We start from the raw sequence: 69,529 nt of genomic DNA, 5'->3' as shown, positions 1-69,529 counted from the left end.
ATTATCACCAACCAGGTGATCAAAAGTACGTCCAGTACTACAAAAATTATTCTGCAGCCTGCCACTATTATCACTAACCAGGTAATCAAAAGAATGTCCAGTACTCTAAAATTATACATGAGCATCACTCATGTCAATCATACATAAACATTCATGAGTATCACTCATGCCAATCATACATAAACATTCATGACCATCATTCATGTCAACATTCATGAGCATCACTCATGTCAACATTTATGAGCATCACTCATGTCAATATCCATGAGCATCACTCATGTTAATCAACATAAACATTCATGAGCATCACTCATGTCAATCAACTTCGAAAGCTTCATTTACAGAGCTCCAGTTTCGAAGGCTTTAATTTTGAAAGCTTCATTACAGAGCTCCAGCTTCAAAGCTTCACTTGCAAAGCTTCACCTACAAAGCTTCAGTGCAGGGTATACAAATACCGCATCCGAACAACCACCACTTCGACCCATACATGGATTCAATTTGAAGTCTCCAGCCAACAGACTCTATTGACTGAAGACTTGGGGAACTACATTATGTACCATATATTGGGCCTTAACTAGGCCTCATGAAAAATACTTGGGGGACTTAGCCCATTATTTATGTATTAAGGAGCGAGCCCTTTATTCTATAAAAGGGACTCCCTCACTTTCATTAGAGAGCACCCATTATTCATGTACTGAGGAACGAGCCCTTATTTTATAAAAGGGACTCCCTCACCTTCATTAGAAAGCATCACCGCCAGCTGAGCAGCCGCATTGCCGCGAGCATCACTTCTGATCCATTATTCATGTACTGAAGAGCGAGCCCTTATTTTATAAAAGGGACTCCCTCACCTTCATTAGAGAGCATCGCCGCCAACTGAGCAACCGCCTCGCCGCGAGCATCATTCCTAACCTATTATTCATGTACTGAGGAGCAAACCCTTATTTATAAAAGGGACTACCTCACCTTCATTAAAGAGCATCGCCGCCAGCTAAACAACCGCCTCGCCGCGAACATCACTCCTAACCCATCACTTATGTATTGAGGAACGAGCCCTTATTCTATAAAAGGGACTCCCTCACCATCATTAGATAGCATCGCCGCCTACTGAGCAACCACCTCGCCGTGAGCATCACTCCTAACCCATCACTTATATATTGAGGAGCGAGCCCTTATTCTATAAAAGGGACTCCCTCACCTTCATTAGAGAACATCGCCGCCAGCTGAGCAACCGCCTCGCCGCGAGCACCAACTCTAGCCCATCATTTTTGTAATGAGGAGCGAGCCCTTATTCTATAAAAGGGACCCCCTCACCTTCAACGCCACAAGCCGAGCCAACCAAGGCAACATAAGCCACAAACCGAGTAGCCTCGCAACATGTGCTACTTCTAGTTGAGCATCACTTCAGATTGAGCACCGCCTCATATCGAGCATCAGTTCAAGACAACATCTATTTACTTCGGCCCACACATAGACTGAATTTCAAGTCTCCAGCCAAAAGACTCTCTTGACTGAAGACTTGATAAAATTTTCTGTACTATAGATGATTTTATAAATATTATATAATTTTTTTATATAATATTCTAAATATTATGTGCTATTTTATCTATACTACACATTAATAAAATTTTCTTTGACAATCAAAACAAAGTGAAAATAGATTTTTGTCTTTTATCACAACCAAAAAGTTAAGAACAGTAACGTAATTTTATAAAGCAAAATTTTGGTGTTTTTTGTTTAAACCTCAACTACAGATGATTTTATAACTTTAATTTAAAAAAAATAAATAAATAAAAAGACATACCTTTCTCACTTTCTCCCACTTTCACGTTTTCTCTCACTCTCTTTCTCTCCTTCAAATTAACAAAAATAAAAATTTCACATGAACTTTATGTGTGAGCATATACTAGTATATTTAATCATAAACGATTTGGTTCGGATAACCTACGTGCTGTAAAAATAAAAATTGCATATAATTGATATTTTTGGTTTGGTTTGTCATATAAATTGAAATGCGAAATAAAAAAACCAAACCAACTCAAATGATTTTGTTTAGTTGATTTTCAGATTTTTGATTTGTTCGTCCAACCTTGACTTTCCAAAGAAAACTAAAAATAATTAACTAAATGATCAAAAACTAAATTTTGTTTGCGGAACTGATAAAATCAAATGATTGATATATAAGCCTTATATTATAATCTCAATTTAAAAAAAAAAAAAAAAAATTGGTCAGATTGGCAGATCATAAGAACATTCAATTTTTGCCCGTTACCCCTTCTTGAAAGTGGAGCACGTGAGCCCTTTGCAATTCGTTAGAATATTTCTTTTTTTTACATCGATATTTTTATATCATGTGTAAAAGCAGTTCGGTTAAACCATATAATAGACAGTATAATTTGTTATTGAATTCATTATTAACTAAATTAAAACTTAAACCTAATGAACACCACCAGACAATTAGCTAAATGAATACATCAGACCATAATAATGGCAATTCATGAGAAATTTTATATTCGTAAATTGTAATGGTCCCTACATTTGCAGTGAGGAAACACTACCTTAAAATCATCAATTAATAACAAAAATATAAAATGAAAATACATTCCAATTTCTTGTCCCAAAAAAAAAAAAAAGTTAGTTGATCACCATTTTTAATTTCAAAATCTCAACTAATTAAATATTATATGAAAAAAACAAAAACAAAAAAATATAGAAATCAAATTTACGAATTTACATCTCCATCTGTTCATAGCTTCTGTCTCTTTCTCTCCGCTCTGAAAAAAATCTAGATTCCCTTCTTCTCCTTCCTCCTGCGTTTCCATTTGATTTCCCTCCACAGATCTCCAAAATTCTCTCTCTCCCAAACCCTAATTTTCTCTCTCTACACACTCTCTATTTCCCTCTTTCTCTCTGTCCGTCTAAGCAATCCACACTGATCGATTTCTTCCGCCGATGGTTCTAAAAGCTTCATGAATCTTCCCGATAAGGCGCGCTTCTCGCTCTTCATGGACCACCGCCACCGCCCTTACCATGCCTGAGCTGCGACCACGGAGAAACCGGGCGCCCGATAACCCTGACCCGAACCGAAACCCGCACCCGATCATCAAGACCCCGCCCCGGAAGGCGACTGTACGGACTCGGCAGAACAAGAAGAATAATAATAATCAGAAGAAGAAACAGATTAATAATCAGAAGGAAAAGAAGGTAGCTGGTGCCGGCAAGCGTAGGAGGGCCGAGGGTGGTCCGGTGATTGAAAAGAGGTCGTTTAAGGAGGAGGCTGGTGAGAGAGCCATGGACGAGTACGATAGCGGCGGCCGCAGTGGCGATAAGGGTCCCGGAGCTGACGATGAGGGCGCAGCTCCTATTCCCGAGAAGGTCACTCTTTTTGTTCACTGCCTGCATTCCATTTCACTTTATTTAAAAAAAAATTATATCTAAATATTATTCTTTGATTTTTTTTTCAATTTTTTTTTTGTTGGGTTTTTGTTTGGATCATGTGTGGGCTGAGGGAAGGAGAAAAAGAGAGACTTTTTGTGTATTTTGTTTGTTCCATTCAAAGTCTCAGTCTTTATTTCCACGTTTAAGTCGTATAAGCTATTAACTTTGAGGAAGGTCTTGAAAGTCTCGCATTCGCTGTTCTTATTTCGAGTGGGATGGGGGGGAATGTGGTATTTGTATATCTGTTTTTCATTTACTTAAGTGGGCAATGAACTCTTTGTGAGTGGGGAAGTGGCAGCAAAATGCAGTTTGCTTCGTAATAGTATGTGCTTCAGCTGGGAAATATTTGATTAGCATTTCATTGTATTCTTTTTGACAATTTTGTTCGTTCCCGGATTTATTGACAACAGGTCCAGGTTGGTGGTTCCCCGGTATACAAAATAGAGAAGAAATTGGGGAAAGGAGGCTTTGGTCAAGTATATGTTGGTCGACGCATGGGGGCCGGCCCTGGAGCTGTTGAGGTGTGCAGTCATCTTTTTTATGTCCCCTTGTGGCGTAACATCATTGAATAATCTGTTTTCTGGAAAGAAAACAAGTGTTATGTCGGGTTTGTATTAACATATCTGTTTCATCTAGGTTGCTTTGAAATTTGAGCATAGAAGTAGCAAAGGATGTAATTATGGTCCACCTCATGAATGGCAGATTTACAAGTAAGAGGCTCCCTTTTCTCTTGTAATATGTTTGATGGATAGATATCACTTTCTCACCCTCACTGTCTTGTATTGTGACCCACTTAATCGTATGTCTATCCAGTGCACTTGGCGGTAGTCATGGGGTGCCAAGGGTTCATTATAAGGGTCGGCAAGCTGACTACTATATCATGGTATGAGTTGTTTGCTTAAATTTCATTTTAGGTGTAGTTCCTAATTAGCGTAGTTTCAGAATTATAAATCAACCCTACTCGGTATACAGGTGATGGATATGCTTGGGCCTAGTTTGTGGGATGTCTGGAATAACAGCTCGCACACGTAAGTTCTTCCTGTCTTTATAATGAAAATGTCAACCCTGTTAAAAAGATTTTCATTTTTCACCTTACTGTTTGCTTGCAACACTTAACACTGTCTGCCTATCTGACACTCCTACCTTTTAAATTTCAGGATGTCAATTGAAATGGTTGCATGTATTGCCATTGAGGGAATATCCATATTGGAGAAGATGCACTCTAGAGGGTGATATTTTATTTCAGAATTTCTTTCAATATAGTTATAGATTGCAATGTACCTGGCTTCATAATCTCTGTGATGATGTTGATGACAGTTATGTACATGGGGATGTAAAACCTGAGAACTTTTTGCTTGGCCCCCCTGGAACTGCTGAGGAGAAGAAGCTGTTTCTTGTTGACCTTGGACTAGGTAAGTCATTGTTATAGAATCTCCTTACAGCTGAAATCACTTGTCAAGTTAATTTACCTAATGCGTTGTCATCTCATTGCCTGTTTTTACGTGACAGCCACCAGGTGGCGAGATTCGACTGGTCTGCATGTCGACTATGATCAACGTCCAGATGTTTTCAGGTGAAATAAACATTGATTAATTATTTGACTGTAAATATGACGATCTTTGCAAGTAATCCAAAAACACAAAGAGATTTTACTTATTGGTATACTGATCATTAATGTGCTGCAGGGGAACGGTGCGGTATGCTAGTGTGCATGCTCATCTTGGTAGAACTGGTAGCAGGAGAGATGACTTGGAATCTCTAGCTTACACCCTGATATTTCTTCTTCGTGGTCGGTTGCCATGGCAAGGATATCAGGTTGATAATTTCAAAATTTGTGTATGCTTATGCTTGTATCTGATTATGTATGCCATTCTAACACAAATACACTATATTTTTTAGGGGGAAAATAAAGGATTTCTTGTCTGCAAGAAAAAGATGGCCACTTCCCCAGAAACTTTGTGTTGCCTCTGCCCTCAGCCATTCCGACAATTTGTTGAGTATGTGGTGAATTTGAAGTTTGACGAAGAACCAAACTATGCAAAGTATATATCCCTTTTTGATGGAATTGTTGGCCCAAACCCAGATGTCAGGCCAATAAATACTGATGGTGCTCAGAAGGTATTTTGAATGTTCTTGCATCTATGCAGACTATGTTTTATGGATGTTAGTTATAGATCTTCATTTGGAGTTCAGCTAACTTATACTTCTTGCATTGGAAAGCTTATATGCCAAGTTGGACAAAAGAGAGCAAGATTGACCATGGAGGAAGAGGATGATGAGCAACCAAATAAGAAGATTCGTATGGGGATGCCTGCAACCCAATGGATTAGTGTATACAATGCTCGTAGGCCTATGAAGCAAAGGTATATCCTTAGAATTTGTATATCCTTAGAATTCTTACACTGGAATTTATAAATTCAAATTTGACCTATAAGTTTATGTTTTCATTTGTTGTAGATATCACTATAATGTTGCAGATGTGAGGCTCCCCCAGCACATTGAGAAAGGAAATGAAGATGGGTTATTTATTAGCAGTGTGGCTTCCTGTTCAAATCTTTGGGCTCTTATTATGGATGCTGGCACTGGCTTCAGTGCCCAAGTTTATGAACTCTCTCCATATTTTCTGCATAAGGTTAGTGATCCGTCATATCAAGAATGGTTGTCTTATGACGTTGAAACTCAGCTTGCAACAAGCATTGTTGTTTATATCAGTGGATTTTTTTCTCTTTTAGATTACGGTACATAGACGATTATGACTATTTCTTGTTTAAATGAACACATCATCATAATATTTCTCTGTTTTAAAGGAATGGATTATGGAGCAGTGGGACAAGAATTACTATATTAGTGCGATAGCAGGAGCAAACAATGGAAGCTCTTTAGTTGTAATGTCTAAAGGTTAGTCTAAGCATCTGTGGTTCTGTAGAGCTACCTTGTCAATCTAATTGTGCATCTGTGGTTCTGTAGAGCTGCATTGCAAGTCTAAATGTCTAACTGGTCCTCTATTGCTTTATACAGGGACCCAATACTTACAGCAGTCCTATAAAGTCAGCGAGTCATTTCCTTTCAAGTGGATTAATAAGAAATGGAGGGAAGGATTTCATGTTACAGCAATGGCAACTGCTGGGAGTAGATGGGCTATTGTTATGTCCCGCGGTGCTGGATTTTCTGAACAGGTTTTATTTGGATTACCAAATATCCTATCTATTGATATGCACGTTGGTGTGGAGAAAATATAGCTGATAATTGTATTTTGCCTCCCTTGAAATGAGCTATTTTAGGTTGTGGAACTAGATTTTCTCTATCCAAGTGAAGGCATTCATCGAAGGTGGGATAATGGTTACCGCATCACGTCAACTGCAGCAACTTGGGATCAGGCAGCTTTTGTCCTTAGTGTTCCAAGGAGAAAACCGGCAGATGAAACTCAAGAGACGCTTCGGACTTCTGCTTTTCCTAGTACACATGTTAAGGTGGAATATTTGATTACTCATTTTCTTCGTGCTTGCCTTTCCCTTTTTATTCTTCTTTCTGAAAGCTCAAGTTTCTCTATGGCAACTGTGCAGGAGAAATGGGGAAAGAACCTTTATATTGCATCAATTTGCTACGGTAGAACTGTCTCATGAACATGCAAGTAGATGCTGCTGATGGAATTCTGATAATTCACCTCTATGAGCCGGAAGCCAGCTTTTACCATGTAGTGCCTGTTCAGAATGAAAAGATCCTCTCACGGGAAATTGATTGGTCTTGGCATTTTGGGAGTTGATGTACGCTTAACTCTTCTTTATTGCCACCATAACATAGCATCTGTTACAAGTACATGTGCACTGTCTTCAATCTTTTGACCTTATTATATATCTCACTGGGAAGTTGTTTATTCGCTCCCATAGTGCAAAAGTTTGTATATTGCCGAGCAATAATTCCTTGGGTTGAAGGAATGTGCACAAGTCATGTTTTGATTATCGATAGAATATGGGAACGTACATCTATGACTAGCTGTGATTTTGGACATTCTTATCCCTTCAGTTTGTGCTTAGTTTTTATTTTATTTTATTTTTTTTATTATTTTATTATTTTATTATTTTTTTTATTTTTTTTATTTTTTTATTTTATTTTGAAGGGGTGAGCTTCTTTGTGGACTTTAAGATGAGATGTCCCAATTTGACCATTAAACAGAAAGCAGTTGTATACTTCAGAGTATCAGTGTGTAATGGTTACGTGGTCATCTTATTTATTTTTTAGTTAATCTCGATCACTTTCCAAATGCTTGTGTCCTTTTATTTATAACTGCTGATTATGTATTCTGACCTTTTCTTAATCTGTACATTACACATAGGAGTTGCGCTCTATGACCATGCTAGATTTCCAGTGAATAAATGAGTATTACAGGTTAAATAGTTGATAATTTTGGTCAAGGTCTTTGAAGCAGAACTGCTGTAGGGGAGGTTATATTGCACCAGTGTATAAATAAGATCTATGATGCCGAGAAAGATGGAGCCTTCTTGCCCATTGGTAAGTTGTATGTCCGAAGGAAATTTTGTGCAAATCTCTCTCTTGCAGTTTATATTGTAATTTTCTGTGTCTGATTTTGTAGCTAAAAGATCTCATTATCGATTGGCATTCATCATCTGTTGCACATCACTCGTATTTCTGTGTGTACTCAAGTTAGTAAGGTTTCTCTTCCTGTCCCTTTCATTTTCCTTCTTTAATTGTTTTAGATGATGTAAACTGTTCTCTTCGTGTTTCTAATAGATTTAAGTTGAGCTGCATGCGGGACTTGGTGGCTCTTGCATATCCATCCGTGATGCTGCTATTGGTGGAAGTGCGAGTTTTCAAACACAAGGTAAGCCATCTTTCTTTAAATAACTTCCCAACACCCAACCCTCGCCCTGCCCCGGTAACTATTGTTAAACGCTAATTGCATACTGCTTTTTGTCTTGTGTGACTGCATCATTTTGCTGCAGTTCGGTCTAGTTGCATATATGAGCTTGTAAGTCGGTTACTGGTACAGCTTGGGAAACTTAATAATAGTAGGTGCTAGAAGGAACGTAGTTAAACGTAACAGGCAGATTAAGAGCCAGAAAAATGAGTGTTGCACCATGACTGCGTTTGCTTATGCCAAAAAACATTGGTCCTTTTTTAGGGAAATAAAGAGGTAAAGAATGAAGAGCCTTGGCTTTGTTCGGAAGCTGTAATGGGTAGTTTTAGTCATTGAGTTTAGTGGTACGCAAACTCTAAAAACATGCTTTCAACAATGCATCTCGTGTTTAGACCATAAAAACAATGAATCTTGTTGATAAATCATGTATGTTATTATTTCCAATGTGCATGCGAATCTATAAGAAAAATGTGCTTCACCCATACAGAATACAGATACAGCCTTCCTTTCAACTCCAAGCATTTGGTTTCCTTTTCAGATGCAGATTTAAAGTGATCTTAGCCATGGCATTGCGGTGCTGATTTTTCTGGTTTTAACTGATCGATCATACTAATTTCCGCCATGTCATGATTTCGCCTTTTCAGATGATATATCCATGCTGAACTTGAGGCATCTAGGTTGAATTTACCACTGTCAAAGTGAAGAATTGCAGTATTTGATGTCATCTTTTTAAATATATGAATTTTCAAAGTTCTAAAAGCCGTCATAAAACCTATTTTTGCAGCATATACCGTCTCATAAGCTTTTTACATTCCATGCATGACACTGCCTTGATGGCTTTGTTGCTAGAAATCCTTTCTATGTACGCTTATTTTTGCTTTCCCCGAATGAAAATTCAATAATAAATGATAGGGTAAATTGCGGTTTAACCACCTGAACTATTACCCCAATCGAAATTGATCTTTGAATTTTATTTTATTTTTGGTAAATTAACTTCTAAACTATTTAAAATCAGTCAATTAACCCCTTGCTATTAAATTTCGTCCACCATTTCGTCAAATGCAAGAGAAAATTAGTCATTTCATTATCAATTCTTAATTGTCAATGGTAACCACCAATAAAATTGTAACACACGAACATAAAATAATGTGTAAAATATATAGCATAATAACGGATCAAATCATATTGTCATTACACATTATTTTGTATTCATGTCATAATTTTATAGGGAAATTAATGAAAATGATTTTAAAACTTTAAGTTTTAACGATAAGGACAAAATAAAAAGTAAAGTTAATAGTATCAAGTTTGACTTTTTAGTGTAAAAATGTAATTTTTCGTTAAAGTAAACAATATTGCAGGTTTTTGTTAAAACTCCCTAAATTTATTGATGGTTATGGTTGACAAGCAAAAATTCATGATGGAAAACTAGTTTGCCCTTGAATTTGACGAAATAGTGGATAAAATTCTATCGACAAAAAGTTAATTGTCTAGTTTCAAATAGTTTAGGAAATTAATTTACCAAAAAAATAATCTAGGAGGTCAATTTCAACTGGATTAATAATTCAAGGGATCAAATGGCAATTTACCCTAAAAGATAAGACCACTTCCATGCAAAAGCATTTTACGAACTGCGAGACATGCAATGATCGTCTTCTATACCTGTGATCATACATGTAGAACCCTAGTCTATACTGTGTAGACTCGCACACGTACCAACAAATGGGTTCCGATTAGGGATGGGCAATGGTTATGCGGGCGGGTAATCGCAGTTAATTTACCCATAACCGTTTATGCTCATACCCGTATAACCGTTTACCCGTTGGGTAATTGCATAAACGGTTATACCCATACCCATAACCGTTTATAAACGGTTAACCATACTCATAACCGCATACTTATTTAACCGTAACCGTTTAATACTCGTTTACCCATTTATTCTTTTTAACCCGTTTATCTTTTTTTTTACTATTACCCTTTTTTCACTCGTCTACATGTTTTTTAACAACTTGAAAATTAAAAAAAAAATTCATTTTTTTTTTTTGACAATTAAACACCATTATAAGTACATTCATTATACATTTCCATATTTTAATTTTTTAAGTCCTTATACCATTCCAATAATTGAAATAATAGTTTACAGACGATATTTTTAACTGTTACCAATGAAGGTAAATATAATATTTGCTAAGTATTATTGGGTTACAAAAATTGTTTAGAAGACATTTCTATCAAAACATTTATGTCAATTTCACGGTTATCCGAGCAAGGAATTTAAATTAATTTAGCCAATTCCTTGATGATGAGAATCATAATTCCTGTAGTAGTGTTATTGAGAGAATGACCGATGAATTTCTTGCTAATTTATTAGGTGCTAAGTATTATTGGATCGAGAACATGATTTGTGTTAGTTTTACATATATAAAATAAATGGGTAAACGGTTACCCGTTTATAACCGTAGTTAATATCCATAACCGCCCATTTAAATTTCACGGGTAAACGGTTATACCCATAACCATTTATTTATCTAAACGGTTACCCATAATCGTAACTGTTTAATTTAAATGGACGGGTAACCGTAGTTACCCATAGCCAATGGGTATTTGCCCATCTCTAGTTCCGATGATCCAAATCCACAAGCGGCATAGATTGTCGTATATCGACAATCCAGGATGCCTTGTCTCTCTTGCCCTCACACAGCTCGAGTACAAAAAAGGTAGACAAAACTGAGCCGGCGTTGAGTGAATCAACTTGAGAAAACGCATGCAGCATCTAAAGTTTTGGGCGACGACACAATCTCCTCAAACGGACTCATTCCTGGAGGACATTAAACATCATCAGATCAACGGTTAAGTAGCTCGAGACTGAATCGAAAAAGGGAAATAAAAAGGATTAGCAATACTCGCCTCGCAGTTGTCGGGATTATACCGGATTGTGAAGACACCGGCGGCCCCTTATATCGTGCATTTTCCTTTGGATATCTGTAAATATGGGAATCGTAGTAGATTGCTTCATCTCTCCTCTCCTAGTCATTAACGAAACGACTAAAATGTAAGAGGCTACCAACTTGAAAGATCTAACGGTTAATTTACACCAAAATATATGCTACAACTTTGGAATTACCAGGATGCAGAGGACATGATCTCCAACCTTCAATGTACGACATTCTGAATGCTCCAGTGGCACGGAGCGCTCCCGCACTGCTTTTTTCACATTAACCCACTCATCCTCTTCGGCTCCGAATCCGACAAATCTGATACGAACTTCCTTTAATAAATGACAAAGGTCACTTAATGAACTTATGTATGGCTAGGTCTGGTTTTTGTACGCTGTTTTCCAAATCCAAGTGGTCTCCAACTCTCCGGTTAGACTTATACGTACTCAAAGTTCAGACCAACGTGTCGATCAGCAGTATATTCACGGATAGAGCAATAAGTTATGATTTAAATACTTACAGTTTCGCCCGTTCTAAGGAATCTGTGAGCAAGGAACTTTTCAACATCATACCTGCAAAGCAATATAAGAGATTCGGGGAGAGAGAGGAGAAGGGCTGATAGGATTGGAGGAAAAAGATAGAAAGCGTCTCATGGTCTCAAAACATGTAGAGGTTCACGGTCAGTTAAAGCGTACAGATATAGCATAACGAACCAGAGATGAAAATTGAGTGAAAGAATAAAGTTTGGAGAGCTATTTTACACTTGAAGAATGACTTTCAAGGTGAAGCCTGGACCTCAACTCAGTTGAAGAAAAAGCTTTTTCCATAAGAATTACAATCAAGGCAATCAGAACATAAATTCAACGGCGCACACAGTTGAAGATTGTTGCTATCAAAATATATAGGAAAAATCAAGCATTGAAACTATATTTTAGTTTTCATTATACTTTCAAACTCTGTCCTATCTCTTGGCTTAACAATGAGGTGGCTGAATAGACATCGATCGAGGCATTAAACTTGTATTATTCACAGGTTAGTCAGGTGTACATGAGGATCTATTTCCTTACATCCTTCACCAAATGCCTCGTATCAATCTTTTCATGATTTGTAACAAACGCCCAGTTTGCTAAGCTCACCAAATTAGGCCCAAGGTTTTGCCACAAAAAAAATGCTAATAACCAACAAGATAGCAATAATGACAAACTGATGCATCCAACAAGAACACACGTAAAGGGACCGAGAAATTCAATGACAAAGTCATCCTTGTTTGTATACTAACCATGCCCCATCTTTTGATGACCTTGCCTCAAATTCCAACTCTGATACATCTGGGATCTTTTCTTCTGCTTTCAACGGAAATTTGCAAAATTTTAGGTAAAATGATTTACGAATGATATTATGTGATACAGAAACAGTTCAAATAACTTGTTATAATGACATTTAGTGGCTAGCGTATAACAGAAAGAAAAAATCTCTAAACAACTACGAACACAGTTGAAAGCTTCGATTATCTCGGTTGGTCTGTCATTCACTATTTTTCTATTTTTGGGTACAATAGTTTAACACACAATAATCTGATTTAACCAGTTTTTAAAAGCCTTAGAAGCTTGTATAGTACTATATCCTAGACATAAAGCAACAAGTACTTGTGAGAAGCACCTTTAGGTATTTCAGAACTTTTGTGTGCGTTATTCGAAGGGTAATTTCTGCATATGTTTGGTGACTCTTTCACCCTATTCTCGAACCAGCTTTGCAACTAGGACCATTCCAACAGAGAAGCGCTTTAGACACGATTAATCAATGCCGCCTTATGGTAAAAACAACGGTAACAAGTGCAATCAAATGAAAAGCAGAAAAAGAGATAGAAAGTGTTAACCTCAGTCCATTTTACAATAGGTTTCCCAGCACGAGCTGCAGAGCGACTGCACAGGCCTAAAACACCAAAGCAGGAGTTAGAGTCCGAAAGGATCATTCGGAAAGGGATTCAATCAAATACGATACGAAAGTCTAAGCATGAAATGAAACTCACTTAAAACTTTTTGCAGTACTTTGACAGAACTCTCGTTCCAGCACTTGCTCTCCCAATTCCCTCATCACTTTATCTATTGTTTCTGTCTGTTCGCAATTGCGGGAGCGAAAAACCAAAGTAAGTTCATCAGATATTCCCAAATTGCGAATTCAAGTAATCCTAAACAGACGCTAATGCAATGCTAATCACATTAAGCAAGCAGTAATCTCAAAAGAACACCTCAGAAGCTTTGGCTAATGATGAGATATATATATATATATATATATATATATATATATATTAAAAGTTAATAATTTAAAAAAATAAAATTTTTCATCATTTATATAAAAACACACATTGTGTAACATTTGTATTTCGATCACAATGAAAAATGTTTTTAACAGGCCCAACTCAATCGTCGGCCCAGAAAAGGGTGTTATGACCCTTGTCCATATCATAGGTCTCGTATTTTCGGGCTCTTTTTATTTTTTTAATAAACGATATTTTCTACATTATGAGATGAAAAGTGTGCTAAATCTGGTTCAAATTCATCTTTAGCAATAATCAAACCTAATACATTTCACTTACAAATGAAGATGAATACTAATATTCCATAATACTAAGTGACAACCCTTTTTTGTTTTTTGTTTTTTTTTTTTTCACTTTGTGTCTTCGAGATAAGAATGGACAAAGAAAGGTGATGGAAGAAAGGGGATGATCAATGTGTAAAAACAATATTATTTTGAAACTGGAAACAAGATTATATTAGTTTATATTAAAATGCTTAAAATATTTGACAATTTAATAAATATAACTAACTTAAAATTAATGAACCATTAGAAAACACATTTTTATTGTTTTGCTTTATTTTGTTGTCAAACATTTTAAGCCTTCAGATATAAATTAGTATAACCTTGTGAGTAATATACATTTGGTCCTCATAGGTCCTCAAAAAGAGGACCTTAGACCAACTCAAACCCTTGGAGTAAGTTCTAAAATTTACCATATATTCCCCCCCCCTTCCCAACAATTTCCTTCCAACCCTTGGGCCAATTTGGGGCTATGGGTTAGAAGCTCAAATTTGACCAAATTCCGGCCAAAAATGTGGGTTGGGTTAGTGGTGTGCCCCACATGTTAGAATGGAAAACAGAAGGTGAAGCCCAAATGCCCAGCCCTCACCCACGCACGCCCTTGCACGTGCTTGCTTTGCAGCAACCGAACCCCACCAATGTGGGCTTGTCCCCTGGCTCTCTAAAGTTCTTAATGAGCCTAATGACTCCTTTTTCTAATCCACGGCCACAATTTAAATGGGCCGTTGATTGATCCAATGGTCCACGTTCAATTTTTTAAATTTTTTTGTTTTATATTTATAAATTTATAGTATCCAACGGTTGAGATCAAATATGATCAAATCCAATGGTAAAAAAAAAGATCTAACATCCCAAATTTAAATCCAATGGCTAAAATAATTTTAAAAAAAATTATTTAACTCAAAATTCACTCAAAAACTCTATAAATACCTATGGAGGTTTTCATGGTGGCCATGGTTTTGGGGAGAGAAATGAGGATGGGGAAGCTATCTTGGATTTTGCAATGGCATATGATCTCTTATTAGCCAACACCTTCTTTAAGAAGAGAGAAGAACATGTGATCACCTACAAGAGTGGGTCGTCAAAAACACAAATAGATTTTCTTCTAATGAGGAAAGGGGATCGTATAACTTGTAAGGATTGCAAAGTTATACCAGGAGAGAGCGTGGCTAATCAACATCGCTTGTTGGTGATGGATGTACATATCAAAAGAGTGAGAAAAAAGAACAAGACTTGGAAGTGCCCAAGGACTAGATGGTGGAATCTAAAAGAAGAAAAACAAGCCATTTTCAAAGAGAAAGTAATCACCCAGTGTGTGTGGGATAGAGAGGGGGAAGCTAACCAAATGTGGGATTCTATGGCTAGTTGTATCCGAAAAGTAGCAAAAGAGGTATTAGGAGAGTCCAAGGGTTTTGCCCCACACCAAAAGGAATCTTGGTGGTGGAATGAGGAGGTACAAACAAAGGTGAAGGCTAAGAAGGAATGTTGTAAAGCCTTATACAAGGATAGGACCGATGAAAATGGTGAAAGGTATAGAAAAGCGAAGCAAAAGGCGAAGAAAGCTGTGAGAGAAGCTAAGTTAGCGGCTTATGACGATATGTATAAGCGACTAGATACCAAAGAAGGAGAGTTGGATATCTATAAACTAGCTAGAGCAAGGGAAAAGAAGACAAGGGACCTAAACCAAGTGAGGTGCATCAAGGATGAGGATGGAAAGGTTCTTGCTACAGAGAACGCGGTTAAAGACATATGGAAAGGTTATTTTCATAATCTTTTCAATGAAGGACATGAAATGAGTGCTTCTTTAGGGGAGTTGAGTAACTCAGAAGAGTGTAGAAACTACTCTTTTTATCGTAGAATCCGGAAGGAAGAAGTGGTTGTAGCTTTGAAGAAGATGAAGCATAGAAAAGCAATAGGCCCAGACGATATACCAATCAAAGTGTGGAAAGTTTTGGGAGAGACAGGTATAACATGGCTCACTGACCTTTTCAATAGGATTTTGAAAACGCAGAAGATGCCAAATAAGTGGCGAATAAGCACTTTGGTGCCTATCTACAAGAATAAGGGCGATGTACAAAATTGCATGAACTATAGGGGTATTAAGCTAATGAGTCATACAATGAAGCTCTGGGAGAGAGTCATTGAGCATAGATTGAGGCAAGAGACACGGGTTTCGGACAACCAATTCGGATTCATGCCAGGGCGCTCAACCATGGAGGCAATCTATCTCTTACGAAGATTGATGGAAAGATATAGAGATGGGAAAAAGGATTTACACATGGTCTTTATAGATTTGGAAAAAGCGTATGATAGGGTCCCAAGAGACATTCTTTGGAGGATTTTAGAGAAGAAATGAGTACGGGTAGCATATATCCAAGCTATACAGGATATGTATGAAGGAGCAAAGACTGCCGTAAGAACTCATGAAGGACAAACCGAAAGCTTTCCCATAACTGTAGGATTACATCAAGGCTCATCCTTAAGTCCTTACCTTTTTGCGTTGGTAATGGATGAGTTAACAGGACATATTCAAGATGATATTCCTTGGTGTATGCTTTTCGCAGACGATATAGTGTTGATAGATGAAACTCAGGAAGGGGTAAATGCAAAGCTTAACCTTTGGAGAGAAGTGTTGGAATCTAAAGGTCTTCGCCTAAGCCGATCAAAGACAGAATATATGGAGTGCAAGTTCAGTGCAAATGGAGGCCAAAACGAGTTAGGGGTGAGGATTGGAGATCAAGAAATACCAAAGAACGACCGTTTTCGTTACCTAGGATCTATCTTGCAAAAGAACGGAGAATTAGATGGAGATCTCAACCATAGAATACAAGCTGGATGGATGAAGTGGAAGAGTGCATCCGGCGTGTTGTGTGACCGCCGTATGGCACTGAAGCTCAAGGGAAAATTTTATAGGACGGCAATAAGGCCGGCGATGCTGTATGGCACAGAAGGTTGGGCGGTGAAACATCAACACGTACACAAAATGGGTGTAGCGGAGATGAGGATGCTTCGTTGGATGTGTGGGCACACGAGAAAGGATAAGATTAGGAATGAGGATATCCGGGGTAAAGTAGGAGTAGCCGAAATTGAAGGAAAGATGAGAGAAAATCTGTTACGGTGGTTTGGACATGTGCAAAGAAGGCCTACTGACGCTCCGACTAGAAGATGCGACTATGGGACAGAGGTTCAGGGCCGAAGGGGTAAAGGAAGACCTAGGAAAACTTTGGAAGAGACCCTAAGAAAAGACTTAGAGTACTTGGATCTAACGGATGACATGACACAGGACAGAACACAATGGCGTTCTAAGATTCATATAGCCGATCCCACTCAGTGACTTGGATTTCCTCACTCGGGAAATTAAGGGAACACTACCTCAACCTACATGCTCCACTCACAAAGCTTCAACATACAAGCTTCAACAAAAGAAAAATCAAAGAACTTAGCGAAGAAGGCTTTGGTGTATTTAACACAATACCTTGAAATGAAGGAAAGCTTATTTATTGATATCCCCGATAAGTTACAAATATGTACATATACTTGAGTCAAAATAAACAAACAAGAGGGAGCCTTCACAAAGGTTGCTTAGGAGAAGTCTCAGCAGTCGGTAGAGCCCCAGAAAGAGAAGACATCGGAGGGGGATCATTCGGAGCCTCAGTACTGGACAAAACCCTAGAAGGAGGAGGCATCAGAGGTTGATCATTTGGAGCTTCATTACGCGGTACAGCCCCAGAAGACGAAGGCAATAAATGCCTTTGGAACAAACCCACAAATCTCTGATGATCAAGTAAAACCTGACCATCAGATTCCTTCATCTGGTCAAGCTTCCTCTTCATGTTTGTAGCATAGTCATGTGCGAGCCGGTGCAACTGTTTATTCTCATGCTTGAGCCCTCTAATCTCCTGTTTGAGACTCATCACTTCAGCCGCCAATGATTCAACTTGGCGGGTTCGAGCAAATAGGCGTTGGGCCATATTAGACACAGAACCTGCACACTGAACACTGAGAGCCAGAGAATCCTTAACAGCCAACTCATCAGACCGTTTGGAAAGTAGTCTGTTATCTTTAGGAGTGAGAAGGTTCCTGGCCACTATCGCAGCGGTCATATCATTCTTCATCACGGAATCCCCAACGGTAAGAGGACCAGTAGGGGAGACGAAGGATGGGCGCCATATGTTGTCTGGAGAAGGCGGGGCTGCCTCTTCAACAAGGTTCAAGTCAAAACGACGGTCGGAGGGGCCATACATTTTCGAAGGTGTTGAAGAGAGAAGAGGTCGAACAAATCAAGATCTTAGAAGTGCAAGAATGGAGCTTCTACTAGTGGATATTCAAGTGTGCTTTGGAACTTAATGTCAGCCCCTATAAAAATCTGCACTCGACGAAGCTTCAGAAATCGAAGAGGCGCCTGCTCAGAAATCGAAGAGGCGTTTGCTTTCTCAAAAGCTGGGCTGCTCAGAGACCACGAGGGTCGATCTCAGAAATCGAAGAGGTGTTTGCTTTCTCAAAAGCTGGGCTGCTCAAATACCACAAAGGCCGATCTCAGAAATCGAAGAGGCTTGCTTTCTCAATAGCTGGGCTGCTGAGAGACCACGAGGGCCGATCTCAGAAATCGAAGAGGCACCTACTCTTCCAGCCTTGTCATCACCTGTCACACGCACACTCAGCTTTGCGGAAATTATGGGCATTCTGTCGAAGATTTCTGGCGAAGTAGAAAGCACATGAATCGTACTGTTCAATCACCCACTTCCCACACGCAACAGTAACTCATGGGTACCACAGATAACTTTGCCAAAGTTCTCTGACAAAGTTGAGACACGTGAAGCTTACAGCTCCCGTTACATCGCTTTGACCAAGAAGGGTAAAAGAATTGCAAAGAAACAACACTAACAAAGTTTAGACACATAAATTTTGAAGGTCTAGCTACCATATTATTACCCACAAGGGTAAAGGAACAGTACCACTGCTGGATAATTGGAAAGTCCCGGTGTGTCAACCTCTGTGCTTCGTGGCAAGGTAGACTAGCAAACATGCCCAACCTTTACTCACATTCGAGAAAACACTCCCAACAGGATTGCTTGCTCTAAAATCGAAGAGGCACCGCCCTCCGAATCTCGAGAGCCAGACTCCCAACATGATTACTTTCTCAAAAATCGAAGAGAGGGTAAAGGAACAGTACCACTGCTGGATAATTGGAAAGTCCCTGTGTGTCAACCTCTGTGCTTCGTGGCAAGGTAGACTAGCAAACATGCCCAACCTTTACTCACATTCGAGAAAACACTCCCAACAAGATTGCTTGCTCCAAAATCGAAGAGGCACCGCCCTCCGAATCTCGAGAGCCAGACTCCCAACATTATTACTTTCTCAAAAATCGAAGAGACACCGCTCTCCGAATCTCGAGAGCCAGACCCCCAGCAGGATTGCTTTCTCAAAAATCGAAGAGGCATCGTTCTCCGAATCTCGAGAGCCAGATCCCCGACAGGAGTGCTTGTTCGAAAACCGAAGAGGCACCACTTTCCCAACTTCAAGAGCTAGATCTCCTTGGATAAAGCTTGTCTGTAATCTTCACACGCAACATCAGCTTTCCAGATACCACAGACCACTTTTTCAAAGTGCTCTGACAGAGTTAAAACATGTGAAGCTGGCAGCTCCCACTACCGTGCTATGACCAAGCAGGGTAAAGGAATAGCATTATTACTTGATGTTAGGGAGACTCCTATATATGTCGACCTTCATCCCTAACGGACAGGCAGACCTGCAAAAATGCTCAACCCTTTCTCTTATCTGAGAGGGCACTCCCAACGAAGCCTTTCGAAATATTCAGCTTTCTTTCCCCCCGATAATACCTCTGTAAACAAGCTATACTAGAGCAAGAATATCTCATATCATCAGGGTTAAAAGCAAGAGTATCCCATATCATGCTTTTTCCCTGTCTTTTCCTTTGGCCTTGTTCTTACTTGCAAGACAAGGAGAAAGAGAGCAATCAGTCAGCACTTGGAATCAAGCTTCCAGCCAGGAACTGACTGCCTGGAACCCCTTACCTGAGTACTTACCTGGCATTGCTCTCAAGTACTCATCTTCAACATCTTATGCTTCCAGGGAAGATACCGCATCTGCCTGAGGAACAGATAGGGCAAGTGAGAAGGATACAAGGAAGCATGTGGAGACAAGCGTAACAGCACACGTGCCGATACATCCACTACTCTGTCAAAAGCAAAAGTATCCCATATCAGCAGGGTCGAACGTACTCTAGATTTGATGGACTTGTTTTGACCCTCAAATTCTTCAGTCGGCCTTATACTCTGGAGGAAACCAGAAAACCCTCCAGCCCGGTTCAAGAATAAGCATGTGGAAAGTTACTTCTTCAAAAGCAAAAGTATCCCATATCATCTCTTCTCATTTTTCTTCTCTTTATCATTCATGCTGCCTGCAAGATAGGGAGAATGTGAACAATCAGTCGGAGCTCTGATTGCTTACCTTGTCTGTCACATCTTTCAGCAGATCCCCTAGCCCGGCGACTTGGGGGATTCCTACTACATGGTTTGTATCGCGCTTGACCAAGCCTGAAACTACAAGTAAGCTTCAAGTGAAATTGATACATTACCTTGTGCATCTCCACCAGTTACAGATACCACCCCTGGATGGAGGAAGAGTACTTCCAGAGAAGATGCCACATCTACCTATGAGACAGATAAGGCAAGTCAAGACGATACCACACTCCGGTACTTAGAAGTTTCGTGGTTACGAGATCATTCTCCCACAATATTTCCTAATGTCATTTGTACTAAATCATTCACTTGTACTCACTAAAGGAGAGCTTAAACCTATGTACTTGTGTAAACCCTTCACAATTAATGAGAACTCCTTTATTCCGTGGACGTAGCCAATCTGGGTGAACCACGTACATCTTGTGTTTGCTTTCCTATCTCTATCCATTTATATACTTATCCACACTAATGACCGGAGCAATCTAGCGAAGATCACAAAAAGTGACCGTTTTCGCTACCTAGGATCTATCTTGCAAGAGAACGGAGAATTAGATGGAGATCTCAACCATAGAATACAAGCTGGATGGATGAAGTGTAAGAGTGCATCCGGCGTGTTGTGTGACCGTCGTAGGCCACTGAAGCTCAATGGAAAATTTTATAGGACGGCAATAAGGCCAGGGATGTTGTATGGCACAGAATGTTGGGCGGTGAAGCATCAACACGTACACAAAATGGGTGTAGCGGAGATGAGGATGCTTCGTGGGATGTATGGGCACACGAGAAAGGATAAGATTGGGAATGAGGATATCCGAGGTAAAGTAGGAGTAGCCAAAATTGAAGGAAATATGAGAGAAAATCGGTTCCGGTGGTTCGGACATGTGCAAAGAAGGCCTACTGACGCTCCGGTTCGAAAATGTGACTACGGGACAGAGGTTCAAGGCCGAAGGGGTAGAGGAAGACCTAGGAAAACTTTGGAAGAGACCCTAAGAAAAGACTTGAGTACTTGGATCTAACGGAGGACATGACACAAAACCGAGCGTAATGGCGTTCTAGGATTCATATAGCCGACCCCACTTAGTGGGAAAAGGCTTTGTTGTTGTTGTTGTATGTGTTAAAATTTTAGGCCAGAAGGGTTAGAGTAAAAAAACAGTTTCTGATTTAAAATCTAAATTTTATGGGCTAAAATTTTTAAATTTTACTCCAAGGATTGGTGATGGTCTTAAAAGAGCAGGACTCTTACCATTAACTGTTGTACAATGTTGATACTTGGTTACATGTTAATAGTGACTAGTGACGCACATGTAACATAAAAATTACATATAATAATTACTTACACTTTTGTCAATAAACGACGGTTTTAGTCTTAAATTATAAATGTAGTAATTAGTCATGAATTGTCTTAATGGATGTGTTTTTTTTTCCTTCACTCTCGGTGAATATGATTATATTTTTAAATGAAAACTAATGAAAATGGTTTGAAAACTTTGAGTTTTAATAATAAGGACAAAATAAAGGGTAAAGTGAATAGTACCAGGATTGACTTTTTAGTGTAAAAATGTGGTTTTTCGTTAAAGTAAACAGTACTGGGTGCTTTTCGTTAAAATTCCCTTTTTTTAATTTACTGTGTTTCAAATTTAATAAAAAAATAAAAATTAACTCTATGTCGTTTGACTTGAACAAGACTTGGGGCTCATAGGAGAGGACGAATTCATAATAATTGAACTTGACATAGCTTAATTTGTAGGCAGTTTCGAATGTTAGGTAGCAACTCTTTTTAGGGGGTCCAACAAAATCATCACGCATCCACATGCATCAGCCATGATGAATGAAAGTAAGGAAGCAAGTATGAACTAATTCAAGGACGTTGGCTACCATTCGTATTCACACAGGCATGTGCCTGTGTTTGGTGTTAGGTGCGATGCCAAAATTAATTTGAAGTTTATTTTGTTGGAGTCTACGAGAAAGATGGAGCACTGGTTTCTAAATTTTGGCTTGATTAAAATTTTGCATTTATAAACTAAAAATTGATTCTGAACTTGCCACAATGATAAGTAATGATTAATTAAGTTGGTAACACCGATTTCAACTAAAATAAATGGTTTAAAGGGATAAATAAATGATGAAACTTTTGATGGAGTTATTCAAAAGGATTACTGCTTCACATTGCAACAAATTCAATGACTAATACTCATTGATTTTTGGAGTAATTAGGTTTTCAACCTTATTTTTACTACTCTATTGATTAAAACCTTATTACTTTTCAATTTTTGATCAAGGTCATTTGTATTAATAATATCATTAATTATTTCAATAATAAAATATTTTTTATTTCTAAATATATTCATTTAATATTAAAAATATTACAATTAGTATATTTATATTTATGGCTAAATTTTTTATCATATATTTTTATTTTTAGTTTGTACCCATTTTTAATTTGCAACCCTTTTTTAATTTGTACCAATTTTCCTTTCAGTTTTAATTTGTACCCATATATTAATTTCTTTTTGTGCCCATATTTTTTAAAGTTTTATTTGTATTGTACCCATATTTTTTTATTTATTTGTACCCATTTTTATTTTTGCTAAATGTACCCATTTTGAAGAATGTATCCATGTTTTGATACAATAATTTTTTGGTTATTTTTTATGAATGTACCCATGTTTACACACACACACAATAGTATATTTATATTTTAATATTTTTAATCCCACAAATTATGGTTTTTTATTTAAAATCTCATTACTATAAACAACTATAAATTTTAATTTTTAATTTAAAAAATATAGTAACGTACATAGAAATAAATTATCAATTAATTTCAGGGACTTGGATCAAAAATTGAAAACCAACAAGGTTTCAGTCAAAGACTATTCATAACTAGGGACCGCATCCAAAGTCTCCCTTGATTTTTAATTTAAGGTTAAAATTTTGCATTTATAAATTAAAAATTGATTCTGAACTTGCCACAATGATAAGTAATGATTAATTATGTTGGTAACACCATTTTCAACTAAAATAAATGGTTTAAAGCGACAAATAAATGATGAAACTTTTGATGGAGTTATTCAAAAGGATTATTGCTTCACATTGCAACAAATTCAATGACCAATACTCACTTATTTTTAATTTAAGGACTAAACCGTCAATTCGACTACAATTCAAAAACCAATGCTTGTTGTAAAATTGACGGTGTGTGCAGTGGAATAAATAAACAAAACACAAAATTTACAAGGTTCCTCTACAGTCAGTGTGACTGGAGTACATCATCGGGGTAGCAGCAGTGCTTTTATTTATAATCTGAAGTAATAAGATTACAAAAATAACTCTCCTCTCTCTTTTCTCCCTCTCTGCCATGAGCCTTGTGGTTTCTCACTTCTTCCTCTCTTCTTCCTTTTATCACTTGTAATGCTCTATTTATAGAGCAAACATTATGAAAGCAAACAAAAAGTTCACTATTTAACTTGTGAACCTTTACTATATACATGTGGGCAAACACACCCATTGTTTTATAACAATGCTCGAATTTTCTGGAGTCACAAACAGAGCTGTGCACATTCTTTCATGAGGTGCCGTCAAAAGATAAATACAAATGTACAAAGGTTTCAGACTGGGTAGTCTAGGCTCTTGAAGACTTCTTGGAACAGCTCCAAACCCTTGAGATTGGTAGCATAATTTTTCTTACCATGAAGTCATGAGTGGCCCAAAAATAGTAGGTCGTAGTCTTATCTGTATGTGTTGGGAGTCGGCATATTTGAAAATAAAAGGATTTTCGACATGTTCATACGGATAGAAACATGCATGCTTGCTTGCCGGTGATCTTACGTACCAACTTGGGGTTCTCAAGTCCAGTAGATTTTGGATCAGACCGTATCATAATCATTAATCACGCGGTGTATAATAAGCTTACGCATATTTTGATGTCCATGATTAGCTTCAATTGAATAAATCACTAAATTCATTAAATACCGAACCAAAAAAATAAATACTCAATTGTATATTTTGTCCAAATAAAGTAGAAGATGGATTAGCTATAAAGAAAACTTATTCCCACAAAAATAGTAGAACTGGAAGGATAAACTTTGTTTAATTTATAATTAATATATTGTCTAATTTCAACATTTACAAATATTGCAAAGTAGCATATATTTATTCATTCAACATTTATCGAATCTAGTGAGTTAACAATTTTCAATGAATCGTAAACACCAAACAATGCCTTATGTAAAAGGAGTGTAATATCCACACACCCCATTTTACTTCTTCCACACCTTTTTGGATTTTGGCCGTCGGATCAGATGAATTGAAGAAGATCAACAAACAGAAATTAACAAAGGGTGTATAAGAAGTAAAAAGGTCCGCACACCCCATATTAAAATGCTTGTTTTCTTACACCCCACTAAACAAATACTACACAATAAGTTGTTAAATGAGATTACTCAAATGTGATTTGCAAGCTAACTCCTATTTAATGATATAACTGATTTGCGAATAATTGCATGAGCATGACATATAATCAAAACAACTAAACAAATTACTTACGTAAATAGTTAGGATTTTATTCGCTACAAATAAAAATAAAATCTCCAAAAGTAGGAAAAGAAAACTTGTTTGACAGGTCTCGGTCAAATTCCCACAGATGAAAGTGCGGATCGTTCACCATTACGAGCTTTGATACAAAGACACGAGAGAATTTTCAGTGTGTTGAAAATACGATATGGTATATCAAGTATAAGGATACAACTGCTTGAAAATTTTTGAAAAAAATTTCAACTAATTGTACTATGATATTCGGTGTACCAAATGATATTCTCCAGGTATACCAGACGTTGTTCCCGTATAATAAAATATTTCTCCATAGGCACAACAGGTTGAGTGGATTTCACACAGATAATAGCTTCACCAGTCACCACCTCAGGAAGTCAGAACGCTATTGCCAATTATTATACATGCATAACACATCCACTACTTGCACCAGAGATTTTTAGACCTAACCAGAAGACCGACACGACGACACGTGATGATATTGTTCTTTTACGTCAAACTATATTGTGTACTTATTTTATGGCAATATTTCGAAGAGGTATACTAGAAAAACTAAATGTATAGATTAGAAGTTTGATAACACATCATTTAATTTGCATATATTTAGTTTATAAATTAGTCTTCCTAACATGACTACATCGTAATAATTAGAAGTAATACATGATGATGAGTGTTCTCGATACACATAAAAGACTCTTCGTATAAATACGAGAGATTCTTTTCTAGTATACCCACAAATAACGGCACAAAAGTATTTTTCCCTTTCTTTTAAAGAGGAATAAAGTAACTACTACCAAGAATTGGTCAATTTCGATAAGTATTGTTTTTTCCTTTTGGTTGAATGATTCTAGACCTTGTTTGAAAATGAAAAATTTACGGAATGAAAAAGGTAGAAAAAAGTAGATATTACGCGGAGAATATAATGGCATGTGGTGATCAAATCAAATTATGAAAGATAAAGCGATGAGCATGTTGGTAGAGTGGTAGGGCAGGCTGGGGAATGAAGAAAGTGACAGTAATAGTCGCACGCATGAGCAATTTTTTTTACCGTTGATGTATGTAAGTTGCAAACTTTATATGAAAAACATATGCATTTGTAGTTAGAAAACTTTCACGCATTCAGGCTCAATTGATCGTGGCAAATATCTTCTTAGCACATGTAACATATGAGTTTTTAAGAAACATCATCTCACGTCTAATTAAGTGGTTAGGTCATATTAAAGGCCATGTGAAAGCCAAAAGGTTGGTGGGATATCGTTCGGTTCCAACAACATTGAAGATGCAGAATTGATAGTATGTGGAATGAAATGGAAAATATCAATCAAAATAATACATTTTTGCTTTTGGAAGCACAATCAAAATGAATAATAATGTATATTGGGAATTAATAATTGAATGAGTGCTCGTGACAAACAAGTTATGCATAAAAGTGACTCTTGTTCATTGAGATTGTGGAATTGTAGTTCACATCAACGAATGAAAGTCACCAACGAGCGCATAACAAAACCCTTAATTAGTAGTTGATCAAATTACCTATCAAACAAACATGACTTAAAAAATCATGTTGTCGATAGTGATCGGGGCATTTTTGGTTGATGATTTATTAAGTATTTTGTAGGTGTTGTGTTACTGTGTAATATCTACTTGTGTAGTGTTTAATTAAAGTGGACTGTATCATTATATAAAAAAAACAGTGGTAGTAAAGAACGTGTTACCAAAATAAATCATTACATCATTGTCTAAAGAGCATTGAGCAATGAATGAATTTTAGGCGTTGTTTCAAGTTATACTCTTTGTCGTGTTATATATTTTTTTTATCAGAAAAAGGATTGATTAGGAAGAAATCAATTCATTTTTCTCTGCCAAAGAAGTCTGTGGAGAAGGAGACATAATGTTCTGGGATGCACACCCCTTAAAAAATTATCAAAAATATGTTGTATTTTTTAATTTTTTAATTTGTTTTCATGTTTTAGTTGAATAATGTAGCACACGTGGGTAGTTCTGTTCTCTTTGACAATGAAACCTACCTTGTTTTTAAAACCCTCTGTAATCCCAAAAAGGAAGGAAAGTAAAACCCAAAGGAATTAACTTCCCATGCTGAACATTTCAGCAGGGAAGTCTTGTTCAAACCGAAATCCCACCTTTTATTCCCCTATAAAACGTGGGAGGTTTCTTGTTTTGCAAAACACAAAAAAGTTTGCAGCTTTTGCCTGTTTTCGTTTCTGGGTTGTTTTTGTTTTCTGGGTTTCATTGGAGGACTGCATTGTGATTTGCAGAGGAGAATAGTGGTGGGTTTTGGATTTGGAGATCGAAAAAAGGTCGGAGCTTTGATGGGGAGCGTAGTGGAGGAGATAAGCAACGGTGGTGGCCACTCAGCGGTGGATGTTGAAAGTAAGGCTGGCTTTGGTGGAGGTATTGTGGACGTGTACGGTGAGGATTGTGCCACCGAGGATCAGGTTCTCACACCATGGACTGCCTCTGTTGCCAGGTAACACACACAGAGCTTCTTTTTCCGTGTTACGAATTTTTGTCTGCAACTGAGTTTATAACTCTTATTATTATCCTTTTATGCAAGTTTTAAATTTATTTTAGTTTTCTTTAAATTTTCCTATTTTTCCCTTGAAATTTGTGTTTTTTGATGCTCATTTTAGTGAGAAAATTATCCACATTCTCAATTTTTCATGTTTGGTTATTCAAGATATTTTAATATTACGTTATTCTAGTTTCGTTTGATAACTATTTCATTTTTAGTTTTTAGGGTCGGAAATCATGTTTTTCAAGTGTATATTTACGGTTTTACTAAGCCTTAGGCTTCTTTTCTCTTCTACCACACCTGCTGAAAACCATGTTTCTTGTTAATGAATAATCTCGCAGAAAGTTAAATATGCAGAATTTGGTTTGTTTTTTAAAGCATCTTCTGCAATGTAAACGTGTTGCAGTGGTTACACATTGGTGCGTGATCCACACTACAACAAAGGTCTTGCCTTCACCGAGAAGGAGAGGGATGCACATTACTTGCGCGGCCTTCTGCCTCCAACCGTCCTAACCCAGGAGCTTCAGGTTGCAAATACCTCAAAGTTCATTTTCGTCCTTCCGTTTCATTTTCAGCGATTCATTTTGTTGTTCAAATTTCGGCTAAACTTTGTGCCATAATGACCCAGGAGAAGAAGTTGATGCAGAATCTTCGCCAATATGAAGTTCCGTTGCATAGGTACATTGCCATGATGGATCTTCAGGTAATTGTCTGCTTGAACAGGCTCTATATCAGTGCTTGAGATCATTGTGAATCACAGTTGTTATCAAACAGGGTCGTCGTCACTAATTTTTGCTTCTTTTCTGGTGGCGTTCTTGTTTTATTGTGCAGGAGAGAAATGAAGGGCTGTTTTATAAGCTTTTGATTGACAATGTTGAGGAACTGCTTCCTGTTGTGTACACGCCAACAGTTGGTGAGGCTTGCCAAAAATATGGGAGCATTTTCAGGCATCCTCAGGGTCTTTACATCAGTTTGAAAGAGAAGTACGGCTATCTGATAACGTTTTTACTAAATCTCACATGTTTAGTTGAATATCTATCAAACATATATTGATTGGCGAACTTTTCAGGGGAAAGATCCTTGAAGTACTAAAGAACTGGCCGGACAGGGGTATTCAAGTTATTGTCGTGACTGATGGGGAGCGTATTTTGGGGCTTGGTGATCTTGGCTGCCAGGTATTTGTTGCAGATTCTACTCAGTTGTTATGTACATATACAGTATTGAACTGTTTCGTTTAAATCCATTACATATTTCATTTGGAATTGTTGCCTTTGTCTTTGGTTGAATCATTGTCACCTTAATTAACATGAATGTTCCGAAATTTTCAGGGCATGGGGATTCCTGTTGGAAAGCTCTCTTTGTATACTGCACTCGGAGGAGTTCCTCCTTCAGCGGTAAGCATTTCCCCAACTGTTGCCCCCTTTCTTTGAGTTCAACAACAAGAGCAACAGAAAATTTTGCCTGTACATTCAGAAATTTTACAATCTGTGTTTTTGTTTACAGTGCTTGCCTATAACCATCGATGTTGGAACAAACAACGAGAAGTTGCTGAATGATGAGTTTTACATTGGGATTAAGCAAAGGAGAGCAACTGGACAGGTTCAATATTTTTTCACATTGGTCTTGTGTTTTACTTTATAAGTCACCGTCGTTTTAAGAAGTTTTAACTATGTGAAATATATGGTTTCTGTAAAATTGAGGTGGTCTTTTACCTTTGTGATTTAGGAATATGCGGAGCTTCTCGAAGAATTCATGACTGCAGTTAAGCAGAATTATGGGGAGAAAGTCCTAGTTCAGGTAGAAGTCTTTCCTATCCTTCATGTAATTATGTTTATGAAACTCTTCTGTCCACGTGGTTTCATCATCCTCTGAATAACCAGATTATCGTTTGCTATTTCTTTCTTGTTCCTTCTTTAGTTCGAAGATTTTGCAAACCACAATGCATTTGAACTGCTGGCTAAATACAGCAAGACTCACCTTGTCTTCAATGATGACATTCAGGTAACATATTATACTTTCGTTTCAGCAAGACTCATCTTGCTTCCCGGGATGTTCACAACTATTTTCTTTCAAATTGGTTCAGGGAACGGCATCTGTGGTCTTAGCAGGGCTCATAGCTTCCTTGAAATTACTTGGTGGAACATTAGCTGACCATACTTTCTTATTTCTGGGTGCTGGAGAGGTGAGGCTTGAAAACTATTCAGTCTGTATATTCATAAATGCACTGGTTTTTGGATGTTTTTGACTTTTCTTCTTGGCTACTGAAGGCTGGAACCGGAATAGCAGAGCTTATAGCTCTTGAGATATCAAAAAAGGTATAAACTTGCTTACCTCAAACCGCCTGTTCTCCCCGTAAATGCTTTCTTCAGCTAAGCATTTGTGATTAACGATGTGTTTTCATCTTGGCAGACCGGCGCTCCATTGGAAAAAGCTCGCAAGAAGATTTGGCTTGTGGATTCTAAGGTACTTAAAATCTGATCAAATTCTTCCTTTCGACATATGCATTTGATCAGTTTATCTTCCTCTTTTCCAGTTTCTTTTACTTTGTTTTTCGATATAATAGAGGCATTACATTCTTTACAGGGACTGATTGTTAAATCTCGCCTAGGATCACTTCAACACTTTAAGCAGCCCTGGGCTCATGATCATGAACCAATAAAGGAACTTGTAGATGCCGTGAAGGTGTGAAATTATACTTGAACATAACAATGTCTTTCAACAATATCTCCTCCTGTTATCTTACACATCCGTTTTTCATCAGGCAATCAAGCCAACAGTGCTGATAGGAACATCTGGTGTGGGAAAACAGTTCACGAAGGAGGTCGTTGAGACCATGGCGTCCTTGAATGAGGTTCGCTCTCTCTCTCTCTCTCTCTCTCACACACACACACACACACATATACAATGATCAACATAAGTGACATTGATCTGGTGTTTGGCCACTGCAGAAACCACTTATCCTTGCTCTTTCCAACCCAACATCGCAAGCTGAGTGTACTGCTGAAGAAGCTTACGCATGGACAAAGGTAATCAATCTGCTCTTTCTTTCTTCCTCTTCCTCTTTTCTCTAATTTTCGTTGGGGTTATAACGCTGCTAGATAAACTAGCAGAACTCTATTTAACAATCACATCGTTTTTCTCATACGAAGGGTCGAGCAATCTTTGGCAGTGGAAGTCCATTTGATCCTGTCAAATACGAGAACAAACTCCTAGTGCCTGGCCAGGTTTGTACCTTCCAACTCAAGCAACTCTTGTTATGAATACCTCTCTTCATTTGAAGACACTAGGATCTTACTTTCGCCTAACCACATTATTCAGGCCAACAACGCGTACATATTCCCCGGTTTTGGCTTGGGATTGATCATGGCTGGTGCCATTCGTGTACACGATGACATGCTTTTGGCAGCCTGTAAGTACACAAACGATAACCTTCAAATGAACACCGATTCTCTTTGTTATCTGCGAAAATCCTCTAAATCATTTGATTTCGTGACAGCTGAAGCTCTGGCTACGCAAGTTTCCGAGGAACACTACGCCAAAGGAATGATCTACCCGCCATTTACCAACATCAGAAAGATATCAGCCAACATTGCAGCTAAGGTCGCTGCTAAGGTCTATGAACTCGGTAAGTTTCTTTCTGCGTTCGTAACAAGTACTGTACTGTAACACATCTTACTAAAGTTCGTGTTTTCGATTTGGTTTCAGGTCTGGCTTCTAATCTTCCTCGACCAAAAGATCTCGTGAAGTATGCAGAGAGCTGCATGTACAGCCCGCGCTACAGAAGTTACCGTTGAATTCCGCCTGTTTCGTGGTCTGCAACTTCTACGATCCACCATGTTTTTTTACCACTAGTAATTTGAATTCATTTGGTTGTTTTGTTGGTAGGAGGGCACTTTTGTTCCTAGCTTTATTTCCACTAGAACTTGCCAAGTTTTGGTTATTTTTTCTTCCAATTTAGGAAGATTATATTTATTTTTCTGCCATAAAATGGAGCCAAAATCGATTGTAAACGCCTCTTACCATTTGATGACTTGACATAGGACTTGTTCGGAAGTGATTTTGAGATTGTCAGAATCACTTCTAAGGAGAAGCATCACTGTTGTTTCCAATTCTAGATGCAACATGTTTTCGATAGAGAAACTAACGCCAGACTCAGCTCAGAATGATTAAAATACTAATCCAACATATAATACTTGCAATTTGATGAAGTTTAACAAAAAATCGACAAAGTTTCTTAACCCGGAAAGAATTCTGAAAAAATATAAGAACTACACTTCCGATATATGAATTGTAGAATATTGGCGAGTACAAGGTACATCGTTTATGTAGATTCAGAGGAACGTTATTAATTTGCAGATAGGAACATGTAGCTATACAAATCAAAATCGTTACATGGAAACAGTAAATTCAGGCAAGCAATTACATGTTTGAGATACATTAGACTTACTAGTGCAGGTCATTAGACTTACTAGTGCAGGTCATCAGAAACTTGGGAACTCCGAATTCCCCAAAAAAATTTCGGCTTCAAGTTCTTTTTTGTGGCTGTAAATAGCCAACCCATTTGGGTTTCGCAGCCGGCACAGTTTGTTACTGTCCACGCATACCTGCAAAAGTGAGCAAACTGGCAACTTAACAACTTCGTAGTACTAAAATTCTAATCACATTTAAATCAGAGATAATGATCAAGCTTTATGAAACCTTCCTTGAAGTAACTTACTATACAAGTATACAGTGACAGATTTCCAGAGATTTAAAAGATGTGAATATTGCAGCTAGATACCGATTTTATTCATACCTGATAAGTTCCAGTCATTCCATAAAATTTATGATCATGATCTACGTTTGTTTTTATTTGTTTTAGTATTACGAACTTCCAACAGTTTTGTGAGTTAACTTCGAATCCTTATGATTTTCATTTCACACAGACTATAAAAAAAAATTATTACTCTGTGCTTTGAAAACCCATCAAAAGGGAAAAAGACCAAGTTAAGGACAATCAGTGTGCTAAAAGGTTTACGAAAATGCATAAATATTAGCGTTCTTTAAGATAGTAAATTGGTCAGAGAATCAGAAGAATATTAAGGTACAGGTCCATACCCAGGAAACCAGCTGTATTCACTCACTGCTGGCCCTATAAGTGCCAAGCCATTTGCTTTGTAGAGAGTCATTATCTCATGAATGCAACCACTTGGGTTCACGTAAGCACCAAAAGGACCTTCACTTGACATCACCAGCATATTACTCCGCCTTGCAATGAAAGTCTGCATTGTGTACCCAAAAACATGAGTGTACACACAGACACACACACAAAAGTCAATAAACATATAATGGGCAAAGGGTATATACTTTTGAATGCATGCACACAGGCACACATGCAGTGTTCTGACGCAAGTACATTACCTGACATGTTTTACACCGGATAAGATCAAAACTGTGAAGCAACTCAATTTCTCTACGCAGCCTATATGAAATGCCATCAATCTCCAAAAGCTCCTGCCTAGTAGCTTCCGAGACAGGAATTTTACTAGCAATAAAAAATGACAAAACATCAGGCTTCTTCACAAGACGATCCATGCTTGGTGCCCCAACTATCTGTTTCCACATCTCTGCAATACAAGAAACTCACAAACTCTGTAAAGCTGAATCCTTAAACTCCATTTTTCATTTGATTAAAAGGATGTTGCAAAATGCTAAACATTTTTAGCACGTATACCATGATTAAAAATTTGTTGCATATTCTATGAATCAAATAACGTCACAATTATATTGATTCTAAAAGCTTCCTCAAAGGATCAAAAGCAAGATCATTTCCCCTGCTGCAAATTCAGATTATAGTGGACACTAAGCAACAAAAACAATGGCAAGATAATGAACACATAAATAGTAAGCACCAACAATGTTTAGCTATAACATTTAAAAAATATCATTACATAACTGTTTACAGTGCATAATGACTGCCATTATCACCAGACAATTCACTATAGATCATTAAATTCACTATAGATCATTACAAAAAGTTAAGACACCCGAAATAAGAAATGCACACACAAACATGACATCACACAGCATATCTACCAATTCCCGATAAAACTAAATATCGAAATGTCAAGCATTAATTATATTCTGCAATTTTCCTTTGTAATTCTTCCAAATTCAGACAATATTCTAAGGTTGTTTTACATCCATTATACAATTAATCTGGAAACTGTAATGAAATGTTTTCAGTTAACATTAACATATAAAACTTACTATCTAAGTGCCTGACCCTTTTTCATTTCTAGTCCTATAAAGTTGTAATATCTTCTAATACATTAAGGATCACAACTTTTCGAACATCAATTGTGAGCCCAAAGTAAAGTCAAATACCTGCTGCTCTTTGAGCAAGACAATAGGAGTCATACATGCGGTATACCCAATGGGGCCAAAATGCTCTTGGAACTCTACGAAACTGATTTAAGTCCATATTTCTCCAACATTTATTTGGCTCTTCCTGTTTGCTGGATTGCATGTCTGACCTGGAACTACTTGCCAAATCAACATTACTAATCTCAAGGCACGAATGCAATGAAGCCGAAGAATCAGAGTCTTTTGATTGCAATTGTAACTGTGACTTCTCATCATCACTACTTGAAGTTGTTGATTCGTCCATTGTATCAGATCCAGAATAGGAACCAATTGCAGATTGGTGGATTTCTCTCTCAGTGAATGACAGTGTACTCTCAAAGCTTTCATCTGACTTTGCCTCTGAATCATTGTCCACATCCATAGATCCAACTGACTTTGCACGAGAATCATTTGAAGGCAATTTAAGTGAGAATTTGTGGCCTCTTGGATTACTAAATGGTGCCAAATCTCCGAATGCATCCCTTGGGACCCTCGATGGTATATCTTCCTGGATGATTTGAACTTCCCCACATGGCTGAAAAATGAAAATTTCACACCAAATAAGACATTACATAAATGAATATGACCAAATAAAAATGAAATGGATAACAAACAATCAATCTCTTTCAAACATAAAATTTTTCTAACCGCTCCTTCCGCATCAATCCAACGGTGTCTTAGACGAAATCTCTATTGGCCACGAGTTACCACATTCAGTGAGCCATCCTCTAATCGTCTATATTGCCGAATCTATAAAAGGAGAAATATAAAAAGTTGAATAATCCAGCAGTTATAAAAGAAATAGCGTAGGTTGAATAACAGTTTCTACTTATGAGCAGTAGAATAAACTAAATATACCTCTGCAGTTGTCCCAACATTTGCAAACCTTATTCTTCCATTATCTCTGAATACATGAATCTGAACAAAATTTCAGGGTTAAGAACAATGAAACAGTACGTAACAATCCAGGGGCAAAACAAGTCAAAAGTTGTCACAAGGAGTTCACCTACCACACCAATGGTACAAGGAGCATCAATTTGGTTTAGTGCTCTCTCAATAGAAAGTACAAAACTGGGTTGAATGACTCTTAAGGGAAGGGTTGCTTCTGGGAACAGGACAACTCCTGCATATAGAATGTAGAAGAAACCAAGTTCTCTTTAAGTAACAAAAAAAAAAAGTATTTTATACAAACATACAAGAATATGAGTAAAATGATGACAAAAACAAGACCAACAGCAGACTTCACTTTGATTCTCTTCTATTTCTAGTCCATTCAACTTGCTCATTAGGGCAAAAACGTTTAGGACTAGCAGTTACTTGCTTCTATTGATTTTTTAAGCTAATTTTATTAAGCAACTAAAAACTTAAGATACAATGATGTTACGGGAGGTGGCTCTTGTAGCATCTCTCCCGAAGAACTTTATTGACAGAGAGCATTCACATGACAGTCTTTCTTTTTTACAATAAGCTAGTGATCTAACTGTCTCTCAGTCTCAACCAGCAATTTATTCCATGATACATTCAATTATTTTCTTGAACAACTTTTCTTTACTACCAAAATGGCTATACGACTGTGCACCGCATGGCTTACACCTATGGCTAATGCAGTTACGCTAAAATGCCAAACATAATTCAACAGCTACCAAAACGAGTAACTGAAGTTTGAAATTACTTAACAATCAAACGTAAAATGATAGAACCTTCGAGATAAAAAATAGGGAGCTTCAAGACGGCACCCCCATCCAGAAAAGCCACCCTATGATGAGTGTCTTCAACCTCTGTTTCAATCAAAATTAACCAAACATCAACACTTTGAACGGAAAATTGTGGACAAATCAGTATAAAAACACAGGCAAAAGACCAAATACCTACCACCGAGATACGTATGCAACGAAGCCAAAAAGGTATCGAAAGCATAGTCATCAGACGGGCCGCGACCACCACTGTCAAAATTTCCATAACAAATTCAACAAATTAGTGACATAATCAAATAAAAACACAAAATTTCATCTCAATTTTACTGTTATTATAGAAAAAAGGAATAACAAATGATATGATCAAATAACAACACTGATAAAAACAAATAAAAACATAAAATATCAAACTTGAGTTAGCTACTCGTCACAGAAGAATTCGAAGCCCTAGTTTCCAAATTAATCAAATGAAATGAAATTCTGAAGAGTTAGCAAGGAGGAGAGGGGAAATGATGATTACGTGGCGTCGCGGTCGTCGCCGGAGGAGTCGTCTTCGTCGACCTCTTCGACCTGCAGTTCTTCGAGATCGAGTTGTCGGATCTCCTCCATCTGCCGCCTCTCTCGCGCCAGAATTCGATCGTCGTCCATTTCTATCGCACTGTGGGAATTGGATTTGGTACGTTAGGGTTTTTCCTCTGGAAGATTTGAGAAGTTTGAAGTGTTTTTAAGAGGTTACCCGCCACTTCAGGTGCGAATTTGTCTTTTTCTCCCGCTCCCTCTTCTGATTCCCCAGTTAAGCTGCTTCACTGACTTTTCACGCCGTCGATGCCGATGTTTCACCTAATATTTTAGGAGAGATTTTTTTAGTATGATCGGAACACGAATTGATACATCATGTGTTATTATATAAATGATGAGATATGTATGTTAAAAAGTTAATAACTTAAAAAATAAAATTTCAAAACACTTATATAAAAATATGTAATGTACCATTCATGTTCTTATTATAATGAAAAATTTCTCGTATTTTAAGGGCTAAATTGTTTTTGTTATTATTCCTAAATCTCGATTTTGTTTATGTAAGATTATAAATATTTTTTGATTTTCTTTAATTTACTTAATTTTTTAATAGTTATTTTTTTCATAAAAAAACACTAAATTAATATAAAAAAATCACGACTATACCTCTATGAGCTCGTTTTAATGTACTTTTAAAATAACTTAAAGTATTTTTGTTGTAAATATTTTTGTTACCAATCTTTAGTAAAAATCCAAGTAGATTTTGGAAAAGCACTATAAGTGTTTTATGCAAGAAGCACATAGCTAGTGCTTCTTAAAAAAAAACACTTAGGGTGCGTTTGTTGTATCGAACTGTTTCAGACTGGACTAGCTTTAGGGACTAAGCTAGACTGGTTTAGACTAGACTAAGCTGGACTAACTTAGTGAAGCGTTTGGTGCAGTGTCGGACTAAAAATCAAAATAATAACAAACTTTAATATTACATTATTTAATACATATCTATTAATATTTAAATACATACTTATTAATATTTTATTATTATGCAACATTATTCATTTTCTTAAGAACTCTCCCTCTCCCTAGAAACTTCTCTGCTATTCTCCCTCTTTGACCCCGTCATATGTTCTTCGTTTCTCCATCTTTTTTCTACAAAATTTTAGATCCTTCAAAACTATTTTCCGCAAAATTTTTCTGCAAAATTTCACATTCCCTAGAAACAAGCTGATGGGTTATTTCTCCCTCTGATCAAGTTGTTCCTGCTTGGCTTTGTTCCTTCAATCGTCACTATTGAAATGTTGAGATGTTTCTCTTATTCAATCATTTGCTTTGATTTGCAACATATATGAGCTTTAGGAAAGCCTATATCTGCCCTTGATTTGATTTGCTTTGTCAATTTCTGTTTTCATTTTTTCGTGTTTGTAAATTCTTTGAAAGGTTGAGATGTTTGGTCTACAGTTGGAGCATGTGGTTGAGACCGTTGTCCTGATTTTGCAGTGCGAGATCGTCGTCTTGCATCTGCAGTGCGAGACCGTTGTTACTGTTGATGTGCGAAGGATGAGATCCATGGGTTTGAAAGCAGAAAGGGCGAGATCGACGAAGCACGCAGAGGATTAGAGGAGTGAACGAAGCTGGTCTTAGTAGTCCAGCTGTTTTTGGAGGGTCTCGCTAAGACCCTTTAGCAAAGGCGTTAGTGAACACGAGTCCCTCCTAGTCCCACTAATGCTAATCCCTGATACTAACAAACACAGAATTAGACTAGATGTTAGTCTAGTCCAATCCAGTGAGAGCCAAGGAGGGCAAACAAACACGCCCTTAAAGTGCTTTGGAACTTAAAATTAATTTCACTAAAAGCATTTTCAATTATTTAAAGACACTTCCAAACGAGTCATATTACTGTTATAATTAACCACAACATAACTATAACTAGTCTTCATGCATGCACTCACACGTGTGCAGAAGGCATTTTTTGAACCATGGCGTGCTACGCTTGTCTTACATGTTTTAAATGTATTTATATGCATTGATTGCTTAAATAATTTTTTTTATGACAAAAAAAAGTCAAATATTTGAAGTAAATGAATAATATTCGAACATGCTAGAAGAAACCATTCATAAACCAATAAAAACAGCTGAATTTATATAATAAAATCGGTCTTTCAATTTTCATCTACATTCTATTGAATTTACATTAAGAATAGAGAAAATAATATTTGATAAACAACTAATTGAATTACATTATTGCTAGCTCATTGTGAGGCTAAGCCCACCCCTCCCACTTAGTATAGAAAACATCGTTCGTTCAAAAAAATAAAAAATGATTATTTGACAACTAATTAAATCACATTATTATGCGCGTGCCGAATGCCTTTATTTTTTATTTTTTATAATTGGCACTACGTGCCTTTTAAGTGTTTAAAATAGAGAAAATAATACAACTGATTGAATTACATTATTGTGTGCGTGTGAAAGGCCTTTTTTTATTACCGGCGGTACGCGACTCTTAAGATGTTTTGAACGTGTTTAAAAATAAAGAAAATAATATTTAATAAACAACTAATTGAATCACATTATTGCTAACCCAATGTGAAGCTAAGCCCACCTCTCCTCCTTAGTGTAGATAATATCGTTTGTTCGAAAAGAAAAAAAAATAATCATTTGACAACTGATCGAATTACATTATTATGCACGTGCAAAATACATTTTTTATAACTAGCATTACGCGTGCTCTTAAGATGTTTTGAACGTGTTTAAAAATAGAGAAAATAATGTTTAATAAACAACTGATTAAATCATATTATTGCTAGCATATTGTAAGGCAAAGCCCACCCCTTCCTCTTAGTGTAGATAATATTGTTTGTTCGAAGAAAAAAAAACAATCATTTGACAACTAATTTAATCACATTATTATGCGCGTGTGAAAAACCTTTTTTTTATAACCGACACTACTCACCTCTTAAGATGTTTTGATCGTGTTTAAAAATAGAGAAAATAATATTTAATAAACAACTGATTGAATCAAATTATTGCAAGTCTTTGTGAGGTACTAATTAAAAAAATGATTGTACCAAAAATAAACTATAAAAAAAGAATGAATTATTAAAAAAACACTGTTTATATGATGAAAATACTCCTGTATTATTTGGTGCATTATTTTGGATTGCTTTTGAACTTTTTTGTTTGAGGGGCATTTTTGTCCACTTATTTTTTGGTGAAGCTTGTGACCCAAAAAAATACTATTCACAACAGTTTTGGCTTTATATATAGAGATGAGCTAATGCATATTTTGTAAAAGTTCAATTCATAGTAGACATGACGAAAACTAGCAAATTCAAAGTTTTGAAAAAGAGAGTGAAAATCTTGCACAGTTGATTTTAGGCTCCAAAGAAAATTGTGTTTTCCTCAAAATCAAATCAATAAGAATTCTAGTATTTCCTTCCTAAAAAAAAATCCTTGAAACCTTTGCATTAAGAGCTTTTTTTTTTTTTTCAATTTAAGGAGGGCTAGCTAATGACTTTATCACGTCAACCCACCCCTTTAGGGGTTGGGAAGGCTCACAGAGGCATTTAAACTCTTCATGGCCACCTTTATGTAGTTCACTAGTACTAGAAATTAAGCTCTGCACATGCCATGTGGAATACAAGTTTGTAATTCGTCCCAACTACTGACCTACCCATGGTTGTTTGCATTAAGAGAGAGTTAGTTAGATTGAAAGTGCTACAACAACAACAACAAAGTCTTATCCTACTAGGTGGGCTCGGAGATTGAAAGTGTTAGATGAACTGTTTATCTGTGGCCACGGGTAGGGTGAAAGTCTCCATAGCCTCTTGGGGTACAGAAGGGGTGGATAACCGTGACCTGACACCAGTTGTTCATTCAAACAATAAGAAACAAAGCAAGGATTATAACTAAATCCAAAGTTTCATTCAAAATTGAAAGTGTAACGACCCGTTCCCAATTTTACGGTTTTTATAATTTTAATAAGTGAATTTACGAAAGTGTCCTTCGAGGCAAAGTGTTGACTTTCGTTGACTGCGGTGTCATGTCACGTAAGATCCGTTTTCTTGGCGTATACTTGTAGTACTCGTCGTTACGAATGCATGGGTGCAAACATATCGTAATTTGGAGTTATAACGAATGAGTTATTAACGAACGAAGTTGAGGACAAAATTGTCATTTAAGCATAAATATGGAAGGCTCCAGATTTTGGTGGAGAAATTAGTTGATGCCACGTGTGTGGCCAAGATTGAAAGAATTCAGATACAGACGGAGGATAAAAGAAATAAAGGAAAGAAATGAGGGCGAGTGTTGGCTAATTAGAAGAGAGGAGAGGAATGAGCTGCTCAATCAGAAATGAGACAATGGAGGGAAATGAGAGAGGTGAGGAAACACCCAATCAAAAACTTCTTCCTTTGACTTGTTTCTTTCACCCCGATCCAGTTCGGCCGGCGTCCATTTCCAAAGCCTTTGTGGTGTTTTCCGAGCAAATTAAAGCTCTCACCACTGCCAAATCATTTCCCCGCCACTTTTCCTTCAATTTCCAACCAAACCCGACGAGATTTAGGCCTCGATTGTGCGATGGAACATCGATGAGTCCGAGGGTGTATAGGCGTTGATCCTCCAATTGTGAAACGTTTTCATTCAATTACCACCACCAAAACACTCCCCTAAAGGTCAGGAACAATGGCCAATCATTGGTTGGAGCGTCGGAGTCGATTTGAGGACGAATCAAGAAACACCCAACTTAAGGTTTCCGACTGGTTCGACGGAAATTAGGGTTTTTCCCTGCCAAATTGGCCTTAGTCACATGTATGAAAGTTGTTCCTCGTATCAAGATCTTCATTCTTGTAAAATTTAGGAATTTTTGGAGTTGTTTGATTTTCTGGTGAGTTGGGGCGACAGGCTGCCATGTGCGGTGGCGTGTGGGGGAAAAACCCGAGATTCCTCCTTAGGTTTCTCACATGCCGAATCTGATTCCGCCATCCGTATTCCCAAATTCCAACGTTTTTGTAGAGTTTTATTAAACGGCGTTTAATTGTGTTTAGGTGCATCGGTGGAAGTGATCACATTCTCGATAGTTCGAGCAGCTTCCGGGCAATGGAAAACTTGTGAGAGGACCCTTTCTTAACTTATAATTTTTGTAAAATATTAGCCTAGCATGCATTTCATATTTCATGCATTTAATATGTTTTATATTATGTTTCCGGGATTTCTATAATTATGGTTTATGTAGAATCCATGATTTAATTAAGTTGCTTTACAAAATATTATGATTTATTGAAATTACATTTTTACGAGCGGATATGAATGATTGGAATTGCATATATGAAACTCATTGGATTTACGAATATGTTTTTATATACGATTTATGAAATGAGATTTTGAACCCTTGAGATTTGGTGATTTGGCTTGAGATTTTGAGATATGTTTTCAGTACTTACCTAGTGGGTAATCATATGGCACATCCGTACACCACGGGTATAGATGTCTATGGCCATAGGACACAGATGATGGAGGAGTGAGTTATGATATATATTATACCCCCAGCTTCACTGCCGAAAGTGATGTCGGACAGCTTCACTAGCCACGTCTAGTGTCGGTGTGGATGTTATGCTATTTGATTCAGCTTCACTTATGGGTGATGCACAAGTATTCAGCTTCACCTTGGGGTGATGGACAGGTACTGCCTTCGGGCAACTATGATACCTTTAGTTGAGTACTTCACTGATGAGATTTATGGATTTGCCTTCGGGCGACGTTTTCAACATTTTTGAACATGGTTTTACACGTACATGTTTTACGAAAGTTTTGCGCGGCATGCTAGGGTTTTTATAAAACCTATATGTAGTATTATTTATGTTTTCAAAATAGGGGGTTACTATGTTCATAAAGAAAACGGTTTTTCTATTATTAATATTATTATTATAAACTTTGGTCCACTCACCTTTTCTATTTTTGCGTCCCCTCATGAGTTAGGATCGAGGCACATGATCCCGGCTTCAGAACTCTACAGCATAGGTACCCTCGAGTCTCCTCAGTATAGGTATCATTCCCTTGTTCGTATCTTTTCCTAGTAGTTCTTTCATATTATTCTTAGTTAGTTGTATACTCTGAACACGTTCCTGCTTTGGTATAATTGTTCTAATTGCTTATATTTTAGTTATATGCATGTTTAAAATGGTTTCGTCACCTTTAGGTGTCGACTAGCACGTACCTAACCTGATATTTGGGGATACTGGGGTTGGGGCATGTCAGAAAGGATTTAGAGTTTTAAGATTAAAACAATTTAAAAAATCCACATAGTACAAAATGTTACCCTTTTGTCCCTTAGAGGAAGGTGTCTATGATAAGTCCTTGCATTATGGCCTTCATGTTTGCATATGGTACATTTCAAAGTGCCTTGCCTTTTTCTTCCTAGCTTCAGTGGCTGAGGAGAACCTTGAGGATTATTGGTTGGGTTTGTGGGAGTTTGTTCGACCTCTTTTTCCCTCTCAGCAGCTTCATTGTTTCTCATCAGCCTCGGTCTTCCAGGTTGCCTTGTATATGTTGGAGGCAATATTGGAGGGTTTTCATTTTCCTTTCACAAAGACATCCCATTCATCGACATTACTAAATGAGAATACACCTCCAAATACCGTGTCTTTAAATAATAAGCATCCACATAATCCTCAAGTTGTTGTCTCTTAAAATTTATGGCAGTTATTGCATGGTTGCATGAGATTCCTGTCAAGCCATACTTTCTACACGAACATGTCTTCTCCACCAAGTCAACCACATATTGTTCCTCCCTTCAGCTTCAACTTGAAATTTAGCCCCTCCTGACCATTGTGCAATGCACTTACCACTTTAAATTTTGGCTTCCCCTAACTTCTTCTTTATTTTATGACAGATATCTCCAACTTTCTTCGCCATTATGTCCCTCTTCATTTGAATTCTCTTAATCAACAATGTGTGAATATGGAGTAGCATCGTAATTATAGGTTTTTGTTTTGGCACAAGTATGGCAGCATTGAAACTTTTACACAGATTGTTAAGCAACATGTCACACTTTGGATATGAATCAAAATGAGACTTGCTCCACTGATTTGCAGGCTTCTTCAGCAGCTATTTGTAGGCATTTTTATCCAACCTTTTCATATCCTCCATTGTTTTTTTGAAGTGGGAAACTGTTGTTGTTCTGGCTATTGCCCATAAAACATCTTTCAAAGTCTTCCACTTGAACAAATTTATGAAGTTGGTGTACAAATGTCTCACACAAAATCTGTGGTGGGAATTAGGAGTACTTTTTGAAAGGCTGGAACTAATCCTTTTTGCTTATCACTGATAAATGTTCACTTATGTTGATTGACAATGCCAACATCTTCGGCCAACAACTGTAGGAACCAAATCCAAGCTTTCTTATTCTCCATTTTTGCCACTGTATATGCAATAACCCATGTTTCATCATTTAGGTCAATGCTAACAACACAAAGTAGCTGACCTCCATCTACACCCTTAAATGGCACATATCTAAGGCCATGTTTGGCACACCGTATAGGACACCGGATAGTACTAATAATACGGTGTACGGTGTTTGGTGACGTTTGGATTAAATAGGCACCGGATTAAATAATCCGGGCCCACGTTTTTTATCCGGCGCTTACCCGACTGCTTATACCGTCCAAATCCACGGTATAATTTAGTCGGCCTCGCTCTCCTTCCTCTCCGCTCGAACTCGACCCCCTCTCTCTCGCCTTCTCGAACTCAACCCCCTCTCTCGCCTTCTCTCTCGCCTTCTCGAACTCGACCAACTCTGCCATTTTCAGCTTTGCCGTATCGAAGTGGCAGATTTTGGCGCCCAGCACGAGGTGGTCATACTTGGAGACGATGATGTTGGAGCTCTTGATGTGGTTATGGACGAATGTAGAGTCGAGGCCGGAGCAGTGGTGGATGTAATCGAGGCCGTGGGTGAGGTCGGTAGCGATCTGCATCCGGGAGAACCACGACGACAGGACGGTGTAGCTCGGGTTCTTCGGGTTACCGGACTTGCGCTGGAAGACGACGGCGTCTTCGGAGCGGATGGAGTAGCGCCAGGAAGAGGAGGAGAGGCGGTGGTGGGGTAAGAAGTTGGAAGTCGCGGAGCGGATCTCAGAGAGGTCGTGGATTTTGGGGTTTTGAGGGAGGGAGGATTTAAAGGATTTGAGGGAGGCGACGGAGGAGAAGGTGGAGGATTTGAAGAAGTTGTAGCTAGAGTTGTCGATGGTGGTGCTGAAAATGCCGGAGCCGACGAAGAAGAATAATGGAGAGATTGAGGGATTTGGGGGTTGCGGCGGAGAGATCTGGGAAAAGAGATGATTTTTGTTTTTTTGTTTTTAATTTTATTTTAAGTTTGATTATCCTATCCGATATAATACCAAACACAGTATAAATAATACGGTCAATAGTCTGATACTGCACCAAACACCCGACTAATTTAGTCAGTACTATTCGGTGACTATTTATCCTATCCGACAGAAATAGTCAGTACAGTCCGACCTGCCAAACGAGGCCTAAGTCTATCAATGGTCTGCACCCTGCCTTAAACGCCTATTTACAGGCCCCCAAGTACATATATATTCTCTGGAACCTTTGGCCATTCTACTTCAACTTCACAGTGCTTCCATGGTTAGTATTCCTTACTTCCTCAACAAAATCCCATAACTTTATGTATTGCTCTGCATGTTTGCCCTCAATGATCTTCATAGCTCTATCCAAGGCCTTGTAAGCCTTCATCTTTGTACAACCATGATTTCACTCTAATTCTACAGTTGCTAAAAAGGAATTCACAGGCCATGTGGGATTGAGTTTTATCTTGTCTATATACAAATTAGTGAGCAAATGAGACTTCAAATTTTTGTTTACCCAAGTCCTCCCATAAGTGTGGTGATCAAATATGGTCTTGATTTGTATGTTGTTTGATCCATGCATCTTTCCAGCACAACATTTCCAAGGGCAACCTTTTGCACACTTTGCTATCACTTTCAACTTCTCATTCCTAGAAAAATGGATTTCCCCATATCCATTCACTAAGGAGTACATGATGACAGCTCGTTTGAATTGCACATGATCTCTAAAAACAAGGCCTAGTGTAAGGGTGTGATTCTTCATGTTTGTTTTCTCATTGAACTCTGGAAAGTGCTCATGTTTTTTGCCTCGTTCATCATCTTCAGAGTGTACATTTTCCAGGGCATTAGAGTTATAATCTGGATCATCAACCATATTTTGATCCACAAACCCCATATCATCAACATCATCTTCAGCTCTTTCCCGGCTTTGCTCTCATTCCCTTGCACTTCTTGGCTCAGAATCCATCTTATCCATTTGCTCTCATTCCTTTGCACTTCTGTGCTCAGATTCCCTATTTTCTTCCTCAATTTCTTGCTCTTCTTCTCTTACAATACCATCAAACTTTGCAAACTTTAGGTTATCAGCATCATTCCCATATTGACTCTCTTCAAACTCACTCTCATCTTCTTCAACAGTTTCTTCATTTTCTTCTTTAACCTCAAAACTGATTCGTACATAAAGAAGATGTCACCATCTTTCTCTTTTTCATCATTCCCACAATCAGCTTCATTATCTCCTACCTCAATGACACAAGTGTCCACTAGTTGAGATGTGTATGCTGTTTCATCCATGTCAATACCATTAACCTTTTCACAAACAGATTTCCCCTTGATACCCTTTGGTTGGTGCTCAATGACACAAACTGATTGGTGCACAGACTCCTTTGGACTTCTTGGCTCACAAACATATTTCCCCTTCTTCTCCTCTGGTCCTTCAATAGCTAGCAAGCCCCTGCATCTTCTTGGTTTAAGTGGTGTTGGCCCAACTTCCCCTTTGATTCACTTAACTCCTCAATTACCACTTTACTTTTACTTTTACTTGGACCGCATGTTTCCATAGACTAAAAAAAATTTTACTCTTGGGTTAAGGCTTCTTCTGTGGTCAATTCTTCATTGTACATCTCAATAGCTCTAACCTTGGGAATGAAATGTCACATCGTCTAAACATCGGCATCACTTTGGATGGGCTTCAAACCAATGCAAATCTCGATGTTAGGAATCTTGTAGTAGTAGTTCATGAACCGCTCACTGCATCCAAGTGCCTCCACCATATCATCTATCACTAGCAAAGACATGAGATCTTTGTCACAGTTATCTATATATGTCACTTTTCCCCCAGCATAGAAGTCATAACAAATCTCCCACCATGATGCAATTCAATAGAGAACAGCTTTGGATAAACTGAAATTCACAAAAATAATCCCTAATTAAAAACCTTACCATAACCAAAGCAAGTGCATTCTAACCTAATCAGTTGCATTTTTATCTAATCAAAAGCCTACAAAAAGCAACAAACCAACAAAGCAACAAAGTAACAAAGCAACAAAAGCAACAAAGCAATTGCATGGTAACCATTTCTCGACAGGAATAAACAAAGCAACAACCACCTTTTCTCGACAAGAATAAACAAATCAGCAAACCCATTATCCAACGCCTCAATAAAAATTTCGAATTAAGCAAGCACGCAACCACATTTTCTCGACAAGAATAAACAAATCAAGATAGAGATTTTTTCAAATCTGGGTAACCATTTCGATTTCACAAAGCACAAAACCACCATTTTCCCGATAAGAATAAACAAATCAACAAAGCATAAAAAATCAGTAGGCATTTGGAATCAACAAAACCTACAAAAAGAACCATGTCCACCCATGTCAAATCAGTAAGCATTTGTACTTACAATAGGTTGGCGTCATTTCATCGGGATCCTCACGCATGTTCCACCCCATATAGAATCCTTCAAGTTTACTGCGAACCCTATGCAACCCAAATGAAATTGCCCCCTTCCAACACCAACAAAGTGACGGAAGAGAGCCGACAAGATGATTTGGGGTTTTCGCTGAGTTCCTAATCTAATTAATTGAGATTTTTTAGCCACTGGTATGAACTATAGGGTTAGGGTTCTTGTGCTTTATGGAATTGGGAATTCGAGCGAGAATGAGTGGGTTTTTGGGGGAAAGTGATTTCAAATGGCACACTCTACTAGTTACTTTTAGTTTTAGCTTTTTATTTATTTTTATTTTTATAATTTTTACATTTTTAATTTGATTATCCACGTGTCATCCACCAATAAGTCCAGTGGCATGGAAAACCCAGTTGGATGCCATTTGGTGGGAGAAATTTTGGGGTCGTGCCACGTGGATGCCATTTGGGTGAGGGGTGGACCCCACATAAATCCACGCCAGCATTTAACTGAGAAATTCACGAACAAACTGACGGAGATCTAACATTGCAATCAATGTGAAAGATGAGGTATGACATTGTCATTTTTTAAACATGAGGTATGAGATTGTGGTTCAACCAAAAGTTAAGTGATGATCACAATTTCCTCTTGTTTATTGAAATATTTGTGATGATTTGATAATTTTAAGTTTACTTGCTAAGTGATGATCACATTTCTCGAATGTGTGCTCCTCGTAGACCTGATGAAGCTGGTTCTGGTGCTTTATGTTTCTCTAGTTTTAATAGTAAATTTGATTTTTGGAAGCTCGTATATTTCTTTAGAAGCTTAGGGTTTATCATCATTCTTATCAACACACAAGAGATAGCGATAGAAAGAGAGTATAAATCCTTCCGATGATTGGAAAAAACATGAATTAATATTCTCATCCCATTCATCCATCCGCCCACCCTTGGCCTTGTTTTCTTTACAAAAGAGGAGGAGCTGTGACCGCACTATCGATAGTAACGACCAACAAAGACAGCGAGAGGTCAATGGCGACGGCACTCGCTAAAAACTTCATTTTTTTTCCTCCCACCTCTCTCTGTCTTTCTTACTATGTGGCAAGAGAATAAAGGGTGCGTCTCCTCTTTGCACAGCTTTCTCCCCTTTTAACATTTTCGTGAGAATCGCAGTGGAGAAAGACGCGACAAGGCCCACCGTGATACGCTGCAAATTGGAAAAGGTTGATTCTCATCTCATTCATCACTACTGTATGCATTCTTGGTTACATTGTACCATGTTCATCTACTTGATCCCTATTTGTATATACCTCCAGAATACCAAGTGCCTTGTAAAATAAGCTAGAGTTTCTTCCTTTGGGCTAAGAGAAAGTTGTGACATCCTCTCATATGATCTGCTACAATTTGTGTTTTGGCACCCCTTTATGTGATCTTTGCTTAGTCCCTAGAAGTTTGTTTCCAGTCACTTCATGCAGACTTTTAACTATGGAATGACGAAAAACTAGCACTCCAATATTAGTGGTATTTCTCCTCATTTGTAAGTGGAAGGTCTCAAATTTGACTCAGTTCGATACCTAATTATTACAACAGATCCCATTGTGTGACTTGAACCCAGATTCTCAACCATCGTTGTATAAAGAAAAAATATGGAATGAAGAGCGAATAGATTTGCATTGAACGACCCTCATGGACATCCATCACAATTGCTCATGTTCCATTGGGTGAGTTTGGTCCTTTAACACGTTATATGATTCACTTGCATTCACAGATGAAAATCGCCTCCTTGCACGTTGGCGACTGTCCTTAGCAGCACTAAAAGAAAGAGAGAGAGAGAGAGAGAGAGAGAGAGAGAGAGAGAGATGGAATAAGCACTTGTGGAACTTGGTGAGTAAGTATATGTGCCAAGGCAACTAGTACCAAGTAAAAAAGAACATCTTAAAATCTTAAATTGTCCCACATCTGGAAAAGTGGGGAGGTATTTTTGTGCATTTGTGAGACGTTCATTTGGCTTCGCAATCACAATCTCGTCGTCCTTAAGAGGAAAGAAAGATTCTAGGATTTGTTCCAAAGTTGCATGTAATGTCTAGTGTGTGGGATACAACAAAGCAGATAGCTCATGCGCGCGGGTGTGTTCTCACTAAGTCTAATGGGCAATGCCTTTGTGACATGCTTTCTCAACGGGACCAAAAATGTGTGGATTGTGGAACAAGGTTTTATTTCTCATTAATTTTCCAAACACCAAGATAATTTACACTAATTTTACAGTAAATTACGAAGAGAGAGATTTAAATTTAGATGCAAAGAGAGCATACTACTTTAACCAACTTGGTTAAATCAATGTCTCCCACAAATCTATTAGATACATAACAAATGCTTATACTATGTCTACACTAATTGGATTTGAGAGGTGGTCGATCGGTATCGGATTCCTATTGAGGAGGAATTGGATTGAAGGGGAATTGGATTGAGGAGGAATTGAAATGAGGTGGAATCAGAATCAGATTCCTATTGAAGTTGTTTACTAAAACTTTCTGGAATCGGAATAGGAATGATGTTGAGTCCATTTAAGTTGTTTACTAATTCACTTCAATCTGAATGAAAACTAGGTTGATTACTATATTGCCCTTACATAAATAAATTATTTTCATACTAATTAATTAAATTAAATTTACATAATAAAATTCATCTATATAAGCATATATAAATAGGTTTTATTTATTTATTAAAAGATGGCAAGAATGATGTTGAGTCTATATAAGTTGTTTACTAATTCACTTCAATCGGAATGAAAACTAAGTTGATGACTAAATTGCCCTTACACAAATAAATTATTTTCATACTAATTAATTAAATTAAATTCTTAATTAAATTTATATAATAAAATTATCTATATAAAAATATATAAATAGGTTTTATTTATTTATTAAAAATAACATAATGAGTGTCAAATGAAGGACAATGATGGGATAATAAGAAACAAGTGAGGGCATAATAGGAATAAAAGATGCATTCCCCATTCCCTTACCCTCAAGGAATTCAAATACCTCACAAAACTAGGGAATCCCATTCCTCCAATTTCAGGAATTGGATTCCTTGTTTCGTGTGGGCTCCATTACTTTTTTGATTCCTTAATATTTAGTAAACACCGGAATACTCCGTAATCGGAATTCAAATCCCTTTCTTTATTCCGATTACCCTTATGTAAACGTGCCATAATTGGATTTGAGAGGTGGTCGATTGGTATATATGTATGGAATGTCAAGGGATTCGAATTTGGGTGCAAAGAGAGCATACTGCTCTAGCCAAATTTAGATGTAGTATCATGGTATACAAAACCTCAAGTATAGCTACTTTTAAAATTATCTCACATTTCTTTTAACATCAATACTACTTTTATTTTCACTTCGATCACATGTGTGTGACACTTACAATATAATTTGTTAGAAGCAATGAAAATTTTGTTTGGCAACGCTTTTGGAAGGTTCAAAACACTTTTAGCTAACAAAGAGTGTATATATGGTGTGTTTTGGATTATAAAAACACTTTTAGTTCGTTTAGAGAAATGCTTACACTTGCAACCGTTTTTTAAGAAAGTATTTTCAATAAATAAATTTGTTGTGCTTTTAACAAAAATACTTCTAACAAAGCGCTTATGATTCTAAATGCTTCTTACACAAGCATACCTAAATGTGCCCTTAATTACATGAGTTAAATATAAATATTTTAAGACTTTAAGACCTTGAATTTAGCTTAAGTGGTGAAGGTGGATAGAAAAATGAGTTAGGATAGGTGAGGCCAACCGGCTTACATATTTTCGAAAACCATTTTCTGTCTGTCTGTCTTTCTCTCTCTATATATCATCACATGAGGAGAAAGTCATGAGAAGAGGGAGAAATAAAGGGGTATTCTGTTTTATTTATTTATTTTGGTTGAAGAAAGTTTAGGGGAGGGGAGGTTATCCATTCCAAGGTTAGGGCATACCACAAGCATTGGTATTTGAGGGGTCCTAGGGCTGGTTTGATATTGCTGTGCTTTGAAAAAAAAAAAAAAAACTGTTTCTGCTGTGCTATGAGAATAAGCTCATTTTTGTTGCTTCACATTTTCATCTTTTTTTCACCCAAAACTGTAAAAATAAGCTGTTTTTAAGTGTTTACCAAACACATTTTTAAGCTCAGCTTTTTTTTATACCCACATTTTTTTTTAAATCATCTCAGTACCAAACCAGTACTTAGCCTCTTTTTTTTTGTTTTTGTTCTTACAAATCTCCTATTAAGAGGGATTGCCGGCAGCAGGACTCGAACCTAAGGCTTAGTCTAGCGAAAATAACAATCCTTACCAACTCAACCAATCCTTGTTGGTGGATTAAAGGGGCATTCACACCAAAGAAAATGCAATTGTGAGGGAGTGTTTCTGTTCTTTAGCACCAAAACAAATCAAACTTTCCAATAATGTTATGACTTGTTACGATTTGCCTCTATAAAATCTTAACCATTTCCGTCCCCTTCATTAAAGTTGAAAAGCGACCATAGAGGGTGAGTGGAATTATTTACTTAATTTATACGGAAGTGTTTATTTTTATATGTAATTGATGTGGAAGTTATTTGAAAGCAATTTAATCTTTTGAAGTTTACACACACATAAAGCGAGTTCTATTCGCTGGAGAGTGGATGCTTCCCTCCAAAGATACCAAATTGACGAACTTGCCAATTTAGTGTTGTAGTTGTAGGGGTTTTCTTCAGTTTCCTCTGATTTTCTTCACAATTTTGAAATATCCTTTCTTGTATCGCAAACGCAAAGATTATAATGTTAAACACGAGCAAGTTTGAATCCAACGGTTCAAACTCGTGTGTTTTTCATCAACGATTTAGTGAATTTGATCTCTCCTGTTAAAATGAATAGGCGTGCATCGTTGCTATTTTTATGTCTGCCAGGAGATAGATAGCCACCAAATTAGATAAAGAAGCCAAGATATTTTCCGGACACATACCCTCTTAGATTTTTTATGTGCCTTTATATATTCACTATCTACTCGACATGCTATAAAAACGTTGGCTTGCCATGCTGGTATAATAATAATAAGGCATATCATTGAGTTCTCTACTCCTACTATACTCTACAACGAGAGGTTTTTTTTTTTTTTTTTTTTTTTTGGTGGGGAGTTTTGCATTCAGTTTTTGCCTCTTTTCTCACATAGGACTTCCCAAATTTTTCGTTTTAAACCAAGAGAATGGACAGAACCCAACTGCAGCGCCAGGTTGCCCTCAAGAGAAGCTCTCTCTTTGAGCAGGTTATCACTTATTACTTTGCTTCTCTTTTTTTTTTTTTTTTTTCAAACCCTATTTTCGGTCATTAAACATCTTGAAAACTGCATGTCGTTTGCTCTACACCGATAACTTTTCATGTTTTTGCCAAATGTGATTGGTTTTTGATCTTTGGTTATTCCACAATAGGGTTTTCCACTTTTTTTAAGGGAGGGGATTATTGTTCTGGTAACACTTGTTTTTCTTTTAAATCAACAATGCTCTCAAGTTTTGATGAATTAAGCAATCCGTTTTTTCTTCTTTGTATTTTAATTAATTTTCACAGACTTTTGATAGTTTATAATCTTCTTTTTTTCATTACATTAGAGGATTTCGAACTTTGAAACTAACCCATCCTATCACCCTCACTACTGGCTAACCCTAGTGGCTTAATTTACAATCTTTTTCCATTTATTGAAGAAATGGAGTTACAAAAGGAATCGTCGCTCTCTTCTACTATGGGTTTGATAGTGGTCTCTAGAAAGCCCCAAATTCTTTGTTTTGTGTAAGGCCCCAAAGCCCAAATTTTGAATGTACAACAAAACCCTAGCTATTTTGATCACACTGATGGCAAAGCTCTTGATTTTTATTAGGATAATGTTTATGTATGGCTCTAAAACCATACCAGAAAAAAAAATTGTACGCTAGAACAAATTCTTAAGACTTAACCTTCAAAATTTATTTACTTGAATGTTTGCAGCGTTACCTCGATCAGCAGCAATTCGTTCAGCTGGAGGAATTGCAAGATGATGCAAACCCAAATTTTGTGGAGGAAATTGTGACATTGTTCTACAAAGACTCAGCTAGACTGTTCCAAAAGATTGAGCAAGCACTGTAAGTAAATAACACTCCCAGTTATATATATACTACATACAATCGTATTATCTATATACTATATACATTCGTATTATCAAAACTAAGTATACAATCAGTAGTACTAAGATGAATGTATTTATACATTGATTTATGCAGGTACAGTAGGCCTATAGATTTTTCCAAGCTGGATGATTACATGCACCAGTTCAACGGTAGTAGTTCAAGGTACCCTATACTACTTGCTTTGATTGAATTTTATAACTTGAATAAATATATTGTTTCCCCAATTAATGTTCTAAATTAAGGTAAATGTGTAACAGCATTGGAGCTATAAAGGTGAAGAATGAATGCTCCCAATTTAAAGAATTTTGTTTGGCTGCAAATGCTGATGGGTGAAAAAACATACTTCATATATTTGTAACCAAATTAATTTTTCACCATTTCTCTCCTTGCTGTGATCTCATTGTGATTGATTATTGCAGATGCTTCAGGGCTTTGGAGAGAGTGAAACAAGAGCATCAGACCTTGAGGATTCACCTTGAGAATTATTTTCAGGTATCATTACCCTCTCTAGTCTTGTGCCTGGAGCGAGAAGAAAAACTTTCATGTACAAGGGATATATCGTTTCGAACTTTTTTTTTTTCCTCCCTTATCATCTCAAGTGAAAGTGAGAAAGAGAGAGCAGGGATATATATATCCTCGGGATAGAGAAGTTAAGTAACTAGGCAGGCAGTAGTTACATTGTTTTTTTTTCTTCTATATTTCTTATATATGTGTCTTGTACATCTGTAGTTGAGGAGGCAAGCAGGACTGGTTCAACGTGTCTGAGTGCCACATATTTACCTGAGGTGCCAAGTTGATAATATGGAGAAAAAGAGCTATCATCAGCACCATTTTATCATTTTATGGTCCTAGGGTTTTATAGAGCACCATTAAAATATCAAGGAGTACTATGCAGTTTTTCAATTTTGGTTGGCCATAAAGGTTAAGTTATATGTATTCCAAAAAATATGGATCTTAACTAGAGTACCAATAATGCAGATGTAGATCTTTTATGGTTTGCATGCAATTCTAAATTATGTATTATCTTAGCCCTCTTATGGGATTAATAAATTTGCACTTCTGTTTTATGAATATATGCAATCACTCATGACTTGATGGGAGTGATAAGTCTCATTGGTATGTATGATTTTTCAATGTTTTAGTCATTATAAAGAAGAAATATTCCAAGTTCTTCTACTTATCAGAGTCACCGATGAATTTGGTGTATATTGTGAATAACAAAGATGCATGAATATATGTCTTATACCTCACATGTAGAGTTCTTTTCTACACTTTGGTTATCGAGAAAACATCACTTCAATCTTCTTGAACTTTAATCTTATTTACTGACGCGATTTAAGATGCATAATCAATATGTAGAGCTTAAATTTAATACTTTTTAGTTTCAATTTTTAGATTGGATAATCGCTTATGTTTTATCTTCTTCATCATAAATATAACACTTAAAATCTAATATCTAAGATTCAAAGAATCATTATATCCTTTAAATTATCAACCTTATCAACAAATAAGACGAGGGTTAAATGAAGCTGAATATAAGAGATTTTGTTGACACTTTCATTCTTTTAAAGAAAAGGACGGAAGTCTTCTCAAACATATGAGGGCATCATTCACCAAGAGCATTGGTTTGGTATATAATATATTCTATATTGGATGGTTTGTTAGAGCGCAGAAAAACTTGCAATGATAACAACAATCAAGAAGGGTGAAGAATATGAAGAGGGTAGAAAACTTGCAATGATAACAACAATCAAGAAGGGTGAAGAATATGCAGAGGGTAGAAAGCAAAAAGAGCCTAAACTGAAGTTGGGATTTATCAAAGATTTGATTGACTGATTGAGGGCAGTGATTGATAATCTTTTTTAAGTGGGATGTAGGGCTCTACCACTAGCCACCTCTTGTTCTGGCAAATGCAAAAGGGTGGCTTTGCAAATGATGATCATCATGACTTTGCCGTATGTACAATATTCATTGAACATTTGATCATAAGTTGCTTTCTTCCAAGAACAGACAAAATAAAAAATTAATGAAAGGCACGCTTCAAAATTGGAGTAATCGAAGCTAGGCTTTCACCACCAACCCAACCCATCAAATGCAAGGGTGTGCTTAAAAGAGAGAACGTGTTGTGTAATTAGTTGTATATCTTCTAGTATCTATTTCTCTTATCATAGAAGAAAAACAAACACAAAAAGATAGCTAAGAATTTCTGGCGTAAAAGGACATAAATCTCCATGATTAAGCATGAAAAAAGCAATTATGGGAGTCTTAAACCAGCTTAACCATGTTGTTAAGATTTGGGTGTGACTATAATTAGTATCCAAGGATTTCTACAAGCACTTTTGCGTGGCTTAGCTAGTGGAGTTGAAGGACCACTACTTTTTGGTGACTAAGAAGTCTTCTCCATGAATTTACAATTTAGTGCTGTGGCAACTGCTGCATATATCCGACTGTTCCTTCAAATCTAATCCCAGTCAAAGTCACTTGTGATTCAATATTGAGCCCCCAGAAGTTTAAATCTGATAGGCACAACTCAAACTTAATCAAGAGTTTGAATTTTAATTAATTAAATACTCTGCCTAAACCGTCAACCCTATACAACCATGTATCTATCTTTTTCTTCACGCGATTCACTAATCATACACATAATTGTATTTCTCCCAAATGCGAGCTTGATGACAATCTTAAAACCTTCCTCAATGAATATTAACCTAATTGAGTTTTGAAGTTGCTTAAAGTTAACAAACGGACAGTTGTGCTTCACCTGATTGATGTCATTTCGTCTATTAGCCAGACTTATGGACCCCTTCTCAGCAATAAGCTCACACAACAATGGTTTATGTGGCATGCATTATGAGAAAAAGGGTAATAAAAAGCACAACGCCTTTGCAAGTTGGGTGGCTTCCAGATAATTTAGGCATGTGTTTCTTTTCTTCCCTCTTTTCCATTTTTCAAGGAAGAGAATAATAAGCAAGAGATATTTCAATGTCTCAAAACACTGTTACGTGATGTTATTATTCTATTCAAATTATAACGCATATGTATTTTATTTATCAATATAACCTAGAAGTGAAACATATTAACCATATAACATGTGAAGTAGTACGCTAGTTACACTGCGTAACAAGTATTCCCAATACACATAAAAATTTCTCAATAAGCATACTCATCTCTCTATCTTATCTCGCTCTCGCACACACCACACATATAGGCACATTGTGTATTTTGAGCTGAATGCTGTCTTGGTCATTTGTCACAGTGTCATGTATATGTGACCGGCCACTTATTCCAGCTACACGGTTGTTACTTGTTTTTGAACACTCTATATTTTCTATTTTTGATTCTAAAATTCCAGACAAGGAATCTTCCCAACCATTTTCCTATTCTTGCATGTGCTCTATAATTAACTAGTCCAAACAGTGTCTCCAAAAAGCAGGTTATTGGAAGAATTTGCTATATATCTCCTTACAACCACACTGCGTTGTACTACTCATCTCCTCAGGGTTCTCAAGGCTAGCTACTTCACAGTTTTTGGGTCCCTTAAGTAGAATTTTCCATGTTTCGCACAAACCCTAGTTGTTAATTTCTTTATATTTTTGTTCTTAAGTTAATTACTTTGGGATTTGAAAAGTTTAGAGCTCGTTTGATAACCATTTCAGTTTTCAGGTTTTCAGACTTGAAGAGTTTAGTGTGCGAAATGGATAATTTGTATAGTATGATTTGTGAGAATAATGAAGGAGTTGTAAGGGCAAATAAGAGAGGGTATGTTGCAGCTGAAGACAAAAAGCTGGAGCTGAGGCTGGGTCCTCCTGGAGGAGAAGATCATCAGTCACTTCTTTCCCTTGGTTGCTGCAACAAGAACAATATTTCTCATGAAGCCAAAAGAGTCTGTCATGAAGAGAAAAAAGAAGAGAGAAAGTGGCTGGCAAACAGCTCATCAGATCCTCCAGCAAGTGCTTTTGAGCTTACAAATTCAACAGCAGCTCGTGACTCTGATCAGAAAAGGTACAACTCTATAGATTTTCTTACTTTATTTGCCTCAACTAATGATGGTTAAGATAAAGAAATTACTTAATCTTCTTCTTTATCAAATAACTGTCATCCATCGGATTTGATCATGCTAAGGGAATTAATCTTAGTTAAGCATATAATAATCATCAGCTAGTTAATGTAAAATTGATTATGAAGTATACAAAGTACGTAGGTGAATAGTTGCCATGAAATTAGCTCTGTTGTGGAATTGAATGATAAATAGAAATGCTTCGGTCAAGACCATAATTTTTGAAAACTTTATTATCTTTGCTACCCCAGTAAAAGCAGAATTGCACAAGCTCCAGTTGTCGGATGGCCTCCGATCCGTTCATCCAGGAAAAATCTTGCAATCAGATCATCACCATCAAGCTTCGCAAAGCCGGCAGCTGATTCGGAGTCACCAAATGAAACTTTGAAGGAGGGAAACGGAAAATCTGATAGTACTACTTATTCCAAGGACCACATGTTTGTAAAGATCAACATGGAAGGAGTTCCCATTGGAAGAAAAATTAACCTCAAAGCCTATGATAGTTATGAGAAACTCTCTTTTGCCATAGATGAACTCTTCCAAGGTCTTCTTGCAGGTTATTTTTTGTGTGCAGAATTTCAGCTTTAGTACTAATTCTTTGATATTATTTACTAGATTTATTTTGATTTTGTTTTACATCAATGATTTATTTATTTTCTACTATTTTTTGTGTGTCCATTTTAGCTCAAAGAACTTGTTGTGGTGTGGAGAAAGAAGACAAGAAGGGAGAGACCAAATCAACAACTGAATCATTACATGGCAATGGGAAATATACTCTACTTTATGAGGATAATGAAGGAGACAGGATGCTTGTTGGTGATGTCCCATGGAAGTAAGCAGTCCAATACCAACTTTACTAAATAAAATTGGTACCAACTAGTCACACCTCAAGCATTATTTTGTCTATTAATGGCTAAACTCTCGTATTCGAGATTCAGAATTTAAACGAAATATCATTCATTAATTTGTAAAAAACAGAACAACTAATTAGAAACATACATAATATATTGTATATCTTGCAATTTTCACAAATTGTAACGGTTGCTGGAGATTTATTTTTTGACATGGTTCTCATTTCATTTTATTAATAATGCAGCATGTTTGTATCGACGGCAAAGAGGCTTCAGGTATTGAAGAGCTCACAGCTTTCCACTCTACAGCGTACGTGAAGCTTACTTTTGTTCTCATTAATTTTTTTTTTTTAAAGTGTCAAATTTACATGGCTATAGCCTTTTAGCTTTAAGGATTGGATTGCTATTCAGACTCACTTTGAGCGACTCTATGCAAAACATAAGCAAGTTTGAGTATGAGCCGCTCAAAGAGCGAGTCCGAATAGCAATTTAGCTTCAGAAATATTTATAATGGAAGTTTGCCTGTTTTCAGTTAGTAGCAATCAGCGTGAAAAGACACCACTTGATTCTACAATGGAAGTTGGAATTGGAAGATGAGGCAATAATAAGTGGAGGAATTCCCATACATGCGATGACACGAAGCTCTACATAATTTAGGGTTTCCATCAAGTTTTCTTTTCTTTTTTTCCTCTCTTTAATGGCCTAATTAAATCTTGTATATTAAGGGTGTTGAAGATCACTTTCATTTTCTGTTTTCTGTATCTCCTTTTCTTGTTCAAATGTTCAGGTTTACACCCTTTTGGGGCTTTTGTAAAAAGAATTGTTCCTAAGTCATAATACGTTTGTCACTTAGTACTACGGTCTAGTGGTATTTCTCTTCATTTATACGTGAAAGGTCTTAAGTTTCAATCTTTGTTATGTTGAGTTCGCAACTAATTTATTCTCCCCATCCCTTCGTGTAAATATCGTTGAATAAAAAAATGTCATGATACACCTATCGAACCCACACATAGGAAAAGAAAGTAGAGATAAGCTATGCACTTGTTATGTGCTATGATATGTCGTCTATTCATATTATAATAATATCTTATGATGGTACATGATGTTGTTTTGATCACACACACAACAAATTTCCATCAATGTAGAGCTCTGAACAGATCAAACAGGTCTCACTTTCAAGGTTGAGAATGAGATCAATCGCATTTCTAAGCTGAGCCAAAATCTATACCAGGTTTATTTCTAATTGTGAGTATGGTTTAAAGATCTTGGGCATTCTAGGTTCAGTTTTATTCTTTTCAATTTTTTTGCAACACTGAAATTAATATTCAGTTCAGTTCAGTTTTTGCAATTAATAAAGAAGAAACCGAATTATTTTGGTTTCGTCAGGTTCGGTTCTTGTTTTTTTTTCTTTTGTTTTGTTAGCCTAGAAAATGGAGAGAAAATGAAGAAATAAATATATTATGAACTAGACTTTCAACATTTTAAGTTGGGTTTACCTAACATTTGAGAAATCAGGCTAATAGTTGACTTGAAATTGGACTTGAAAATGAATACCAAACTCGGTTTAGTTTTCGAACCACCAAAAACGAAACTGAACTAATAGTTTTGTGTTCGGTTTTGGTTTTCATAGTTTTGGTTTTCAATTGGTTCGTTTTCTTTTTCGATTTTTCGAGTCCATCCCTACCTTAGTGTAAAGGAATGAGTATAAAAAATCATAATTTCAATTCCGTGTTTACGAAAAAGCGGGTGCGTAACCGGTGATACTTTAATGAATATTTAAAAGCCCCAAATTACCCTTATTTGGTTTTGCAAATTACGTACCCTTATTGTCGAACCCGCACCAGTGCATAAGCATATTTGGCTAATTGCTTTCTGTTACTGCAGTAAAGCCGTCATCTGCATCTTGTTTCCTTCTCTAAATTACCCTTAACTGGGTCAGACTTCTGTTCACTTGGTCTTGTTGCTGGTGCAGCTCTTCCACTCTCAAGGTCTCATGGCACAAGTAATATAATCTAGGGCTCCTGAATGGCAAATTGTAGCTTTGGTCTCTGAAAAGAAACCATGTATATGTCAGTAAATCAGAGTATCGGTTACTGAATGGCAAATTGTACCTTTGGTCTTTGAATTAAAAGTTTATTAAAATTAGTACTATGAATTTTGTTCAAAAAAAAAAAAAAAAAGTTATGAATTTTGGCAAAATTTGGAGCATTTGTCGTGACACCAACTTCGTGCTAGTGGGTCTCTCCGAATTATCTATTCTAAAGTTAAGGAGGGATTTTAGGGTTTATAAATTAGGGCTCTTGGGGATTTTAGGGTTTTCTCACTCCTTTTATTTTTTCAGAAATTGCACTGTATTTCTCAGATTTTGAAAAAATGGGCTTAATTTTGTTTTTTTTGTTTTTTTTTTTTTGCTTTCATCTCTCTGGTAATTACTCTGAACCCCCAAGCGATTTGAAATTTTGGTAATTTTTCTCATTGTTTTTGACAATTTGTTGTTAGAATTTGTATAAATTGCTGCCAATGTGTTGTGAACTAGTAGAAAATTGGGGTTTCAGGCAAATGACGAGATGGGTATGTGGCTAAGCTAATAAAAATCCACGCTTTCATCTGTTTGTTTGATTAAATATAGTTTTGGTCCTTTTCAACCCTCTTTGTCAATTGTTAGGAATTGTTTGATTTTGCTTGGGTTTCTTGAGGGTTTAGCAATATCAGGTACCTTTTGATCCAATCAACACAAAACCTGGTATGCTCTTTTCAAAATTTTCAATTTGATACACTCAGAATTGTATTGATATAATTTAATTCTTAATTTTTCAAAATCTTAAATATTTCGTGTATATTAGATTCTCCAATATTTCTTCTTATTAGCGTTTGATTTTTTTAGGTCTGTTTCCTGTTGGCATGCTTCCTTTGTTTCAGATGGGAGTTGACTCAATTGGTAAGCCATTTGTTTCGATCTTTTGTCTCTATGATTTTTCCTCAAAAAATTACATTATTCTCTTAATTGCTAAGACCATAACTGGTACTCCTTGCAAGCCAAAGTATCAACCTGGCATTTTTTAAGTTTTCAGTATTATTTTCTTAGGAAGTATATTGTTGGGAAATCGTATTTATGGGGAAGGTGAGTTTGTGTTTTTAGAGCGCATATGTGTGGGATGAAGGAAGAAATTAGGAACAGACTGACCAATTATGTAAGGATGGTTTAAGGGCTTAAACTAAGATTTTCTAGATGAGACCACATGAATTCTGAACAAGCTCAATCTCCATTTGGAGAGCATTCAACTTCAAGTAAAAGATTTACTGATTCTGCTGTGAAATAGTAAGGTGGGGTTTACTATGTGTTTGAGTGTTCAATTGTGATGATAAAATTTCTTTTATGAGGTTAATTGAGTTTTATTCCTCCTTTCTTTCAATTATTTTCAGTTGGTCCTACTTCATGATTTTATTCTTCTCCTTACTGTTAAATGTTGCTTGACCTCTTTATTGGGACTAATTTTTCATGTTTTTTTTTTTTCATCTCAGTGAAACATATATCAAACCAACAAGGTTGTGGTAGTGGAAATAATCTTTCTAAGGTTTGTGTCTGACAGTCTGAGTGTGATACGCATTTCGTTTACTCTTTGTCACCAGTGCTTATTTGGTTTTTGCTAAATACTTAGTCAACAAAGAAAGTAAAACACGAGAAATTTTACTGAGCCAAAATCTTGCGAGATTCAAGCATATTTATATAGTTATTAAGGGCATAAGTTTAGTTATGCCTTTTCAGTAAAGATGATACCGAGCTTTCATGATCCTTGATTTTTTTTTACATCCTTTCAGATTACATTGGTTCAGCCTTACAATGTAAAGAGGGCAATGCCATGCCCTAATTGTCGGAAAATCGAGAATGGTCCGTGGCTTTATTCTAATGGATGTCGTTCATTTCTGGAATTTAGCATGGATGACTGGACACACGATGAGGATCTCTATGATTTAAGTTATCTGAAATGGTAAATAGTTTAGATCCTTTCTGAATTTTAACTTCTAATGTTCTGTTACTTTTCCTGAATATTAATTTTTTGTTGCATTTGACCAGATATCAATCAGCATTTAGATAGAGGGTCATACATACTCTTTTACATGCCATATGCTTTTGTGGAATATGCATATATGATAATGCCTCCTTTCACACAGTATGAACCGAAATAGATGAACACAAATTTATTTATTTTTAAGTGTTAATGTATTTATTGAAATGATTTTGTAATTTTTTAGACTGAGGAGGCGGAACAGAGGCTGAAGTGCCTCTAGTTTGTTCAAATGGCTACAGCTTATGTCGCGGTTTGCTTCACAAACCTCTAAGCTTTGCCTCCACATAGTATATTTGAGTACATCTCTACATCTTAATTTTTGCTTTTGTCTGATTTCTGCAAGTTTGAGGGTTGGGTATAAAAAAAAATGCAAACCTTTGCATAAGTAAAATACATTTTGCTTTGATCGTCGATGTGCTTTTTTATGATCATCTATTTTCGGATTTTGATATAACGGTGCAAGATTGTATGTTGTGTTTTTTGTCTATTTGAAGTGTTAACTGATGCTAAATTTGTTTTTTTTTAGTTGTTTGGTAATTTAGAATTGGATTTATGAGTTGAATTCAGTTTTAGAACTCTAACTAAGGTAGATTAATGCTCTGATCATGCAGGAGTAGATCGGTATTGAGTTTTTGCGAAAGGTCAAGTTATAAATGGAGAGTTGAGGTCAAAAGCATACTGAGCTTGATGATGAGCTGCAGACAGATAGCAGCCCTGTAATTCATTGGAGTTTAGAGCAAGTTCATCAAACTCTTTAGCTCAAACTCATAGAAATTTGTGAACTCTGCGCCAAAATCCAATGACCAAGATATAGACACTTGGACACCTATATGTAAATATTGTTGCTTATTATAGGTGTTTAGTACTTTTTGCATGTTTTATACAATTTTAAAATTCGCAGCATCATGCGGGCACCATTGCTAGTTACTTCTAAAAAGAGGCTCATGTGCATTCATATACTAAATTTGATGGAAATTCACACCGAGTTGGCTTTAGGATCAATGCTAAAATTATATTATATATATACTAAAAGAAAAAACAGGTTACTAGACACCCGAATTGCGATGTGCTGGCCAACACCTGGAAGGTGACGAAGCCATAAAGTGTAGTGATGTGAAAAAAGTAAATAAATTAAAACCTAAAAGTGACTAATTTAGAGTGCGCATGTGAGCAGGATTGAACCCATATCACACAAGTGATGTCAGAGCACAGATAAATTGCAGTAAAAGAAGAGTAAGGAAATTTATACCGAAAGGAGAAGTCTTCTACATGATAGCTTTTACAAGCAATTCTCGTCGTCACAAAACCTCTGCCACTAAAATCCTAGAGGGGCAAAAAACAAGGATGAGTGGGCCTGAAAATAAAGTTTTGTGAAACTTTTTCGAAAAGTGTAATCCCTCGTTCTAAAACAAGTATATGGTTTCACAAAAATATTAAATAATAGGGTTAAACTCTGTTTACTACCATCATGTTTCATGGTTTTCAACATTTAGTACATCAAGTTTTTTTCGTCTCAGAGTCATACCTAAAGTATTAATTTTGGGATAGTCTCGTATATCCGTTAGTCAAACTGTTAATTCTCCCGTTAGGTGATGATGTGACGCTTATGTGGACAATGACTAGGCACCACGTGTCATTAAAATATTAAAATAATTAACTAAATAAAAGTTATAAAAATTAAAAATTAAAAATTAAAAAATTAAAAAAAAACCCAACCCTTCGCCCCCAACCCAAAAGAAGAAGAAGAAAGAAAAAAAAAAACCAAATTTGCAACCTAGAAGAAGAAGGAAGATGAAGAAAAAAAAAACCGAATATGCAACCCAGAAGAAAAAGAAGAAGAAGAAAAAAAAAAAAAAAACCCATCTCTTCTTCCCCCGCGCCACCAACCCAGAAGAACAAGAACCCAGAAGAAGAAGAAGAAGGAAAAAAAAAACCCAATCCCGCCCCCAACCCAGAAGAAGAAGAAGGAAAAAAAAAACCCAGTTCATCACTTCTAGATTAATGGAGATCTACCACAAAACCAATCAAAAAATCATCTCAAAGTATTTTCGCAATTCACCCACACAGAAAATCCCAAAAATATGGAGTTCGTGGTTTGGGTTCACATTCGCGATCGTGGGGCGTGGGGGGGGGAGGGGGAGGGAGATGAACTGGGTTTGGGCTGCTGTTTTTTTTTTTCTTCTTCTTCTAGGTTGCAGATTCAGTTTTTTTTTTCTTCCTCCTCCTTCTTCTGGATTGCAGATTCGGTTTTTCTATTTTTTTTCTTCTTCTTCTGGGTTGCAGATTCTTTTTTTTTTTTCTTCCTCTTCTAGGTTGGGGGCAAGGGGGTGAAGGGATGAATTTTTTTTTAAAACTTTTATTTAATTAATTATTTTAAATATTTTTAATGACACATGGCACCCAATCATTGTCTACATAGGCGTTACGTCATCACTTAACGGGAAAATTAACAGTTTGACTAACGGATGTATGAGACTGTCCCAAAATTAACAATTTAGGTATGATTCTGGGACGAAAAAAACTTGAAGTACTAATTGTTGAAAACCACGAAACATGAGGGTAGTAAACAGAGTTTAACCCTAAATAATAATATGTAATAGGTACCATGCAATAGAAGTGAGTCAAAGATGTAGGGTACATCAACATTAATCTCAATTCGATATTCTAAGAAATCAATGCTCATTAATTTATGTAGGCGCACAAGTCCATTGCAGAGATTTTCAAACAATGGAACAGACTGGGTATAGATTTGACATTCTAGTATTACATCACGTGAGCTGCGCTATTTGCATCACATACGAGTCCAAAACATTACACAAAAGGACGGGCTGGCACCTAACTCTGGATCCAAAACGAATGTAAACGGTGCATGTGAACTACACGTGAAGCTAGTCCTTGGCCTAGGACAGTATAAATAACTAAGAGACACCATGCAAACATGTATTAATGAGCAGATAAAAGGTAAGGATGTCATGCCACAAATTTATGCTCACAAATAATATTAACATAAAGTGTACGAAAAATCTATTTGTAAAGCTAAACATGACATATCCATTATAATATATAAAAACAGTTGTCATAGAAAAATACATATACATATATATACGTAAAAATGAAAAGACCCATTCACAGATATTTACGATGACACATCCATTCGAGCTGGGAAAGCTGGAGTCTCAACTTAAACAACTAAATTTGGGAAAACGGAGTACGGATTCGGAATCAAAGCATGGAAATATGCCAAGAGGGCCACGGCAAAATTTTGTAAAAAAATCAATTGTCAACGCTAAAAAGTCAACACAGCCGCCTCGACGATCAATTACGTTAAAACTTTGAAATTTCACTAAATAGATGTCAAAAACGGACTTGGGGCATCGAAATTATCCTTAGAGGAATTCAAAAAAAAAATTCAAAAAAGTCAACACGAGGAATATTTTCGGGTTCAGATTCAGATCCAAGTTAGAGGGTCATGGGTTTGGGCCTGTTCTAGGTCTGGTTGACCTGTTTGGACTTGGGGTCGCCCCGAAGCTTTGGGTCAGGTTGGGCTAAAGGTCTGGGCTTAAGCCCCCTTTTTGGTACCGCGTCGGGTTGACCCGTTCGTTTGGACTCGCGCGTCGCCGGACCCAAAGAAGAAGAAGACCGGAAACGCAGGGAAGGTGGCCGAAAAACTTCAAAGCTATAAACGGTTCATTTCTCAACCAAATTTAAATATTCAAAAGCCAAAATGAAGCTCAAGGGATAAGAAACAGAAATATACCTAATTGGGGCTGAGCCGTGGCTGGAGTTAGCCGGAAAATACCTGTAACCCCGCGGGTCCTTCGTCGGAATTTGGGAAAATTTTCCCCCGAGATGGTTTCTACAATAACACAACCAAAATTCACGTCTAAGGAGTCAATCGTCGTTAAAATGAGGCGAGGGATGCAAAAACAGGTGGTCTAAACCTTACCTTGCTCGGAATTATCGAAACTCACCAGTGGTTCGTCGGAGGGTTAGTGTACATTGGTCTCTGTCACTGTCGAAATTTAAGGGTTTTGGCCTGGGTTTGAGATTCAAGGGTTTTGGCCTGGGTTTGAGAAAATGAATGAAGTGATGATGATGGTGCTGGTTCACGGAAAAGAGTGGAATCGACGACGTCGTCAGAGTCGGTGAGGCGAGGTGGCACTGATGATTTCATAGAGAGGGGAGAGTGCCAGAGAGAGAGAGAGAGAGAGAGATATATATATATATATATATATATATATATATATATATGACATGGTGGTCTGGTGTGGTTTAGCAATTCCTGTTGAGCTCGCTGGAGCGGCGATGGTGATATTGGATTGGTGCTGCTGCACCTTCCGTGCAGCGTGTACAGAGCTGAGGGAGAAAGCGAGGTAAGGCTCGCTGGGTTTACAGAAGAGAGAGTTAAATGAAAAGAAAAGAAGGAAGGAGAAATGAGTGCGAGTGTGTGGAAAAAGAGAGAGGTGAGGGAATCGGCTGAAACGAGGGAGAGAAAAATAATAAAATAATAAGAAAAAGAATGAGGCGCGAAAGAGAGGATGAGGGGAGAGAGAGTTAACAGTAGAAAGTTAATTATGGTGTTTGATGCAGTGTTGAAAGTGGGGTTCTCAAAACCAACAAAAAAATATTAAATCATCCACTTGCCTTCAATAAAGCTCAGCAATTCCTCAGGCAGACCCATTGTACGAAATCCACCGTCAAGAGATTTTTCAGTATGGCTGTTATACTGGAAGGTACATCATGTGTTGTTATATAAATAGTATGATATATGTGTTAAAAAATTAATAATTAAAAAAATAAAATTTCTCACCACATACATAAAAATAAGTGATGTACTACATATATTTCGGTCACAATTAAAAAATTTTCCATCATAAGATTTTTTTTTTAATTAAACACAATAAAATATTAATTAAAGGCCACTTGTTTCTCTTTAGTCAAATCAGCCAGTTCATGCAAGTTTTTACACTGCACAAAGGCTGATTTTGTGCTTCAGATAGAACCCATGCAATGGTGCGCGTTGCACAAGGAGAAATTTATTTGCCTTAGGTATTTTTAGTGCTGGAAAAAAATCTCAAATATCCCAAACCAAACTGAAAAAATTATGATTCTAAATCAAAATTTCCGAAATTTTCAGTATGGGATTCGGTTTTGCATTTCCATTTTTTCGGTATTCCCATACCGAATCGAAATAAATATTATATATATATATATATATTATTTTTTAATTATAAGAGAATTATTTCAACCGTTCATTGTTTTGGATTTAATCTGTGCCGTTCATTTGTTTTTAGGTCGCCCCATTTCACTTTCGTTCCATTGATTCCAAATCCATCGAACTCGAATCGAACTTGAAGCGCAGCCACCGCTAGCCTTCCTTCACGAATCACCACCCAGCCACCGCCACGCCAAAGCATCAAAGACAGAACTCTGCAGCCTTCCTTCACAATTCCTTCACGAATCGTCTCCGAGTATTGATGATGCGCTGCGGCACTTATGTGTGATGCTATGTATTTGGTTTTGGCGGGTTCTAGGGGGATTAAAGTTGTGGGAAGGTTCTCTTGATCTAGTTAAAGCTCTAAGATCTGAATTTCAAAATGGACATTTATCATTTGCCGGTAAACGCGTTTTAGAGGTGGGCATCCTAATATTTTCAGGTGAATGTATTGTATACTGTCCCACGATGCCTTCACCTGTTAACCTTTCACATCTTAACATTTTTCCTGCTACTTTAGCTCATATGATTCCTGCCTGGTAGTCTAATTCTCGAGTGTAACTCTTCTTAGTCATAAGTTCATAAAATGAGACGTGCAAGCTTCTTTGCCTTGAAATGTATTATATCCTTACAAACAGAAACTAATTTTGTTTCTGGTTGCATCCTACTCGCTTCGTTCAAAATGTTGGTACTAGGTTTCCCCACTGTGTTAGTCCATTAATTTCATGTTCACATAATACATACAGGGAAACTCTTCAACTTTCTAGATGGCTAGTTCAAATTGTTAGGCTCTAATATCATAGCTTGGAAGTGGAGAATTTCAACTCAATTCTTAATGAACTGCACTTTCGTTGCGATACCTTAACTAACAAAAGGTTTAATGAGAATAATACCCCTGAGTTTACTCTCTGGAGAAATAGATTGAAGTTATTCTTTTTTCTTGGAGTCTTACTTGCGACAATAAGTAAATCTCTTCACACCTGCACACACATCATTGAATTAAGCGTTCACTGGTGAACCTTTACACGTAATAAATTAAACCGCTATCATTGATCATTAATTAACAAAGAAAATTATTAAGCACTACTACAAGTGATTATCTATGCTGACTGATTTCCTGGTTGTCTTCAGGGAGAAGTGTTAGCATGTTTAGCATTGCTGTAGCAACTGAGGAGTTAATCATTCCACCTGTTCAAACTTCCAATTAGTCACACGCTGCGTCAGATAATATTTTTGTTTTGGCTATAGAATCTTAGATACATGGTCTTGCTTTAATGTTTGATAGCAAATCAAGTTTTGTAATTCTGTGCACAGATTGGCATATTCTAGGTAGATACTTAACTGGGCCTTGCCATTTAATTGGCATATTTGTGCACAGATTAGTAGAAACAAGACATGACGTTACAAAGTCTGTAGGTTTGCCAGCCCCTATATTAGAAACGAGCTAGTTTTTATTTGCTTGGAATATATTTCTATGTTGAATGCTCATATTTTCTTGAATATATTTCTATGTTGAATGCTAATATTTTTGCTTTTGGATTTGGTACTTAAATTATTTTTATTGCATCCATGTGTAATAGAAATTGAATAGGCAGATGCTATTGTGCACAGACAGAGTGGCAGATTGCTTTTGAATAAGCAGATGCTATGAAAGTATGAAACTATGTCAAATTGGCAGATTGGGCAGATGCTATGAAAGTATTGAATAGGCCTATAAGTCAATTTTTCAATATAAAAGATTGAATTTTAGCCCAAAAGCATAATGTGTCAAATTTTAGCCAAAACCATTTCAGGATTCCCGATTTGTCCTAAAATTCCGAAACTATTTCGGGATTCCCAAAAATTGGGATTCCTGAAAATTTGGTTTGGGATCGGTATTGTAATTGGGATTCTCGAAAATTTAGGTTTGGGAATCGGGACAAGGGTTTCGGTATGGGATCACATACCGAACCACCCCTAGGTATTTTTACATAATTTCAGACATAATTTATTCATTATAATTTTGAATTGAGTTCCATCTGTGGCCATGTGTTCGTAAAAATGAGCACCATTCGGAAGTTGTACAATAAAAGTGGAAAAGTGAAAGGAAAACTGAGGTCCACGTGGAAGGCCTACGTGGCATTTCAAGGGCGTTTTGATAATTTCACTACTACTAAGAATAAAATATAATAAATTTCGAGATGGGATGTCACAATCTACCCTCTTAAGAAACTTTCGTCCTCGAAATTAAAAACAACATAATTTAATCAAAAAATAATTACGAATACAAGTCTCTCACACGTTTCTCCGTTTCCGAAATATCACCATAGTCTCCACATGTACGAGGCTGTTCGTACATGAAGTCCCCAGTGTTATTCTCTCATATCCATCCGGATTTAAGGAGTGACTG

The 69,529-nt window shown here is 36.9% G+C and overlaps 6 protein-coding genes, 1 long non-coding RNA gene and 1 pseudogene across 22 annotated transcripts; 5 read left to right on the top strand and 3 right to left on the bottom strand.

Moving 5' to 3' along the window:
• Positions 1-2,711: 2,711 nt before the first annotated feature.
• On the top strand, positions 2,712-9,100 carry LOC103441148 (casein kinase 1-like protein HD16). 13 transcript variants are annotated; one of them, XR_011583654.1, is made up of 20 exons: positions 2,712-3,375; positions 3,849-3,959; positions 4,075-4,148; positions 4,252-4,321; positions 4,411-4,466; positions 4,596-4,667; positions 4,756-4,850; positions 4,948-5,011; positions 5,124-5,253; positions 5,338-5,556; positions 5,659-5,801; positions 5,896-6,070; positions 6,246-6,336; positions 6,457-6,614; positions 6,720-6,908; positions 7,002-7,202; positions 7,852-7,947; positions 8,030-8,099; positions 8,188-8,278; positions 8,959-9,100. XR_011583654.1 is itself a non-coding variant. In XM_008379847.4 (16 exons), the coding sequence occupies exons 1-16, from the start codon at positions 3,031-3,033 to the stop codon at positions 7,059-7,061; spliced, it is 2,052 nt and encodes a 683-aa protein (XP_008378069.3). In that variant the 5' UTR covers positions 2,712-3,030; the 3' UTR covers positions 7,062-7,446. The 13 variants fall into 13 exon arrangements, 1 of the variants encoding a protein (XP_008378069.3); XR_011583656.1 differs by having other exon boundaries at positions 8,853-9,100; XR_011583657.1 differs by having other exon boundaries at positions 8,802-9,100.
• Positions 9,101-10,672: 1,572 nt separating this feature from the next.
• On the bottom strand, positions 10,673-13,468 carry LOC103410728 (protein SAWADEE HOMEODOMAIN HOMOLOG 1-like). 2 transcript variants are annotated; one of them, XM_029106942.2, is made up of 7 exons: positions 13,280-13,468; positions 13,127-13,172; positions 12,530-12,593; positions 11,771-11,822; positions 11,439-11,568; positions 11,222-11,340; positions 10,673-11,132 (listed from the first exon to the last, which is right to left on the bottom strand). In XM_029106942.2, the coding sequence occupies exons 1-7, from the start codon at positions 13,342-13,344 to the stop codon at positions 11,117-11,119; spliced, it is 492 nt and encodes a 163-aa protein (XP_028962775.2). In that variant the 5' UTR covers positions 13,345-13,468; the 3' UTR covers positions 10,673-11,116. The 2 variants fall into 2 exon arrangements, 1 of the variants encoding a protein (XP_028962775.2); XR_011583639.1 differs by lacking the exons at positions 10,673-11,132; positions 11,222-11,340; positions 11,439-11,568; positions 11,771-11,822 and adding an exon at positions 12,910-13,006 and having other exon boundaries at positions 12,167-12,593; positions 13,280-13,421.
• A 13,413-nt stretch (positions 13,469-26,881) lies between these two features.
• LOC103421148 (NADP-dependent malic enzyme) lies at positions 26,882-31,552 on the top strand. The gene is made up of 19 exons (XM_029106938.2): positions 26,882-27,363; positions 27,815-27,935; positions 28,037-28,111; positions 28,240-28,391; positions 28,478-28,583; positions 28,737-28,802; positions 28,912-29,007; positions 29,134-29,205; positions 29,326-29,409; positions 29,492-29,590; positions 29,676-29,723; positions 29,818-29,871; positions 29,992-30,090; positions 30,170-30,259; positions 30,357-30,434; positions 30,558-30,632; positions 30,727-30,817; positions 30,905-31,033; positions 31,114-31,552. Exons 1-19 carry the CDS (start codon positions 27,206-27,208, stop codon positions 31,200-31,202), a joined length of 1,782 nt encoding a protein of 593 aa, XP_028962771.2. The 5' UTR covers positions 26,882-27,205; the 3' UTR covers positions 31,203-31,552.
• Positions 31,553-31,657: 105 nt separating this feature from the next.
• On the bottom strand, positions 31,658-36,284 carry LOC103421150 (uncharacterized; annotated as a pseudogene).
• Positions 36,285-51,866: 15,582 nt separating this feature from the next.
• LOC103421145 (histidine-containing phosphotransfer protein 4-like) lies at positions 51,867-54,027 on the top strand. Of its 2 annotated transcripts, XM_008359180.4 has the most exons (6): positions 51,867-52,055; positions 52,769-52,902; positions 53,041-53,109; positions 53,205-53,276; positions 53,367-53,439; positions 53,677-54,027. In XM_008359180.4, exons 1-6 carry the CDS (start codon positions 51,996-51,998, stop codon positions 53,710-53,712), a joined length of 444 nt encoding a protein of 147 aa, XP_008357402.1. In that variant the 5' UTR covers positions 51,867-51,995; the 3' UTR covers positions 53,713-54,027. The 2 variants fall into 2 exon arrangements, with proteins under 2 accessions (XP_008357402.1, XP_028962770.1); XM_029106937.2 differs by lacking the exon at positions 53,205-53,276.
• Positions 54,028-56,036: 2,009 nt separating this feature from the next.
• LOC103421146 (auxin-responsive protein IAA28-like) lies at positions 56,037-58,740 on the top strand. Its single transcript, XM_008359181.4, has 5 exons — positions 56,037-56,949; positions 57,256-57,560; positions 57,689-57,836; positions 58,101-58,165; positions 58,388-58,740. Exons 1-5 carry the CDS (start codon positions 56,642-56,644, stop codon positions 58,450-58,452), a joined length of 891 nt encoding a protein of 296 aa, XP_008357403.3. The 5' UTR covers positions 56,037-56,641; the 3' UTR covers positions 58,453-58,740.
• A 1,026-nt stretch (positions 58,741-59,766) lies between these two features.
• Positions 59,767-66,367, bottom strand: LOC114826520 (uncharacterized). Its single transcript, XR_003775341.2, has 4 exons — positions 65,872-66,367; positions 65,683-65,781; positions 63,175-63,248; positions 59,767-59,903 (listed from the first exon to the last, which is right to left on the bottom strand). It is a non-coding gene; the product is annotated as an uncharacterized lncRNA (long non-coding RNA).
• On the top strand, positions 60,280-62,907 carry LOC103421147 (E3 ubiquitin-protein ligase IPI1-like). Of its 2 annotated transcripts, none has more exons than XM_070826751.1 (4): positions 60,280-60,793; positions 61,378-61,430; positions 61,690-61,844; positions 62,537-62,907. In XM_070826751.1, exons 1-4 carry the CDS (start codon positions 60,757-60,759, stop codon positions 62,643-62,645), a joined length of 354 nt encoding a protein of 117 aa, XP_070682852.1. In that variant the 5' UTR covers positions 60,280-60,756; the 3' UTR covers positions 62,646-62,907. The 2 variants fall into 2 exon arrangements, with proteins under 2 accessions (XP_070682852.1, XP_008357404.3); XM_008359182.4 differs by having other exon boundaries at positions 60,292-60,793; positions 61,675-61,844.
• Positions 66,368-69,529: the final 3,162 nt, after the last annotated feature.

Source organism: Malus domestica, chromosome 08 (assembly GCF_042453785.1).
Source record: "Malus domestica chromosome 08, GDT2T_hap1".
NCBI lineage: Eukaryota > Viridiplantae > Streptophyta > Magnoliopsida > Rosales > Rosaceae > Malus > Malus domestica.
This window is presented reverse-complemented; position numbering and strand designations above follow the sequence as displayed.

What these genes read in the sequence shown, in the direction of transcription:
- LOC103421148 (XM_029106938.2), top strand. Translation starts at nt 27,206, where the DNA reads ATGGGGAGCGTAGTGGAGGAGATAAGCAACGGTGGTGGCCACTCAGCG. An exon ending in TATTTCTGGGTGCTGGAGAG is followed by an intron (nt 29,591 to 29,675) that starts GTGAGGCTTGAA and finishes TGGCTACTGAAG; the next exon opens with GCTGGAACCGGAATAGCAGA. An exon ending in TGACATGCTTTTGGCAGCCT is followed by an intron (nt 30,818 to 30,904) that starts GTAAGTACACAA and finishes ATTTCGTGACAG; the next exon opens with CTGAAGCTCTGGCTACGCAA.
- LOC103410728 (XM_029106942.2), bottom strand. Translation starts at nt 13,344, where the DNA reads ATGAGGGAATTGGGAGAGCAAGTGCTGGAACGAGAGTTCTGTCAAAGT. An exon ending in AGTACTGCAAAAAGTTTTAA is followed by an intron (nt 13,173 to 13,279) that starts GTGAGTTTCATT and finishes AGGCCTGTGCAG; the next exon opens with TCGCTCTGCAGCTCGTGCTG. An exon ending in TCCTTAGAACGGGCGAAACT is followed by an intron (nt 11,569 to 11,770) that starts GTAAGTATTTAA and finishes AGTTCGTATCAG; the next exon opens with ATTTGTCGGATTCGGAGCCG.
- LOC103421147 (XM_008359182.4), top strand. Translation starts at nt 60,757, where the DNA reads ATGCTTCCTTTGTTTCAGATGGGAGTTGACTCAATTG. An exon ending in GTGGAAATAATCTTTCTAAG is followed by an intron (nt 61,431 to 61,674) that starts GTTTGTGTCTGA and finishes ACATCCTTTCAG; the next exon opens with ATTACATTGGTTCAGCCTTA. An exon ending in GATTTAAGTTATCTGAAATG is followed by an intron (nt 61,845 to 62,536) that starts GTAAATAGTTTA and finishes CTGATCATGCAG; the next exon opens with GAGTAGATCGGTATTGAGTT.
- LOC103441148 (XM_008379847.4), top strand. Translation starts at nt 3,031, where the DNA reads ATGCCTGAGCTGCGACCACGGAGAAACCGGGCGCCCGATAACCCTGAC. An exon ending in TGCCATGGCAAGGATATCAG is followed by an intron (nt 5,254 to 5,337) that starts GTTGATAATTTC and finishes TATATTTTTTAG; the next exon opens with GGGGAAAATAAAGGATTTCT. An exon ending in TTTAGTTGTAATGTCTAAAG is followed by an intron (nt 6,337 to 6,456) that starts GTTAGTCTAAGC and finishes TGCTTTATACAG; the next exon opens with GGACCCAATACTTACAGCAG.
- LOC103421145 (XM_008359180.4), top strand. Translation starts at nt 51,996, where the DNA reads ATGGACAGAACCCAACTGCAGCGCCAGGTTGCCCTCAAGAGAAGCTCT. An exon ending in TTGGCTGCAAATGCTGATGG is followed by an intron (nt 53,277 to 53,366) that starts GTGAAAAAACAT and finishes TGATTATTGCAG; the next exon opens with ATGCTTCAGGGCTTTGGAGA. An exon ending in ACCTTGAGAATTATTTTCAG is followed by an intron (nt 53,440 to 53,676) that starts GTATCATTACCC and finishes GTACATCTGTAG; the next exon opens with TTGAGGAGGCAAGCAGGACT.
- LOC103421146 (XM_008359181.4), top strand. Translation starts at nt 56,642, where the DNA reads ATGGATAATTTGTATAGTATGATTTGTGAGAATAATGAAGGAGTTGTA. An exon ending in CGTGACTCTGATCAGAAAAG is followed by an intron (nt 56,950 to 57,255) that starts GTACAACTCTAT and finishes TTGCTACCCCAG; the next exon opens with TAAAAGCAGAATTGCACAAG. An exon ending in GTTGGTGATGTCCCATGGAA is followed by an intron (nt 57,837 to 58,100) that starts GTAAGCAGTCCA and finishes TTAATAATGCAG; the next exon opens with CATGTTTGTATCGACGGCAA.